Source organism: Miscanthus floridulus, chromosome 9, assembly GCF_019320115.1.
Source record: "Miscanthus floridulus cultivar M001 chromosome 9, ASM1932011v1, whole genome shotgun sequence".
In the NCBI taxonomy this organism is placed as follows: domain Eukaryota; kingdom Viridiplantae; phylum Streptophyta; class Magnoliopsida; order Poales; family Poaceae; genus Miscanthus; species Miscanthus floridulus.
Genome location: NC_089588.1, coordinates 20,632,453 through 20,703,801, shown reverse-complemented (window position 1 = coordinate 20,703,801; position 71,349 = coordinate 20,632,453). Strand labels below are relative to the sequence as shown.

The window sequence follows — 71,349 nt, the reverse complement described above, 5'->3', positions numbered from 1 at the left end:
GTAGGGGGGCTGGAGCTACTACTGTATATATCAATGACCCCTACACTGCACATACACACCTATGTTCCTCTGTTCGCACGCCTGTGTTTCGTGGTCGCTAGAGCTGCGGCACACCATGCACAACACAGGTTCATTCTATGGCCTTTGGGCTTTGGCACACCATTTCAGTAATGATGCGCGCTTGCTTTCCTCAGTTACACGATTGTGCCCACTGGCGGTCTGCGGTGTGTGCAGCTCCCCCCCCAAAATGGAGAGAGTGGGTGGCTGCCCTCTCGCCAACATCATCTTCTCGCATCCTGCTAAACGATGTCCCCACTGCACCTACCAAACACGGCAGGGGAGTGCGCCAAGGCGATCCTCTTTTTTCACCATTGCTATTTGTCATCGCTATCGACCCACTGCAAAAAAAAACCTTGACCTTACGACGGAAGAAGGGCATTTGGCAAAATTCAGGGGAAAACAAGCTGTCAGGCAGACATCCATATACGCGAACGACTCGACAATCTTTGTTAAGCCATATAAGAAGGATGTCACTGCACTCGCTGATATTCTCGCCAAGTTCGGTGAAGTGTCAGGACTCAAAACAAATGTTCAAAAGTCATCTGTCATCCCCGTAAGATGTCAAGGCGTTGACCTAGATGAGGTCCTGCGTGATTTCCCGGCAAGATGAGCGGACTTCCCAACTAAATACTTGGGGCTACCTCTAACAAGCACCAAATTGCGGAGGATTGATTTTCAGCCACTTGTTACAAAGCTATGAGCAAGCTCACTGTTTGGAATGGCAAGAATATTAACTATGCTGGAAGGTCCACTTTAGTCAAGGCGGTCCTCACCTCGCAAATTGTGTATTGCCTCACATCACTAAGATCTCCTAAAACTACGCTGAAGGAAATTGATAACCTCAGAAAGAGCTTCCTATGGGCTGGATCCGACAAGCTAACCGGGGGAAAGTGCAAAGTGAATTGGCCACGTTCCACAAGACCAACTGAATCTGGGTGCCTAGGCATTCTTCACCTTGGAAAATTTGCAAGAGCACTACGTCTCAGATGGCTGTGGAAAGAATGGGAGGAAGAAGGGAGGATGCTGAACAACCTTGACACGCCGTGTGACACGACTAATTGGCTCCCATTCGCTGCAGCAACTTCAATCACAGTTGGCGACGGCATCAGAACATCTTTCTAGAGCAATGCCTGGCTACAAGGTCAAAGGCTCTAAGATCTAGCGCCAAATATCTTCCATATTTCAAAAAATAAAAACAAGTCACTCAATGAAGGTATGCGCAACAGAGCATGGATTAGAGACATAGACCTGCGACATGCACGCTTCACGTCCCTACACTTCATGGAATATGTCTAGCTCTGGAGCGCTCTTAGGCACATCCAACTACATCCTGACAGGGAGGACAACATCAACTGGAATTTTAAGATGGATGGAAAATTCACGATAGGATCAGCCTACCACGCGCAATTTGTTGGAGCAACACTGATAAATTTCAAATAACTCATCTAGAAAGTCCAGGCGCCGCCAAAATGTAAATTCTTTGCATGGCTCGCCATCCAAAACAAAATATGGACTGTTGATAGGCTACAAGTACGAAGATGGCCGAATAATGGAGTGTGCCCCTGTGCAGCTACAGTCAAGAATCTGACGTCCATCTATTCCAAGACTGTCGCTACACTAAGCGTATCTGGGAGGGCATTGCAATATGGTTGGGTAATGAGCAGCTGTGACCTTCCGCCTGGGTGCTAGGAGACTTGGTACAAACTTGGTGGGACAACATTGATCGCACACCTTCGGCGGTGAGACGAGGTCTCCGATCCATCATCATTCTTGTCTGTTGGGAGGTGTGGAATGAAAGAAATGCGAGAATCTTCGAGCGCAAGGAGTCTGGGCCAATGCAACTCCTCCAGAAAATCAAGGATGAAGCGGGTGTTTACACCAAAATTTGGGAAGAAGAACGCGGGAACTCAAAGCTTCTAGGATTGTGTCATCAAGGAATCCATTAGATGAGAATCGGTATCAGCTGATTTAGATGTAATGTCAGAATCGGCTATTTTATGGATGACGTCAGTAGACGGCGTCAATGGGCTATACTTGAGTGGCGCCAGGGAGATGTGTCGGACTCTATGAATAAGGAAAATTAGGGTCCAAGTTATTATTAAGTTAGGAAGTTTTCTTTTATTTCAAGAATTGTAATGAGTCGTATTTGAGTAGGATTCATGTTTATGTTCTGGGTATAAATATTATACCCTGGTTATTGTAAAAAAGGACGAACATTCAATCAACACAACCTTTCTGGCTTTCGCCATCGCATTAGGAGTAGGAGTATTGTAGACCTCGACGAGTTCTTTAGCAAACAGGGCTGCATCAATTGATCGACCTCCAACTTGCTTATGAGTGCCATCACGACTTGTATTATGCTTGTAAAGCTGCACCAGCTGATTTATCTTTTATGAGCCATAATATAAGTTAGTTATCGATCTGTATCGTAGTTTATAAGGCTGCATCAGCTGATTGATCTCTTACGAATCATAATATATGTCAAAGTTATTGATCTTGTGTTAAATAATTTGTTTAATACAATATCACTAGTTATCGAATCTGCTAAGATTAGTAAGATTTTCCTTGCTGTTTTTTGTTGATTCACCAGTTATCGATCTTGCTATAATTAATGGTTTATTAATTATAACAAAATCACCCGATTGAGACAGAGATAGATCGACATCATATTATCTTTATTGGTCACCCTCTGATCTAGTCACGTTTCAAATCTTATAATTGATGGCTTAATTCAGCTAGATTGGCTATTTTATCTCTATTCCAATCAAACATAGTATGCATCCAAAGGCATGTTTCAATCTTGAATAAATTCACTAGTTAATGAGATCTAATCTAATGACACCACCATAGCTGCATCGATCCGGTCGAACCTCACTAGTAAGACTTTAGATTAGAAATTGTCGATTAGTGGTCTTGTTCATGATCAAGATATGTACTTTGTTTGTTTGCTATGACTGCATCGGCTATTTTAGCCGATTTGCCTATACTCTCACGCATAAAGCATGTTTTCATGAATCTGCCAACATATAGATGGTTTTATAGATTCTTTGGCTTTAGTTTGTTATCATTATCATAGCTGCATCGATCCAATCGAACCTCACTGTTGATGATAACAGATTAGACTCAAAACTGTTTGTAGATTCATTTATATTAGACAGACGATTTGTTCGCATGTTATACTCTTTTCATCATACTTATCGACTCGACACTTTATATCGATCATGCACCATTTAGTCGATTATGCTTTCTTATATCGCTTCTTATGGATACGTCGGATATCGACTATTTATTCGATAGCCTCATTAAATCGGCTATCTAGCCATACATTTGGAACTGTTCGGTGCAGCACCGACATGTTCCACCTTAAATTACTGATAAGATTTTCTCTCCTTGTCAATTGCAGGTCAAATTGACTGGCACGTCGTTGGGTTTTCAGAATCGACTGGTTCTGTGTTGAAGCCAAGCAGATCTCTGGTCTCGTTTTACTCAGATCTTTTGGCTTGCTGTGTGTTGATCACATCGTCATATTTTTGCCAACACATTTTTTGGCACGCCCGGTGGGACCACAATCGTCATGGCGGTTCACAACAACAAGGACATTCTTATGGTACATTATGAAGACTTGCCTGCTGAGGATAAAGATGCCATTGGTAAAGCTATAGAGGAGTTTCAAAACAAGTGCTTGTTGTCATACACCAAAACACGTGACAATAAGGTTATTCAGAAATATCCACTGCCGAGAGTTTTGATGCATGGACAGTTAGATACAGACGAAGTTGATGACATCTATGTCGCTGCCGATGTCCACCAGTAGAGCATCAATGTGAATGATTCTGTGTTGATTTGTAGAGGGACATTGTAGGCGGCACTATTGCAGTTGATTTTGGTTCTGTTGCCTACCAAGATTGTTGTGGAGATGCCTCTTTCCATCATTTCAACGGGCCTGACGAAGTTGATGTCGATGACATTATGTGTAGCGCTGCTGTCGACGAGAATGCGTACACCCTGATCGAGGAGGATGTCAGCGAAAACATGTTGTGCCACCCACGCACCCTAGAGTTCTGGGCCCCAATCATCATTATAAGGCTAGCGTCGTTATCATCAAAACTTGAATAAATATCCTACCAAAATAAACCTCCATGTTGAATTCTAAGTACCAAACTTCTCTTTTTTATAGTGTAAGCTTGGAGATTATTACAAGTAGGAAAAAGGGAAAGCGTCTAACTCTGGAGCATAAAAATGGTAGCCTATACTAAATATAATTTGTTTTGCATGGTATTTCATATCAAATAATTTTTTGATATACATGAACATGTACAGGTCAAGAAGTGGTTCAGATCAGCCTAAACCACTTTCAATTGAGTTTCCTAGCTACGTCCATAGATGAACCAGAAGTTGTTGTCAAGGTCAAGGGCAAAAGGAAGAAGAAAGAAATAGATAAAAAGGCTACAAAAAAATCTTTAAAAATCTTTTGTTGCAACTTGATAGCCCTGTAATGGGCACAAAGAGCAAAAGACTAGTAGTCCTGCACTGAGCACAAGGAGCAAAAGAAGACTCAGTTTGTGATTCATGTATGGGAGAATTGTCTAAATATGTGTTATGTGGTAGAGATGTCTATCTGTCATGTAATTGCCGCAAATCCGCCCCTACCGGGACCTTGAACTCGAAGGAGTAACACATTCTCTGTCTACAGGAATCCTGCGAAGGTGTGCTGCACGCGCCAGGGCATGCGAAGGCGCGCGCCCGTCGAGCCCGTTTAAGGCTGTTTTTGGCCAGAGGGAGACCCGACATGCTGGAGTGAATGAAGAGACCTATATGTACCAGAAGAAACAACGTAAAAAGGCCCTGTTTGGACGACGATGGGATATGTCGAACTGGACTTGTTATATTGGGCTGTCGGCTGCGCCAAGAGCCCGGAACTAGCCGCCTTTCTTCCATGGGTCGACTGCCGAAACAAAACGTGCTTTCAAGTCAAAATAATCCAAGGTCGGCTCGGCCCAACTCATTAAGCTCTTGAGAGGATCCAGGAGCAACCGATGAGAGCCTCCTGCGTTCAGTCCTGCCCATCCCAAACTGCACAGGCATTCCTGACATAATTGACAATCCGGCGCGTGACTACCATCCCGCGGTCATCAAGTTATTGGTAATTTGCTATGCCTGACATATTGACGACATCAACACACGGTAGATTTGCTAGCTCTTGATGGGGAGGTTCCAGGACCAGGACCAGCTGATGAACCTTACCGGCCTTTCCTTTCGATGAACATCAAGGTGAGCGAGCGAAACGTACAAGCTCACGTATCCTTTAATGACCAACCTCATCGAGAGAGGTAAAACTCAAACCAATATGAAATCCTCAATATACCAGTGGATGCAGCGCCATTCAATCATCAGCATATTTTTAATTTGCTGGTATCACATCTCTCAGTTCTCCTCCTTATTATTTTATTAGAGAAAAAAAATCTGTGCCCCATGCATTGTGGCTGCTGTCACCGACTCACCGTGTGCTCCACTGTTACATACTAAACCCAATTCCCTCAAAAAAACATACTGCACTGAAAACACAAATTGCAGGTCTGTTAGCTTCTGTGTGCAAAGATGCCTCTCAGTTAGCTAGTGCTGTGTGTGCAAAGATGCACTACCGAAAACAGTGACTTTGCCGTGTGCCACAGATACTCGGCAAAGACAAAAAAACACTCAGCAAGACAGATCATGCGTTTGTTCAACATCTATGGGCTTCTTCCGCTCGGGCCGAAGCCCAGCACCGCCTCACTTCCTTCCACGCCGCACCGCAGCGGCCCAGCAAGGCGCCTGGCCTAGCTAGATTGACGTGCCGCATCTCCGCCCGCTGACGCACTGGGGCCACCAGTCAGGCGCTTCTTCTTCCTCTTCGCGCCGTGTTCGTCTCGAACACGACCGCGCCGTCGCCATGAGCCTGCCTCTGCTACGCCCTGTGCCATGCCTCCCAAGGCATCCCGCGCCTCTTAAATACCGGAGTCGTGCCCGCCGCTCTCCCTGTCCCATTTTGGAAGGAAGCCGCAGCCGCCCGTGCCCTACATCAGCGCCGCCGCGAGCTTGAGAGCCGTTCGCCGAAGCGCCGCGCCGCCTCTATTGCTCCCCGCTCGGTTCTCTTGGGTCCGGTGAGTTCCCCACTCCCTCCTCTATCTCCTGGGCTTTTTCGTTCGAAAAACCGAACGCCGTAGCCTCGTAACCATCTACTCTGGCGAGCTCCCTTTGTCCAGCTGTTGAGACTTGAGGTCTCAGACAGTGTGGAGGGGGTAGAGGCCTTCGCCCGCTAAGCGCTGCCCTCAGGCAGAGGCTCGGGAAACAGGCACGACAAGTGGGCGTGTAGGCAAATGGCACGTAAAACTAGGGTTTCATTCATTCATTCTCCAACCACCTGTACTGTTACAAGTGTTCCCTATTTATAGGGCCCAACTACCACTTTTACAGAGTTTACAATAGTACCCTTCAACTGCTACAGTACATTCTCAGAATATTCCACTACTCGCCTTTCGTCTCGGGGGTAATCTTGTCATGCCGCCCTCAGGTACTGGGCTTGCGTGATGAGCCGTCCAATCAGGCCTCAGGATTCGGCGACGGGCCTCTGGACCTCCGCCGTCGGTCTTCGCCCCTGGGACGCCGAGGCCGCAGACCCCTGACGCCCAGTATTGCCGTCCTCCTGCTTGGGTCTCTGCCCCTACGAGCGGAGGCCGAGCCGACGCGCCCGCGCCGTCCACGAGCGCCTTTGTCTGGTTACCTGCACACACACACGTAGGTAATGTTGGCACTTGATTAGCCTTGCAGCGGGGCGGCCTCCGCCCCCTCCGCCCGGAGATGCCTACGAGCTAACCGGGCGGAGGCTGCACCAGGGTCACCGGCAGCGTCCTGCAAGCGGTCTGAGAAACCGTCATCTTTCTGGGTCTGGAGGCATGGTAGCTAGGCCTTTGCTTAAGTAGTTGGTCAGAGACGTCTTTGCGAACTGCTAGCCGCGTAGGTCTCCGCCACTCTCGGAGGCCGTGTTACAACAGTTCCCCCCTTTTGAGACCATGGTCTGCCTGAGCGTGTCGTGAGCTCAAAACGCCCTAAGCAAGGACGTCTGCGGGGGCGGAGACTGCGCGTAGTCACGTCTCCGACCGATCCCCGTAGGTTCCCCCTGGCCCGCTCTGGCGTGGCCGCTGGTCTTGTCATAGTAGCCGTTAGGCTTCTAAACTAGCCGTTGTCCTGCGCTGTGGCCGTTTACGCCATATTGCTTTCCATTGTATACCTTGCAACTTCTCTAGAGATGACCGTTTGGCGGCAGGCGAATTCTCCGGAGATGACCGTTGTACGGCGGGAGCCGAACCGCCCGCCCGCGGCCTATATAAGGGCGGGGTTGTTGGCGGGGTCCCCCCGCCCCCGCACAGCTCATTCGCTTTCCTTGCCTTTGAGAAATCGCTCTCTACTCTCTTTGCTTTCGCCTGAGCTGCCTTTGCGCGTTCCATCTTTCCGCTTGCGTCTTCCGCCTAGGCTGCCGCCACGGTGGCTTTCTTTTCCGCCTCCGCCCATACTCGCCGGCCTGCCTTCTTCAGACCCTATCGCCACCTTCTTGGCGTTAGGGCCGCCGGCTAGAGTGCACGCTTTGAGGAGTGCATGCTTGCCTCCGCCTCCGTGTTGGAATTTGAAAAGCTAGTGGAGGAGGATTTGGGGAGTGTCTCCACGTCCATCAGAGACCTGATCGCGGCGGATTCCAGAGACATGGCGATAAAGTCATGGGATCTCGGCCCCTCCTCCATTACTGAAGAGGCGGTCGCGGAGATGTTGAAGGAATCGTGTTTTCCTTCTTCGAGGGTAAAAATCCCTCCGCCTGGCCACACTATTCCGGAACCGGAGGAGGGATATGTGGTGGTGTTTCGGGACTTCTTCACCTGCGGCCTCCGCCTTCCTTACATCCCCTTCCTTCGCCAGGTGTTGGAGACCTTCAATGTCCATCTCCATCATCTGACTCCAACTGCCTTCCTCACGCTCAGCAAATTCTGCTGGGCGTGTGTTTCTTATGGCGCCGAGCCAGATGTGGACACCTTCTGCGCTTACTACGAGCTGCAGAAGCAGCCGAAGAAGAAGAAGGAGATGCGGGAGGGCAAGGAGGTGGAGGTGATCTACCAGTATGGTAGTTGCACCTTTATGTCGAAGAGGAACCAAGGCGTAGACCGCCTAGAGATTTCTTTTTGCCAGAAGGGCAAGTGGGACCGCAGCTGGCTTGAGCAGTGGTTCTACGTGAAGACCTACGGGGTCCGTGGCTCTACCAAGGATGGTGCGGAGGTCGTGGAGTATCCATTGACTTCAAGAATGGAGGAGATGGTGCCGCATACGCGCATGGATCCGCCGGAGGAGATGTCTCCGGCGAGGGAGGCTTGCGACCGGGCTTTTGCGGTAGCGTGCCGCTACTCCAGGGGCCGCGACCTAGTGGAGGAGATTATGGCCTCCAACTACTGGCCCCTGGGCAGAGACAACCCAGCCTTTCAGCTGGAAAAGGTGAAGGTTCCTGTTTTTGGGCCGGAGGCCGGGATTCTGTTCCCCTGCTTCGGGCAGTCTTTGGGGGAGGGGGTGACGGAGGACAGTTTTGTCTTCGAGGTTGAGGAAGCCGCCATCGGGTTGGTTGGCAAAATTTCTGAGCGTGAGTACATGTCTCGAAGAGCCGTGGCTGGCACCATGCCGTGGCTCAATCGAGTTTTTGAGGAGGTCGGGATCATCTACCGGGAGCGTGAGGTTCCCACCGAGGTCCTGGCTTCGATTGAGAAGAAGAAGAAGAAGGCCTTCGCAAAGAATGTTATGGCAGAGGCCGAGTCCAAGAAGAGGAAGGGCGCCGCTGTTGCTCAGGCACCTACAAAAAAGAAGAAGAAGACCGGTGCTCTAGTGATCGCGGCGGCCGTGTCTTTGGCTGGTAGTGCTAGCGTTGCCTCCGTCGGCAGTGAAGACGTTCTGAGCTCCTCCGTCCTGTCAGTGGACATGTGCGTCGCGAGCAGTGGGGATCGTGGCTCTCCTGGAGCTCTGGTGCACCTTGTGCGCGGCGCTGTGAGCGGTGTGGAGCGTCCGGAGGCCAACGCTGCTCTGGCGCGCTCCTTGCACGGTGCTGCGAGTGTCGCCGAATAGCCGGAGGCTAGCGCCGCCGCTCCTATGCCCGACATTTTTGGCGGGCTATATTCAAGTTCTGAAGAGGGCGTAGAGGAGCACGCTCCTTCGTCTCCCGCCGTTGTTGCGTCTTCCCCCACGCCAGCAGCCGACGTCGGGCAGCCGGAGGCCGTGCTTACTGAGCAGGCCCTGGCGGCTCAGTCATCTTCGAGCCCTCCGCCCGCCAGGCCGCTGGCTGAGGAGAGCTGGCCCTTTGGGCCTTCGCCGCATGATATGGCGGAGACTTCTGGCCAGGGGGCTCGGCAGGCGGCCCAGCCTAGGCTTTTTATGAGTAAGTTTGTTTGTCGCACATTTTTGTGTTTACTGTCTTCGCTCGGTTTATTTGTTTATGTATTCTACCAAGTGCTAATACCGTGTACTTGTTGCTTTGTAGGTGATGTCATGGTTGGACTCCTCACCCCGGAGGAGCGAGTGGCCGCTGCCAACGTCAGGTTTGGTCCGGGGCAGCCGGGGCCGATGGCGCCGGGTCCGAGTGAGTATAGAGTGTTTTTATCTTACTCGTCTTTTGGCCTGTTGTTATTGCCTATTTCTGATCGGCCCTCTGACCTGAGTTGTTGTTGTTGTTGTTGTTTTTTTGCTACACAGGCTCCTCCAACACTTCTATCTCAGGTTGGGAAGAGTGCTATCTTGGGGTTCTTGGAGACGTCGGAGGTTGTCTCTGGCAGTTGGTGTATGTATTGTGAGATTTGCTTTTCTCACCTTATGGTTTTGTGTTTGTTTGTTCTTCTTTGAACAGATTGCTTCAAACAGCGTCTGAGGGACATGGATTTCTTTCAACTTCTCCGTGTTCATCTAGAACACCAGAGCTTGGTGCGTCTTCGACGGTTTTCCTTTTTTGGTGTATGTTCGCCTTTGGACTTGTTTTTGTTTCTAATGCTGATCGCCTTGGTCTTCTTCTTTCTGATCACAGGGGTATCACACGACCGTTGTTATGGAAGAGCGCTGCACTCGCGAGGTCTCCGACCGAGATACTGCGATTGAAGCGCTCAAGGCGGAGAACGAGCGCCTGGAAGGTGAAAAAGGGGGTTTGGCCAACTCCCTTGCAACTCTCTGCCTTTCTCTGATGGAGAAGGAACAAGAAAAGGAGGCTTTTAGTGCCGATCTCACCAAGGCCCGGGATGCAGAAGCTTTGTCCGCCAAGCAGGCCCGTAGGGTGAACGAGTTGGCCGAGGGTCTCCGGCAACAGCTGGCCTCTGAGAAGGAATCCGTAGCTACGGTGGGGGAGCAGCTGTCTTTGACGATGAGGCATTTGGACTCAGTCAAGGGGGTCCTTGCTGCAACCGTTGGCCATTACCGGGCCATCGTCGCCGAGTTCAGAGGCGAAACCTCTGCTCCTCCAGAGGAAGACAGCGTCTACGCCCTCGCCTCCTAGCTAAAGCGTCACCTTATGAAGCTCCCCGGTCTGATCAATGGCTGCACGGACTATGGGGCGCTGGTGAGAGTAGCGAATTACGCCAAGCTTTTGGTGCGCGGCGGGTGTATGCATACCGAAAGTATTCTAGAGGGAGCGCTGTCGGGTCCGGAGGAGCTTGGTGAGACTTCTATTGGTTTGTGAAAACCTTGAGAAATTTCATTGGGTACTTTTGGGCTCCATTTGGGAGACCTGCTGCCCGAAAACTGGCAGAGGAAAAGAGGGCGAAGGTATTTCTAGTCTTTGTAGCCGCTATTTTTCTCTCCTTGCTTTTTGCGAAGCTGTGAAGGCTTTCATTGCCTGTGCCCCTGATATTTTAGGTTGTGCTATAGGATGCGCAGAAGAATCTTGCGGGCAGGCCTCCGCCAGTTCCGCACTCGGCGACCGCGGGTGGCGCCTCCGCCACCGCTGGCACTCCGATGGGCGCTACGATCGGCGGTGGTGATGGTCGGAGGCCGCAGGCGCCGTCCCCGCCCACAGTTGATGTGGGCTCTGTTCCAGGGACTTCTGCAGCGGCCGGGGCGCCGGAGGTCAAGGCTCTTTGTAGGACTTACCTGTTTTGACTTGTATATTGTAGTCCAGTTGGACTCTTGTAAATAAAGTTTCTTTTGTTCTGAATGATCTTGTGGAAAATTTTAATCTTGCATAGGTTCCGAATCGGGAGCCTGCACAAGATGTTGCGCCTTTGACTCTCTACAACGATGGTATTTATGTGAGCGGAGAGCTTTGGGAGTATTGGCGTGCGACGTGTTTAAGTCAGTTAAGTTTGACATAGACGACGAGCGTGCTGGGTTTACTCGCGCGCTTGCTTGGCGCGGACCTCCACCACAATAGTTTGGATTTTATTGTAAGTTTGTGTCCTGTAAGAATGGTACTTGACATTTTATGGAATACAAAACAGGTTTACTTTCTTGATTGTTTGTGCGGGGGCTTATGTCTGTTGTGCTGGTTTACATATCTCATCTAGTCCCGAGCTTGCACACCGTGGGCCTTTGCTTGGGCGAACGTGCGTGATACAGAGGTGGTGGCCAGGACCTCTGCCCCATGTTCTCTCCTTCTCTATGCTTGCTTGATGGTCGGGGTAGAAGTGTTGGCAGTTTTTTGTCCGGCGGAGGCGTACTTGAGGTGGTGGCCAGGACCTCTGCCCCATGTTTTTACGACATTTCATGCAATATCCCCCTTCTTTCGTAGGCCTGCGCTGTTCATCACCGTGCCGTAGTTCCTGTCTCTTTTTCCACTGTCTCCGACCGTCTACTGGTGCCTCCAATTTTATGAGTTTTCGTACAATTTCTATGGCCGACATAGATATCTAAGGAGACCCCTGCCTCCATGGCTGTTGTTGTGGCTTGTGCTTGTGCACTACCTTCTTCCCCCCTTGTGCCCTATGCTGACTGAGGTTTTAAGGGCATGGGGGGAGCCCATTTTATAGTGGGGTGGTGGCTTTTGGGTGTTAACTTTTTGGTACGTTGTTAGTTGGAACGTATCTTGGCTTTGATGGCCTATATCTTGCTTGAATTATTCGTTCCTTTTGAGATCTTTTGAAGTAAATAGGCCTAGCGCCATAATGGTGACAGTGTTTTGTCAGACATTTTCCTCTTTTGCTGTTTTCGATGGCGGAGACCTTTTTCCTGGTTCTAGCGCCACAATGGTGTTGCCCCTGATGCTTGGGGTGGTTTTTGTTAAGGTCGGAGGCCTGGTTGGCCGAGGTTGTTTTTGCCTTGATGCCTGAATTTGTTCAGGTCTTCGTCAAGGGTCGGAGGCCTGTTTGGCCAAGGTGGTTTCTGCCTTGATGCCTGAATTTGTTCAGGTCTTCGTCAAGGGTCGGAGGCCTATTTGGCCAAGGTGGTTTCTGCCTTGATGCCTGAATTTGGACAGGTCTTTGTCAAGGGTTGGAGGCCTATTTGGCCAAGGTGGTTTCTGCCTTAATGCCTGAATTTGTTCAGGTCTTCGTCAAGGGTCGGAGGCCTGTTTGGCCAAGGTGGTTTCTGCCTTGATGCCTGAATTTGGACAGGTGTTTGTCAAGGTCGAAGGCCTGTTTGGCCATAGAGGTTGTTTCAAATTGACAATGCCTGTGGCCGGTGCTTTGAAAGGACCTGTGCTTATTTTTGTTCACCGAATATTCCGGTGCCAGAGCTGGCCGCTTTCGGTTTTGGACTTTTCAAGAGTTCTTTTGGGGAATTACCTCTTTATACTTCTAGAGGATTTTTACATTGAGCCTGCCTCGTTAAAAACCTCACCTCCGCTTCGAGTTCCCCTATGAGGAAAAGAGTACAGGCTCTTTTACATTTTTTGGGTTGAAGAAAAAAAGAGCTGAAAGGTAAATGAACGGAGGGTCCTCCGCTTATTATTTGCGAAGGTTGCCCTTTGGTACATTGCCTAGATGTAGTATCTGTGGAGGCTATCAATATTCCAGGTGTGGGTTGTCGTGACACCTTCGCTGTCGGTCAAGTGGAAAGAGCCAGGGCGGCCTGTTGTCGTTGCTGTGTATGGGCCTTCCCATTTCGGTTGCAGTTTGCCAACAAGTTGTGCGTTGGGTTTTCTTCTGAGTACGAGGTCTCTGTGTTTTATGTCTTTTCTTACCACCTGAGAGTCTCTCCACTTCTTGGTTTGGGACTGATATTTTGCAATGTTTTCGACTGCTTCTAGTCTTATGGCTTCTATTGTTTCTTTTGCATATTCTTCATCTTGCAACATTAGCTGTCTCATTGTGCGGAGGCTTTCGTGCTTGATTTCTTTTGGCATCATGGCCTCTTCTCCATAAAGCAGTTTGAATGGTGTTCTTGAGATAGATGTATTGTGTGACCAAATCACTCTGGGTAATTCATCTACCCATTTTTCTTTGCGTAGGCCCAACAATGTTTTTGATATTGCTGAAAACACTATTCTATTTGCTCTTTCCACAGCACCATTGGACTCTAGGTGGTATACTGAGGCGAAGGCTAGTTTTGTCCCAATACTTTTGCAGAATTCTTTGAAGTTCTCTAAATCGAATTGTTTTCCATTGTCTACTGTCAGAATCCTCGGTACACCGAATCTGCAAATGATGTTTTGCCAGAAGAATTTTCTGATAGTTTCTGAGGTTATCTTCGCCAGTGGCTTTGCTTCTATCCATCTTGTAAAATATTCTACTACCACTACTGTGAATATGTTTCCTCCTTGGGATGGTGGTAATGGGCCGACCAGGTCCATACCCCATCTTTGTAGCGGCCATGTTGGAGGTATAAGCTGTGTCTCCGATAATGGTTTTGACTGCCTGGGAGAGAATGTTTGGCATGCTTTGCATGTTCTGACTGTCTGCTCTACGTCTTGTATGTGTGTTGGCCAATAAAAGCCTTGCCTTATTGCCTTTGCTGATAATGCTCTAGAGCCAATGTGCGACCCGCAAATTCCTGAGTGTATTTCTTGAAGCAACTCTATGCCTTCGCTCTACGATATGCATTTGAGGAGAGGCTGGACTACTCCTTTCTTATATAGTACACCATCTATGATTGTGTAATATCTTGCCCTGGCCTGTATTCTTGCTGCTTTTGCTTCATCTTCTTCAGTGGTTTTGCCTTCTAAGAATTCTATTATGGCCTTTCTCCAATCTTCATTTTGCAGGTGTAGTATGGGCTTAGGTGCCTTAGATGTCTCCGCAGTTGTCGGAAACTTCAGGATCTGGTAAAAAGTGTTTGGTGGTAGTGGCAGGTTGTTTGCCGCAGCTTTTGCTAGTTCATCTGCCTCTGCATTTTCTGATCTTGGGATGTGCTTCAGGGTGAAGCCCTCGAATCTCCGCTCCAAATTTCTGACAACAGATAGGTATTTGATGAGTTCTGGCTCTCTTGCTGTGTATTTTTTCTCTACTTGGCCAGTAACCACTTGAGAATCTATTTTGACTGTCAATGTTTTTGCCCCTAGGGCCTTTGCTTTACTGAGCTCTAGGATCAGGCCTTCATATTCTGCTATGTTGTTTGTTGATTTGAACTCTAGCCTTACTGCGTATTTCAGTCTAACACCGGAGGGTGCCATTAGGATGGCGGAGGCTCCTGCTCCGGCTTGGCCCTAGGCTCCATCCGTGAATGCTATCCAGCCTTGAGTGGTTGGTTGTACCTTGGGCTCTGTCGGAGGTGTCCAATCTGCTACAAAATCGGCTAGTGCTTGTGATTTTATTGATGTTCTGGGGACATACGAGATACCAAACTGTGATAGCTTTGTAGCCCATTTGCCTATTCTGCCAGAGGCTTCTTTGTTTCTGAGCAAGTCTTGCAGTGGCAGCGATGTTGGGACTGAGATTTCATGGGCTTGGAAATAATGCTTTAGTTTTCTTGATGCCATCAGCACTGCGTAGGCAACTTTTTCTACCTCAATGTAGTTTAACTTGGCTCCGGACAGTGCTTCTGAGATAAAATAAACTGGCTTTTGAGTTTTGCCTGATTCTTTTTCCAGCTCGTGAACTAACACTGCGCTGACTGCATTGTCGGAGGCCGCCACATATAGCAATAGGTGGCTGTCCGATTCTGGGACGGAGACCATCAGTGAGTTTGCTAGATACTCTTTCAAGTTATGAAATGCCTCCGACTGCTTGGACCCCCACTCGAAGTTGTCTCCGCCCCTCAGGGCTTGGAAGAAGGGTAGGCTGCGTTCTGCTGATTTTGAGATGAATCTGTTGAGCGCTGCTATTCTTCCCGTCAGCTTTTGCACTTCTTTCTTGTTTTTGGGTTCTGCCATTGTCATTATTGCTCTGGTTTTGTCTAGGTTCACTTTGATGCCTTCGCTGCTTATGATGTATCCGAGCATCTTCCTTTTTGTGACTCCAAATATACATTTTTCTAGGTTGAGGCAGAGGCCAGCTGTCCTGAGGTTGGCGAAGGTCTCCTATAAGTCGGAGACATGATCATCCTTGTTCTTGCTCATGACCACTATGTCGTCGACGTAGGCTATGATGTTTCTATCTAGTTGTGAGCCCAAAACTTCCTTTGTCATTCTGGCAAAGGTTGCTCCGGCATTTTTGAGGCCCTCCGGCATTCTGGTGTAGCAATATGTCCCGAATGGAGTGGTGAAACTTGTCTTGTCTTTGTCTTCTTTTTTCATCCAGATTTGGTGATACCCAGAGAAACAGTCGAGGAGAGAAAACCTCTGGCATCTGGCTGCCTTGTCGACGGAGGCATCTATTCTTGGCAATGGGAAAGGGTCTTTTTTGCAAGCTTTGTTCAGATCTATGAAATCTATGCACATTCTCATTTTGCCATTCTTCTTTGATACCAGTACTACGTTTGCAAGCCATTCTGAATACTTGACTTCCCTGATGACTTTTGCATCTAGCAATCTTTGCACCTCCGCCTTTGCTGCTAGGATTCTGTCCTCTGACATTTTTCTCTGTTTCTGCTTTCTTGGCCTCATGTTTTCATTGATATCCAATTCATGCTGTATGATGTCCCTGCTGACTCCCTGGAGGTCAGAGACTGACCAGGCGAAGATGTCTTTGTTTTTTACTAGAGTTTCCATGAGCTCTTCCTCCTCTGCTTTGCTCAATTCTGAGCTGATTGTTACTTTTCTGTCTGGTAACTCCTTTTCTAGAGGGATCACCTTTGTCTCTTCTTGACCTACCATATCTATTTTTCCTCTAGGCATATCCGGAGGCTCTAGTTCTTTGTCTGCCGACTCGACTGCATTGATGTTTCTTTGGGCTCTGTGGATTGCTTTTTCTATGTTTCTTGCTTCTTTCTGGCTGCCTCGGACTATGATAATACCATGGAGTGCTGGTATTTTGATGCACAAGTAGGCCATATGCAGGGCTGCGTTGAATTTGGTTGTGAATCCTCTGCCCAAGATGGCATTGTATGGGTAATACTGATCGACGATGTCGAAGGTTATGTATTCGGTTCTAGCATTTGCTTGGGTTCCAAACGACACTGGGAGTGATATCTTTCCTAGTGCTTGTATCTGCTTGCCTCCGAATCCTATCAAAGGGGATTCGGAGGGCTGTAGTTGATTCTTGCTGAGCTTCATTTGGTCAAAGGTATTTGCAAAGATGATGTCTGCTGAACTGCCAGTGTCAATCAACACTCTACTTATCTCCCATGCTGCTATGTTTGTCTTGATTACCATTGCGTCTGTGTGAGGGTAGCTTTCTAGCTGGAGATCTTCTTCTATGAAGGTGATTGGGACTCTGGACCAATCTTTGTATTTTGCTGGGCCTTGGACTTCTACGTTGTTTACCAGGCGGAGGTGATCCTTTTTCTGCTTTTTCGTTTGAAACTCCATTGATGATCCTCCGGCGATTGGTAGTATCATGCCTATTGTTGGTAGTGCTCCATGAGGGTTGACTTGGTTTTCTGGGTTTGGCTCATTTTTGGTGTTGGGGGTTGGTTGTGAGGTGGCGGTAGAGGCAGTTGCTGCATGTGCTGCTGTTGCGGTGGATGCTCGAACCTGCTTTGGTTTTGTGGCGGTTGGTTTGTTTCGAGGTAGGTTATGTGGGGAGGTTTTGGGTTTATGTAGGTCAGGCTTGCCTCCGACCTATAGTTACCCGCCGGAGGATGCTGCGAAGGCGCTGACCGCCATGCTGGTAGGAAGTTTGGGTCATAGGCAGAGGCCAGTGTGGAGGGATGTATTTGGTTTGCGTTTAGCGCTGGGTACATTGGGCAGTACTGCTGGTGGCCAGTTGTGTAGGTGGTGTTGACCTCTCTTGCGCTCTACTGTGTCGGAGGTTGGGCAGTCTGCTTGTTCTTCATCCTTTCCTGTGTCTCTTTTGTCTCCAAATAATCTTTGGTGCTGTGCCCTGCGCTTTCGCCGTGAAAAACGCAATATGGCCTACGTTGTTTCTGCTTTTGGTTTTTGTTCCAGTTTTTGCCTTGGTAACCTTGCCGACCTTGGTTCTTGGTCTAGGTCTCCAGCCCTGCTGGCGCTACCAGTTGCCCTTGTTTGGGGTAAGGTTGACCCTCGATGCTGAGCACTTGCCCCTGGCCTGGTTTCTGATTTGATGCATTCTGGTTCGTATAGCTCTTCTGGGAGTTTTTGCTGTCTGTTTTGACCCTGCTCCTCCAGCCTTTTCCATAGGTCATTGTCTGATCTGCAGTATTTCTCGAACTCATCATACAACTGTTGTATGGAAGTTGGTTTCTTTCTTGCTAGGTGTGCTGTGAACGGCCCGATTCGGAGGCCTTTGATCGCTGCTTCAATGGCGATCTCGTCTGGGATGTCTGGTGCCTTCGCCTTTAGTTGCACGAATTTCCAGAAGTAGTCGTGTAGTGTCTCTCTGCATTTGCTTGCACTGGAACAGATCTGTGGATGTGAGCGACTGTGCTGTTAGCCCCTTGAAATTTGCCAATATCTTGTCCCAGAGGTTTTCCCAAGAATAGACCGTGCTTGGTTTGAGCATGGAATACCAAGCCAACGCGTCACCTTCGGCAGCAATAACAAATGACTTTGCTAGGACGGCGTCGTCTCTGCCGGCGGAGGCTACTGCTGCCTCGTAACTCATAATGAACTGATGGGGGTCTGTCTTTCCGTTGAACTTTGGTAGTGTGATTGGCTTGTACGCCGTTGGCCATGGCGATTGTTGTATGCCTTCAGAGAGTGGGGACTTGGGATCGATAGGCCTCCGCATCACCTGAGATGGCATCGTGGTTGGGTTGATCACTGGCAGACGTATGGTTGCAGTTGGTGTTGCTGCGAAGGTTGGGATTGCGGAGGTTGACGCTGGTACTGCATGCTGCATACTTAGCATCTTAGCATGTAGGACTGCCAACTACTGCCTTAGTTCTGCTGCTTGTGCTGATGCTTGAGTAGCTTGTGGATTAGCTGTGAATGCTGCTGCCATTCTGTCTATTTCTTGTTGCACTCTTTGCAACTGTGCTTGTAGCTATTGCAGTTCTTGCTCGAGTGTTGTGCCTGAATTTGGTTGGGCCTCCGGATCTTGAATCTCTAGATCTTGGGGTTCCGGTGGTTGACCCTAGACATCTACTCTAGTGTCATCCTCCGCTGGAGAGGTTGCGTAGGTGCTACGAGTGGTGCGCCTAGGCCTTCCTCTCTAACCTGTGGTCATTGCTGCTCTGGTTGTGGTTTTTCTTTTCCCTGCCATCGTTGGTTTGCCTTGGCTAAACCACGATGGGCGCCAATGTTGAGACTTGCGGTCTCAGACAGTGTGGAGGGGGTAGAGGCCTCCACCCGCTAAGCGCTGCCCTCAGGCGGAGGCTCGGGAAACAGGCACGACAAAGTGGGCGTGTAGGGAAATGGCACGTAAAACTAGGGTTTCATTCATTCATTCTCCAACCACCTGTACTGTTACAAGTGTTCCCTATTTATAGGGCTCAACTACTACTTTTACAGAGTTTACAATAGTACCCTTCAACTGCTACAGTACATTCTCAGAATATTCCACTACTCGCCTTTCATCTTGGGGGTAATCTTGTCATGCCACCCTCAGGTACTGGGCCTGCGCGATCAACCAGCCAATCAGGCCTCAGGATTCGGCGATGGGCCTCTGGACCTCCGCCGTCGGTTTCCGCCCCTGGGACGCCGAGGCCGCAGACCCCCGACGCCCAGTATTGCCGTCCTCCTGCTTGGGTCTCTGCCCCTACGAGCGGAGGCCGAGCCGGTGCGCCCGCGCCGTCCACAAGCGCCTTCCTCTGGTTACCTGCACACACACATAGGTAATGTTGGCACTTGATTAGCCTTGCAGCAGGGCGGCCTCCGCCCCCTCCGCCCGGAGACGCCTACGAGCTAACCGAGTGGAGGCTGCGCCAGGGTCACCGGCAGCGTCCTGCAAGCGGTCTAAGAAACCGTCATCTTTCTGGGTCTGGAGGCGTGGTAGCTGGGCCTTTGCTTAGGTAGTTGGTCGGAGACGTCTTTGCGAACTGCTGGCCGCATAGGTCTCTGCCACTCTCGGAGGCTGTGTTACAACACCAGCAATGGCGCCACCGCGGTCAACCCGCCGTCGGTCCTCTTTCGGCCAGTCAAGCTTGCATCTCGGCCGTCCATCTCTAATCCAACGGCCGTGGATGGCCGGTACCCCTTCGCTGCGAGTTTTTCAAAAACACCCTGATAATTATCTGAGACTTAACCCGCAGTCCAAAGCGTGTTTCCTGATTCCGTTTTCTTTTTCTGAAAGCGTACTTTGGCTCGGTTAGATTGAAAATACGTTTTTAGCTATTTATAGTTTTGCCACTAGATTTGTTTTAGCCATAAAATCTCTATTTTAACTCCGATTTGATCCGTTCAAGTTGCGTTAGGTTTGTAATTAATTAATCTACATGTTCATACTACTGATGGACATGTTTTCAACTTTTAAAATTCAAGGTTAGATTTAATCTATTATTTTACTATAAGAAATCTTGTTTAATTCATAACTTCTTCATTTTAGCTCCGATTTTTGTGATCTTCACATCTGTGTGTTCATAGCAAGACGTAGATTCGTTTTCCAAACTTTTCATCTTGATCTTAAGCTGTTGGTGTACTATTCTAATCTATAGCTTTTGTTTGATATGCATGATTGCTCCTGGATGCTTGTGTGTTGCTGTGGTTATCGAGTATAGACGGTGAGCAATTCGTGGGAGATCAAGAGTACTACTTTGACGAGCAGGATCAACAGGAGTGCTTTGCTCAAGGCAAGTATAGCATGGGATCATCCTTGTTTCCTATTCACTTTAATACATTAAATGCATGTTGCATGTGTCACCTTGATAGGGATTCCCTAGAATTGAACTTATACCTTGCCACCTATGGCATATGCATTGGGTAGCTTTGCTAGTGCTCAATTAAACCATGATCTTGTAACTTGACTAATGGTATACGCAATAAACAGGGGGCTAGAGTGTTTAGCTACTTTCTAAATGCTTCTGATTCCTCTCCCTAAGGACTTATCTGTAAGTGATCATCCGGGACTTATAGTACAGCTATGAGGGCTACACGGCTCTGGCTTTAGCTCAGTATGAGGACCTTTTCTAGCTTGTTAGTGGTTATCTTTATTGGCGTAAGAATGGCTTGATGAATCGGGTATAGTGCGGCCTCTATCCCCTTGAGTATAGGCTGTGCATCATTGTGCCATCGGGAAGGAGGGCTCTATATCCGTTTGCCGAGTGAATATAATGGCCCTAACTTGTTAGACGAACCTTTGAAAGGCTTCATAGTGACCCTTGCCTGCTCACCTTGGAAGTGTTTTGGGAGTTATAAATCCGGGCATATGGGTATCACGACTCACAGTGAAAGTGTACAACCTCTGCAGAGTGTAAAATTGGTATATCAGCCATGCTCACGGTCATGAGTGGCCTTGGAACCCTTATGGAATAGATGAACACTAAGTATTATTGTTTATGCTATTCATTATTCATGTTTACATTGATCATGTGTTCTACATTGGGAATTGAAACAACTTGTTGCTACTCTTAAGCTAAAATTGTGACAACTAAAAGCTGAATGCTGTTAAACCTATGTCAAGCCTTTTGAGCCTCATGAACCCCATGTTACACTTGTTGAGTACGACAAGTACTTACGCTTGTTTATTTTCATTACTTGGATAAAAATTCCGGATGGGTAACAGATGGCTATGGGTATGATGATTTTCCTGAGGACTTCTAGACTTGTGGTCAACCAGTCGACGTCCCTGTGAAATGGAGCTTCCGCGAGAGATCTTTTATTACTTCCGCTACATTTATGTGAAAACTCTGTCTTATTCGTGATGTAATAAACATTTGTGATGATACTATTCAAAATTTGTCAGCTTATGTGTGTGACTGATCTCTGGGCGCACATAAGATTTTGCATCCCATTTTATCCTTAAAATTGGGTGTGACAAAAGCATATGCGAGTTTCAAAATACATGGAAACCATAGCAACGATGTCGAGTTCATTGGCTATTTTGGTCTAAGGGCAATGTATATGTCGACCTTGTTATTCTAAGGGCGATATGTGTATATCGAACATTCTTAAGCAGTTCTAGGCTTCTTGCTTGATTTTCAAAGGTACCTGAGTTTTGCAATGTATATATTCTTAAGCAGTTCTAAGCAGTTTTGCAATGTATATGTTTCAAAATACATCATTTAGTAGTCAAAATATTCATATACGATTACGAAGTAATGTAGTTACAAGAGATTGTTTGGTGTAATGATAGTAGGTGTTATTGTTAAGTTGTAGGTCACGGCATTTAATCCTAGGAAGAACACAATTTTTTGGTCTTTTGGATTTTCTGTAAAAAACACAAGTTGTAGGTGTTATTGTTAAATTGAAATACATACTGTTAAGGCCCATATGGTTGGCAGTGTATTTTCAAATTGAAATATTTTATGAAAAGACATCCAGAAAGTTCTCCAAATTAATAAAGAAATCGTGGCAGTGTATTTTCAATTTTTCATCAATCATGATATCATAGACATGCTTGGAATAAAAAAGAAATGGTACCCACTTAATGTTTTGCCACAACTGCTGCTAGGGAAGTACTCCATTAACTGGTGTGCAACATAGTGCATCAATACGAACCTGTTGATGTTTGAGAACCCATTGTCTTGTATCCTACAGGTGGTGACCGTACCCTGCGCGAAAGTAAACACTCCTGTCCCACCCATAATAGCCCAGTCGCCTTCTTGATTTCCTATTGTTTTAAGACTGGAGCCCTGGAATCTAGATCAGGAATACAGTATAAAACAATCCAGTCAGCTTTCAGCAGCCCAATCCATGGCGAGCTATGTGCATACAAAGTTAAAAAAAAGCTATACTAGATTTCAATGTTCAAAGTATTTAAGACCAACATTAAGTAATGCCAAACCTTTCATCAGTAAACACTATGCTGCTCCAGTGGAACCAGCCATTATAGCTCATACTAGTCTTGGTATGCAGGCCTTGGGCATGTGCAACTAGCTTTTTACCAGGGCCAAGACTATCATATAAGGGGTAGTCATGCACATTGGTGTAAGCAAACATCTCAGGCTGCTCTGGATTTGCTATATTTACTTGGTTATAGTCTGGCCCACTGATGATCTGGTGCATATACAGTATGCGATTATACTTTCTCAAGGACTGTGCGGTTACAGGAGCGCTCTGTGGACTAGTATTGGCCATAGGGCTGGACACATTTGAGATTGCATTGGAACCAATGATTGTCATCCCGTCCTCGAAAGTCTGCAAGTAAATGAAGGAGTTCCTCTTCTTAGTGTTAAACAAATATTTGAGCATAGAACAAAGGATTTGGAAAGCTAGCTAGGGTACTCTAGAGCTATATACTCCTTGCCTTAATTTTAGTGCAAATGAACTAAACTAGGCAGATGCCAATTCTAAGAAAACATATGCAGCTAAATCGACATATTCATTTGAACCCATTAACTTTTAAAGTTATTCAAATGTAATGAATCATATATCTTCATGGACCCTGCAATTTCTTTTACACACTCCATTCGAAATTGTAAAACATAGTTCGTGTTGTTAGGACAAGTGACCAAAATTAAAAACATTGCTAGATTTGTATCAAAAGTATTTATTACTTAAAATTACAAATTTGTATCATACAAATGACATATTAATAGTAGAGTACTTGGGTACACGACTTGTCCAGGAGATACAACCTTGAAAAGATGAACGGAGGGAGTAATCTAATATGCAGGCAAATTAATTAAGGAGCATCAAGTAGAGAAAGTGAACATGGATTAACTAGGTTTATCTATTCTCCAAAAAAAAACAAGGTTTATCTACTACAACTAAATTACATTCATTATGCTGTACTCTTGTCATTTTTACTCACAGTAGACGGGAATCTTCTGAGAAGAATGTATATATGCACATCGTTATTTAACTACTATTGGTAAACTTTTTTTTTCAAATTGAATCCAAGGGAAAATATATATGTTCATCTTTGTCGTTTAAACATAACCTACTCATATGTGGCTGGGCCTAGTACATGCATGGTAGTGCTTTCGGCATTAATGTGCATTTGAAATACACATGAGTGCATAGACAATTGATTCTGGTGAGTACCCTATTGTCACCACACATGAAAATGGCAACTACTACTAATATAGATGAGCACCTAAGTAATTTTACCTCTGAACTAAAATGTCTGATAATGGCTCGATTGTCACTCTGTTTGGCACAAGGGAGCAGAAAGTAAGCGGACAAAAAAAATGCTAACATCACCTCATTATTAGTCTCAACTGGTGTGGTCGGTGGGTAGCAGAATGCATGGATACGAATCTCCTTGATGTTTGAGGGCCCACTTTCTCGTACTCTATGTGTGGTAACGGTACCCTGCACAAAAGCAAACTCTCTGGTCCCTCCAACGATAGCCCATTCGCCTTCTTGATTTCCTATTGCATTAAAGCTTGACCCCTGGAATCTATAAAAACAATCCAGTAAGCTTGCATTGATGCTTAAACAATCAAGTCAATCAACTTATGCATGTCACAAGTTAATGTATGCGGTTACAAGTATAGTAGTAATGAAAAATCAGGATGACAGTGCATAGACCAAATATTTACAGCAGGGAAATGTTTGGAGTAAGATCAACATGGAGTTACCTTTCATAGTCAAAGACTACTTTGCTCCAGTGGAGCCAGCTGCCACCATTGTTCATACTAGTCTTGGAATGCAGACCTTCTGCACATGCAACTATCTTCTTGCCGGGGCCAAGACTATCATATATGGGGTAGTCATGCACATTGGTATAACCAAACATCTCAGGCTTCTCTGGATTTGCTATAGGTACTTGGTTATAGTCTGTCCCAGTGATGATCTGGTGCATGTACCATGTGCGAATGTACTCAGTTGCCTAGGACTGTGGGGTTAGAGGACCACTCTTTGGACTAGCCATCGAAGGGCTGCATGCATTTGAGGTTGCTTTGGAATCAACATTTATCATATTGTCCTTGAAAGACTGCAAACAATGGAGTTGCTCTTCTTAGTTTAAAAACAAATAATTGAATGCAGACTAACAGAATTGGAAAGCTTGTTTTTCTGGGTAGCAGTATATTCATTCAAATCGCGAACGTAAGTTATTTTTGCCTTCTAAGTTTTTCTCCATGAAAATCGTACTTCTATTGTATATGTTAAATCTTCTCTTCCTTACTTGTCCTTGGTTAATGAATGCTATGACTCTCAAAATGAATCAATAATCAATAAATTAAAATAATGTCCATCAAGGTTGTATGATTGATCTACTTTCGCAGAACAACTGACATTTGCAATTAGAGGGATTGGAATGCTTCTTCCCTACCTTAATGTTGTTCAAGTTAACAGGAAAACATACATATATAAGTGAAATTTATTCTAATAAAAATATAAGGAACACACTCAAAAAGTGCACATATGTGTTATTCTAGCTTGGGGACCATGCATCCAAAAGGGGTTCATCTCATTAAATCACAGGAGCTCATACCAATTGCATGTACACAATTACCTACATGCAACAATTAATTGCAGTTGACCTTAACAAATCAGGACAACCACTATTGCACAAACCTCATCACCACCGGTTTGGAAACCCCCTTCACATCCCTGGTTTTTGCCAGCATTTGTGAAATGTGGACAGGGGGAGGCAAGAGTGGGAGGAGAGGCTAGAGTTTCCCATTATATACTTTGAGGCCATTCATAGGCTATGATGGGTCGGATGGGCCTTTTACACTTACGATAGCAGTGTAGATATTTTGACCAGCGGTTGGTATACTGAACCGTTGGTGAAAATACTTTTAACTACCGATTCATAATACGAACCGTTGGCGAACATATTCACCAACAGTTCGTATTGCAAACCAGCGGTGAAACATAATGGATGATGAAAATGATTTCTGTAGTACCGTTACAGCAAGTACAGATGTACAAATAGAAGGTACACTTGGAAAATAAGTAAGTCCAATGACAAGTTGTGTGCATGTATCCGTGACATGAATCAATATGGATATAGTATCAGAATTTTAATTAGTAAGGGAAAGTAGGTGGGATAGGCGGATAGCAATGCAGAAAAAGCATAAATGTTATAGAAGAGAAAGTCCAAATAGATTAAGATCAAAGTACTGAAGTACGAACCTTTCATCGCGGAACACTAGCCTGCTCCAGTGGAACCAGTTATCATAGTCCAGACAAGTTTCAGTATGCAGACCTTGTGCACGTGCAACAATCTTTGCGTTGGGGTCAAGACTATCATATATGGGATAGTCATGGACATTTGTGCAACCAAACATCTGAGGTTGCCCTGGATTTGCAATATTTACATGGTTATAGTCTGGTCCGTCAAAGATCTGGTGCATGTACAATTTGCGATTGAACACAGTTCCTTCAGATTGCTGGGTGACAGGACGACTTTGAGGATAACAGTCCATGGAAAGGCCGCTAATATTTGAGCTTGAATTGGAGCCTTCCTTTATCGACTTGTCTTTGAGAAGCTGCAAACCAATGGAGGAGTGCCACTCTTTCAGTGTTAACACAAATTAATATTTTAATGTGGAAGAGAACCATTTTGCATTCTGTAACCTCAATGCAATAAGTACAACAGGTCTCAACATGTTTTTTGAGTCCAACTTCATCCTGATTGATATGGAACATGAAGAGAACCAACAGATAGCTCACCTAACATCCTAATTAAGATGCCAAATAGTCTCTTTCCTCAAATGTACCGTGGACTATCTCACATCAGAATACTTGGGTGGATGCCTTCTAATAGGCTTGAGGCTTAGTTGGCCTTTTCACTACCCCAGATCTTCAAATCAGTGTCGGTTCAACCCTCCCCCTCCCCCGCCTTCACTGCCATATTTTGAACCGACACAGGCAAACCGGTAGTGATGGGGGGTTCACATCAGTGTCGGTTCGTGATGTGGTTTCCAAAAAAACCCCAAAAATAGACTGAAAAATAGGAAAAAACTTAATACTGGGAAAGACCCCACTGGACAGCCACACGGTAGCGCGTCACAAGTCAAGCGCGGGTTTTTCACGCGAAAAACCCGCGCTTCGTGGCCACCGGGGCTTGAACCCCCGACCTCCGACTTATGCTGATGCTTATGCTACTTTGTTGTGAAAGGAAAATACTATTTATTCACTGAAAGGTACTCCTGAAGTAGTGCTAAAGAACAGGGCGGAAGAGAGCCAACACATAGCTCACCTAACATCCTAATTAAGATGCAAATAGCCTCTTTCCTCAAATGTACCTTGGACTACCTCACATCCAAATTTTATGAGAGTTGATGCTTGGAGACAAATATATTTACATGTTTTGTAATTTCTTTGTGATTTGCACTACCAGATCGACTTTACCGTATGATTATTAAACTTAATGTCAAGTTAACTCATACAAAATATATAAAGTATATTGTTGTTGAAGAAGATATTGCAATAATTCTTCAGTCAGATAAATGAGAGAAAATTAGGGGAAATCCTCCAAATTTTCTCATTAATTAATCAATAAGTGGAGAAAGATGTGCAGTATTTACTTTGGACATGAAATATTTAACAGTGCCAACTGATTATAGCTACTAAAGATCTATAAAAAAATACAACTATAATTTTACTAGCAAACTTTAGGACTGTCCAGCAAACTTGTGCAATATATTTGGCTTATAGCTGTAGGGTTTAGAAATTTAGACCTGAGTGTATATCGGGTTAGAGTTGCATACTACACAAACATATATATTGCCCTACACGCCAACTAGCCAGATCTATTAATGTCAAACCATTATCTGAGATACATTGCTCTTACACTATCAATGGAAGGATCCGTCTTCTGTCCTGTCAAGATCTCTATAATTATAACACCAAGACTATATATATGTCTGTCTTAAATGTGATTACTCCCCGCAAATATTCTGGCGCCATATAGCCTCATAATCTCAGGTGTTTGGATCATTATATATATAGTAATTCAACAGGCCAGCGTTCACGCTAGAGTTAGTATCCTGTATACAAATATCACATAATGATCTAAAAAACCTGTTTACCTACTAGCCCACACATGGTTGCTATAGTCCTAAGAAATATATGGTATGACTATTAAAAAAACTTTCTAAACTATCCTGTGCGAATGCACAGGTTGATGGGTAGTTAGTATATATAGTAGGTCTGATACATGTAAACAACACACTCTCAATCTTAATATAGCTGAGGTATACATTCAATTAACTACCAAGTAATAAGTCCCATTTTGCACATGGTATAAAACAATAGAGCACATATACATCTTCAAAGTAATGATCTGTAAATTGCATTTTCACAATATATTCTACCAAAATAAGTAAAAAGACGCCTAGATTTTTATACTGCAATTTTAATAAGAAAACTTTGCATTGTGTGACTACTTTCGGTTAGATTCCTTTTATTATTATTACTGGTAGGTCTGTCAAAAAGCTTTTGGGTTGAACCGGTCGGTGCATGCAGCTTAATACTCACCCGCAATTGGCTGAGATGGGAGTTGAAGGCAAGTGTAGTTTATAAAATCTGAGAATTAAAAACTAAATTTTGACAGTCTAAATAATTTCATGTAAAAACCTTGTCAACTATAAAGATTTAGACCTTGTTGAGCTCTACAATGTTGACGTAAAATTCGTCTTCCCAAAAGTTATAATTTTTTTGTGACAAACTGACAACTACTTCTTCCTGTGTTAATCAATTTATACAGGCAGTACACTTAAAGAGGTATGCCTCTATACTTGCAAAGAAAAAAGAGGTATGCCTATATTGAAGGTCATTTTTTAAGATGACCTTTGTAAGTGTCCTGCCTCTAAAAATTCATCTACAGGCTTGGTTGTTTTGGACTGTCTGCATAAATGGACTGGCCGGTTCTGAACATCACTAGGTATGTTAGGAGACCTTGATACTTTCTAGACATCTCTCATAATAAAAGAGCATGTCTCCTAGAATAGTGTTTCTGTAGTTCAAGAACATCACTGGTATTTTGGAAGACCACGATACTTTGCAACCATCTCTGTTAATAGAAGATTCTGTCTCCTAGAATCATGTTTCTAGTTCAAATAAATCACTACTTTGCGTAGCAAATAAATCCCCTTTCTGTAACGGTGATGTTGGTACGCGCTGTACATTTAATGTTTGGCTTATCTCCACCTCTTAGTATTGATGATTTATTTGCAAATTGGTCTAAGGGAGGGAGTAAGAGACATAATTCGTTGTTATTAACTGCAGCAACAACATTATGTTGGACAATATGGATAACAAGAAATGAGGTAGTTTTTGACAAATGTAAACCAAAAACCTTTTTGCAGGTGTTATTCAGGGGAACTTATTGGCTAAGGCAATGGGCCGGACTGCAGCGGCATGACGACACACGACAACAGCTCCTTCTTGCTGGTCAACGTTTGGAGACAACCGCTCTGCATTTTTTTAGTTCCAATGGATGGTTGTCAAATAGGTTTATTGGACTGTCTTAGTCTGGACTTTCTTTTATGGGTTGTTTTCTTAGTTTGTGGCTGTGAGGTGCCAAGAATTGTCCTTTGAATATTGGTTATAAACCAAGATCTTGTAATAATTGGCCTGATTCTACCGCGAGGTAGATGAAGCCGGGTATGAAATACCCTTTATCTAAAAATACGGTGATGTTGGTAGTGCGCCGCCGCAATGGGCTGCGTCCGTCTTCGCCGACGGCCCACTTGTCCGTCGCGCTCACGCAACGAAGTCGATCGACCACGCGCAGTGACTCCGGTGCCGTTTCTCGGTGCTCGCCGGTGGCCGTGTCTTCTCTGGGCAACTCGTTCGTTTGTTAAAACTACACACATACAGATACAGATCTCTTGTTCGTTTTGAAAAGAAATTCAGAAACAGATGTCAATTTGCTTCCTGTTTATTTGTGCGCGAATGAAAGAGGGAAAAGAAGGGAAAGCACTGCATGCTGCAGTATAGTGGTGTGCCGAACTGCCTGTCATACGTTCTGCCTCTAGCGCGTCTTTAAGTCGCAACAACGAGTGGGATATTGAGCATGTACAAGCGTTTCCTAATAAGCAGAGCGTTAGAACAGCACGGATTATTAAGAGTAAAACGATCTGTCACTAACCTGGAAGATGGAGGGCGGCCTGCACGCAGGCTGCAAATTAGAGCTGCTTCTCGATCGCCTTGGTCCTTTGACCCAGTTAGTTGGTCAGAACAGGAGAGAAGCTCGGCGGCACGCACCTCGCAGTGGGAGAGCAAGGCCTGAGCATCGGTTTCAACTGGAACCGACGACAGATTTCAGGTAAATCCGTGAGAATCGATTTTCTGCACTGTTCCAAAGTGACGATTACCCCAGCGTTTCTTAGCAAGCTCCGCCCCTTGCCGGCCGGCACATTGATCAAACAACGACAAAGTGGGTATATGTTAATTATACTAGGGCATCAAGAGTTGACATAGTGCTTAGAAGATTAAATATTATATAAAGACTCCATCAAGAGTTGACATAGTGCTTAGAAGTGATCAAACAACGACAAATTGGGTATATGTTAATTATACTAGGGCATCAAGAATTGATCAAACAACCGATTCTCCTGACTTGTTAATAAGCGCCTTCAAATATTTTTTTATTGTAGATTGAGCTTCTAAAGACATGCTTGCCGATACAGAACGTATTCCCTAAAACCTTGTTTGGACGTGGTCGGATTGGCATCAATCCACATGTGCTCAAGTGGATTGGAGTAGAACTTGAACTAAATTCCATCCCAATCCACCCCAACACATGTGGATTGAGATTAATCCGATAACATGCAAGCAAGGCCTAATATGGAAAAAAATATATAGCATTGTGCTAATATAGTATTACACAATGTCTTTATAAGAGTATATGGAAAAATATATAGCGCAAATTACACAATGTCTTTATAAGATTCGTGCGTGCCCTAATATGGAAAAATATATATATATAGCAACTAGTAAATTAAGTTGAAAAATATATATATCCAGAGACCAAGACTAGTGCCAAAGGCATCTGCGGTGCCGCTCCCACTAGCTGTTCGTTTAGTGCGAACTGAACCACCTCTAAGTCAATCAAATGTAGAATATGTCCAAAGGGCAATGCATTTTATATAAAAATTTTAGACAAGAAAAATATGAGATATAATCAGCATAAATGCAACTTTTCCCTATCTTATATCCGTTGTTGTCAATCGGCAAGCCTCTTTGAAGTTTGAACTGTCTGTGGATCACTTGTGACTTGTCGTCCCGATCCGTCCGTTTACCTGGGCCAGCCTGCAACCATACTCTCGGCCCGCCCAACATGCTGCCGAGACTATTGTTGTTGGGCTTGGCAACTTGCGTGTGTGCCTCTCAACAAATTATCTTGGCGTTTCCTTTTTCTCAAAAAAAAAAAAATTGTCTTGGCGTTTCCTAAAAAATACTGTAAATTGTTTGGAACTTGGAATCATGGACCTCATCCCCGTCCACGTCTCGGCAGACAACACGTACGTCCAGATGCTACCAAGCTCCACGCTCCTGAGTCAAGCACAGGTCTGCACTGGGTGGGGATGATCCTTGCCTAATTTTTTTCATTAGTTTATCAACCCATGCTCTCGTACAAAATATTTTTTAAGAGATATATAGTTTAATACATTTGACTTATAAAGAATTGTTTATATTAAATTATATGTTTTTCTTTTTTGTTTTTTTTCTATAAAATAGACATAATAGATACTTCATAGTCTATATCATAAACTTATTAAGTACTTTTTATGCAATGGACTGATTTATATGTTTTATCCACATTTGTATTTTTACTTTGTATGACACTTCTGTATATTTTAAGCATGCATTAGTTTGAAATCTTGCTATTCACTATGGTTGCTTTTACTGCATCACATATCTTATGAAGTCATCTCATCTGCCACGTTGATGTTAGATCCGACGGCCGATATTCATCCGTACCCCTTCGATGGTCAACATTGCAAAAGAGCCCCTCCGGTTTTCTATTTTCAAACCCGCGGTACAAAGCACACTCACATGTTACGTTTTCTTCTTTGGAAAGCGTAGTTTCTTCGGTTTAGATCCAAAATACGTTTTCACTTATTTACAGATTTGCCACTGATTTTGTTTTAGCCATAACTTCTCCGTTTTAACTCTGATTTGACCCGTTCAAATTGCGTTAGGTTCATAATTTCATAATCTCCATGTTCATACTACTGTTAGATATGTTTCCAACTTTTAAAATTCAGCTCTTACTCCCCCGCACGTCGCTTCCTCTTGGGCCGACGGCCATGCACCGGCCCTGGCCGAAGCCGCGCGAGCGCCCTCTCTCTCTCCCTCGGTTCACTGACAGCTCAGTCCCCCGCCTTGTCTCACCGACCGCCCGTGCCCGCCCTTCAGCTCCGCCTCTTACCTCAGCATGTCTACGCCTAGGACTCTACCGCTGCCGAGGAGTTTGACACCACCACGGCACCGTGTTGCTTGCGCCCTAAGCCGACCGCCCCCATATAAGTCGAAGCCCTGCGCTGCATCGTCCCCCCCCCCCCCCCCCCCCACCCCCCCCGCATAGCTCCAGATCCATCCATTCTCACCGAGACGCTAAAAAGCCGTGGACCTAGCATGCGCCGCTGTCCGCCGTCGACTTGCCAAGCCGCGCGTCGTCTCAGGTGTTTGGAGGTCCCCACCAGTGCCCTAGGTGAGCTCGCCTCAACCTCCTCTCTCCTCCCGTGTCTTCCCCGTCGAAAATTGTGCACCGTAGGCCGTTTTTGAGTTCCGCCGCCGAGCTCCCTTTGATCGGCAATGGCGCCACCGCGCCGGCTTTACTATTTCGGCAGCCGGTTTTCTTTTTCCCCGCTCCCATCTCATCTGCCACGTTGATGTTAGATCCGACGGCCGATATTCATCCGTACCCCTTCGATGGTCAACATTGCAAAAGAGCCCCTCCGGTTTTCTATTTTCAAACCCGCGGTACAAAGCGCACTCACATGTTACGTTTTCTTCTTTGGAAAGCGTAGTTTCTTCGGTTTAGATCCAAAATACATTTTCACTTATTTACAGATTTGCCACTGATTTTGTTTTAGCCATAACTTCTCTGTTTTAACTCTGATTTGACCCGTTCAAATCGCGTTAGGTTCGTAATTTCATAATCTCCATGTTCATACTACTGTTAGATATGTTTTCAACTTTTAAAATTCGAGGTTAGATTTAATCTATTATTTTAATAAAGGAAATCTTGTTTATTTCATATCTTTTGCGTTTTAGATCCGTTTTGACCCATTCAAGTTGTGCTCGATTCATTACAACGAGATCTACGTGTTAGTGACAATGTTTATCATGTCACTAATACTAGAATTTCATGGTTTAACCTCTAATTTGAATAATAATTGTGCAACTGGGTTTTATAAATAAAGTATGATTTGTTTTACTTCAGTATTATATTTCAAACTTAAATTTGACTTAATTTCTATTATCTATAAAATATCTTATATATGTTTTTATATAATTAAAACACATGAAGCTAATAGTTTTATGAGTAGATCTCTCGGTAGTTGTATCTTTTCAACCGTATGATGCTAGTGCTCAACTAAAGCCATGATCTTGTAACTTGACTAATTGAAAACTCTGTCTTATTCGTGATGTAATAAACATTTGTGATGATACTATTCAAAATTTGTCGGCTTATGTGTGTGACTGATCTCTGGGCGCACATAAGATTTTGCATCCCATTTTATCCTTAAAATTGGGTGTGACAAAAGCATATGCGAGTTTCAAAATACATGGAAACCATAGCAACGATGTCGAGTTCATTGGCTATTTTGGTCTAAGGGCAATGTATATGTCGACCTTGTTATTCTAAGGGCGATATGTGTATATCGAACATTCTTAAGCAGTTCTAGGCTTCTTGCTTGATTTTCAAAGGTACCTGAGTTTTGCAATGTATATATTCTTAAGCAGTTCTAAGCAGTTTTGCAATGTATATGTTTCAAAATACATCATTTAGTAGTCAAAATATTCATATACGATTACGAAGTAATGTAGTTACAAGAGATTGTTTGGTGTAATGATAGTAGGTGTTATTGTTAAGTTGTAGGTCACGGCATTTAATCCTAGGAAGAACACAATTTTTTGGTCTTTTGGATTTTCTGTAAAAAACACAAGTTGTAGGTGTTATTGTTAAATTGAAATACATACTGTTAAGGCCCATATGGTTGGCAGTGTATTTTCAAATTGAAATATTTTATGAAAAGACATCCAGAAAGTTCTCCAAATTAATAAAGAAATCGTGGCAGTGTATTTTCAATTTTTCATCAATCATGATATCATAGACATGCTTGGAATAAAAAAGAAATGGTACCCACTTAATGTTTTGCCACAACTGCTGCTAGGGAAGTACTCCATTAACTGGTGTGCAACATAGTGCATCAATACGAACCTGTTGATGTTTGAGAACCCATTGTCTTGTATCCTACAGGTGGTGACCGTACCCTGCGCGAAAGTAAACACTCCTGTCCCACCCATAATAGCCCAGTCGCCTTCTTGATTTCCTATTGTTTTAAGACTGGAGCCCTGGAATCTAGATCAGGAATACAGTATAAAACAATCCAGTCAGCTTTCAGCAGCCCAATCCATGGCGAGCTATGTGCATACAAAGTTAAAAAAAAGCTATACTAGATTTCAATGTTCAAAGTATTTAAGACCAACATTAAGTAATGCCAAACCTTTCATCAGTAAACACTATGCTGCTCCAGTGGAACCAGCCATTATAGCTCATACTAGTCTTGGTATGCAGGCCTTGGGCATGTGCAACTAGCTTTTTACCAGGGCCAAGACTATCATATAAGGGGTAGTCATGCACATTGGTGTAAGCAAACATCTCAGGCTGCTCTGGATTTGCTATATTTACTTGGTTATAGTCTGGCCCACTGATGATCTGGTGCATATACAGTATGCGATTATACTTTCTCAAGGACTGTGCGGTTACAGGAGCGCTCTGTGGACTAGTATTGGCCATAGGGCTGGACACATTTGAGATTGCATTGGAACCAATGATTGTCATCCCGTCCTCGAAAGTCTGCAAGTAAATGAAGGAGTTCCTCTTCTTAGTGTTAAACAAATATTTGAGCATAGAACAAAGGATTTGGAAAGCTAGCTAGGGTACTCTAGAGCTATATACTCCTTGCCTTAATTTTAGTGCAAATGAACTAAACTAGGCAGATGCCAATTCTAAGAAAACATATGCAGCTAAATCGACATATTCATTTGAACCCATTAACTTTTAAAGTTATTCAAATGTAATGAATCATATATCTTCATGGACCCTGCAATTTCTTTTACACACTCCATTCGAAATTGTAAAACATAGTTCGTGTTGTTAGGACAAGTGACCAAAATTAAAAACATTGCTAGATTTGTATCAAAAGTATTTATTACTTAAAATTACAAATTTGTATCATACAAATGACATATTAATAGTAGAGTACTTGGGTACACGACTTGTCCAGGAGATACAACCTCGAAAAGATGAACGGAGGGAGTAATCTAATATGCAGGCAAATTAATTAAGGAGCATCAAGTAGAGAAAGTGAACATGGATTAACTAGGTTTATCTATTCTCCAAAAAAAAACTAGGTTTATCTACTACAACTAAATTACATTCATTATGCTGTACTCTTGTCATTTTTACTCACAGTAGACGGGAATCTTCTGAGAAGAATGTATATATGCACATCGTTATTTAACTACTATTGGTAAACTTTTTTTTTCAAATTGAATCCAAGGGAAAATATATATGTTCATCTTTGTCGTTTAAACATAACCTACTCATATGTGGCTGGGCCTAGTACATGCATGGTAGTGCTTTCGGCATTAATGTGCATTTGAAATACACATGAGTGCATAGACAATTGATTCTGGTGAGTACCCTATTGTCACCACACATGAAAATGGCAACTACTACTAATATAGATGAGCACCTAAGTAATTTTACCTCTGAACTAAAATGTCTGATAATGGCTCGATTGTCACTCTGTTTGGCACAAGGGAGCAGAAAGTAAGCGGACAAAAAAAATGCTAACATCACCTCATTATTAGTCTCAACTGGTGTGGTCGGTGGGTAGCAGAATGCATGGATACGAATCTCCTTGATGTTTGAGGGCCCACTTTCTCGTACTCTATGTGTGGTAACGGTACCCTGCACAAAAGCAAACTCTCTGGTCCCTCCAACGATAGCCCATTCGCCTTCTTGATTTCCTATTGCATTAAAGCTTGACCCCTGGAATCTATAAAAACAATCCAGTAAGCTTGCATTGATGCTTAAACAATCAAGTCAATCAACTTATGCATGTCACAAGTTAATGTATGCGGTTACAAGTATAGTAGTAATGAAAAATCAGGATGACAGTGCATAGACCAAATATTTACAGCAGGGAAATGTTTGGAGTAAGATCAACATGGAGTTACCTTTCATAGTCAAAGACTACTTTGCTCCAGTGGAGCCAGCTGCCACCATTGTTCATACTAGTCTTGGAATGCAGACCTTGTGCACGTGCAACTATCTTCTTGCCGGGGCCAAGACTATCATATATGGGGTAGTCATGCACATTGGTATAACCAAACATCTCAGGCTTCTCTGGATTTGCTATAGGTACTTGGTTATAGTCTGTCCCAGTGATGATCTGGTGCATGTACCATGTGCGAATGTACTCAGTTGCCTAGGACTGTGGGGTTAGAGGACCACTCTTTGGACTAGCCATCGAAGGGCTGCATGCATTTGAGGTTGCTTTGGAATCAACATTTATCATATTGTCCTTGAAAGACTGCAAACAATGGAGTTGCTCTTCTTAGTTTAAAAACAAATAATTGAATGCAGACTAACAGAATTGGAAAGCTTGTTTTTCTGGGTAGCAGTATATTCATTCAAATCGCGAACGTAAGTTATTTTTGCCTTCTAAGTTTTTCTCCATGAAAATCGTACTTCTATTGTATATGTTAAATCTTCTCTTCCTTACTTGTCCTTGGTTAATGAATGCTATGACTCTCAAAATGAATCAATAATCAATAAATTAAAATAATGTCCATCAAGGTTGTATGATTGATCTACTTTCGCAGAACAACTGACATTTGCAATTAGAGGGATTGGAATGCTTCTTCCCTACCTTAATGTTGTTCAAGTTAACAGGAAAACATACATATATAAGTGAAATTTATTCTAATAAAAATATAAGGAACACACTCAAAAAGTGCACATATGTGTTATTCTAGCTTGGGGACCATGCATCCAAAAGGGGTTCATCTCATTAAATCACAGGAGCTCATACCAATTGCATGTACACAATTACCTACATGCAACAATTAATTGCAGTTGACCTTAACAAATCAGGACAACCACTATTGCACAAACCTCATCACCACCGGTTTGGAAACCCCCTTCACATCCCTGGTTTTTGCCAGCATTTGTGAAATGTGGACAGGGGGAGGCAAGAGTGGGAGGAGAGGCTAGAGTTTCCCATTATATACTTTGAGGCCATTCATAGGCTATGATGGGTCGGATGGGCCTTTTACACTTACGATAGCAGTGTAGATATTTTGACCAGCGGTTGGTATACTGAACCGTTGGTGAAAATACTTTTAACTACCGATTCATAATACGAACCGTTGGCGAACATATTCACCAACAGTTCGTATTGCAAACCAGCGGTGAAACATAATGGATGATGAAAATGATTTCTGTAGTACCGTTACAGCAAGTACAGATGTACAAATAGAAGGTACACTTGGAAAATAAGTAAGTCCAATGACAAGTTGTGTGCATGTATCCGTGACATGAATCAATATGGATATAGTATCAGAATTTTAATTAGTAAGGGAAAGTAGGTGGGATAGGCGGATAGCAATGCAGAAAAAGCATAAATGTTATAGAAGAGAAAGTCCAAATAGATTAAGATCAAAGTACTGAAGTACGAACCTTTCATCGCGGAACACTAGCCTGCTCCAGTGGAACCAGTTATCATAGTCCAGACAAGTTTCAGTATGCAGACCTTGTGCACGTGCAACAATCTTTGCGTTGGGGTCAAGACTATCATATATGGGATAGTCATGGACATTTGTGCAACCAAACATCTGAGGTTGCCCTGGATTTGCAATATTTACATGGTTATAGTCTGGTCCGTCAAAGATCTGGTGCATGTACAATTTGCGATTGAACACAGTTCCTTCAGATTGCTGGGTGACAGGACGACTTTGAGGATAACAGTCCATGGAAAGGCCGCTAATATTTGAGCTTGAATTGGAGCCTTCCTTTATCGACTTGTCTTTGAGAAGCTGCAAACCAATGGAGGAGTGCCACTCTTTCAGTGTTAACACAAATTAATATTTTAATGTGGAAGAGAACCATTTTGCATTCTGTAACCTCAATGCAATAAGTACAACAGGTCTCAACATGTTTTTTGAGTCCAACTTCATCCTGATTGATATGGAACATGAAGAGAACCAACAGATAGCTCACCTAACATCCTAATTAAGATGCCAAATAGTCTCTTTCCTCAAATGTACCGTGGACTATCTCACATCAGAATACTTGGGTGGATGCCTTCTAATAGGCTTGAGGCTTAGTTGGCCTTTTCACTACCCCAGATCTTCAAATCAGTGTCGGTTCAACCCTCCCCCTCCCCCGCCTTCACTGCCATATTTTGAACCGACACAGGCAAACCGGTAGTGATGGGGGGTTCACATCAGTGTCGGTTCTTACGAACCGACAGTGATGTGGTTTCCAAAAAAACCCCAAAAATAGACTGAAAAATAGGAAAAAACTTAATACTGGGAAAGACCCCACTGGACAGCCACACGGTAGCGCGTCACAAGTCAAGCGCGGGTTTTTCACGCGAAAAACCCGCGCTTCGTGGCCACCGGGGCTTGAACCCCCGACCTCCGACTTATGCTGATGCTTATGCTACTTTGTTGTGAAAGGAAAATACTATTTATTCACTGAAAGGTACTCCCGAAGTAGTGCTAAAGAACAGGGCGGAAGAGAGCCAACACATAGCTCACCTAACATCCTAATTAAGATGCAAATAGCCTCTTTCCTCAAATGTACCTTGGACTACCTCACATCCGAATTTTATGAGAGTTGATGCTTGGAGACAAATATATTTACATGTTTTGTAATTTCTTTGTGATTTGCACTACCAGATCGACTTTACCGTATGATTATTAAACTTAATGTCAAGTTAACTCATACAAAATATATAAAGTATATTGTTGTTGAAGAAGATATTGCAATAATTCTTCAGTCAGATAAATGAGAGAAAATTAGGGGAAATCCTCCAAATTTTCTCATTAATTAATCAATAAGTGGAGAAAGATGTGCAGTATTTACTTTGGACATGAAATATTTAACAGTGCCAACTGATTATAGCTACTAAAGATCTATAAAAAAATACAACTATAATTTTACTAGCAAACTTTAGGACTGTCCAGCAAACTTGTGCAATATATTTGGCTTATAGCTGTAGGGTTTAGAAATTTAGACCTGAGTGTATATCGGGTTAGAGTTGCATACTACACAAACATATATATTGCCCTACACGCCAACTAGCCAGATCTATTAATGTCAAACCATTATCTGAGATACATTGCTCTTACACTATCAATGGAAGGATCCGTCTTCTGTCCTGTCAAGATCTCTATAATTATAACACCAAGACTATATATATGTCTGTCTTAAATGTGATTACTCCCCGCAAATATTCTGGCGCCATATAGCCTCATAATCTCAGGTGTTTGGATCATTATATATATAGTAATTCAACAGGCCAGCGTTCACGCTAGAGTTAGTATCCTGTATACAAATATCACATAATGATCTAAAAAACCTGTTTACCTACTAGCCCACACATGGTTGCTATAGTCCTAAGAAATATATGGTATGACTATTAAAAAAACTTTCTAAACTATCCTGTGCGAATGCACAGGTTGATGGGTAGTTAGTATATATAGTAGGTCTGATACATGTAAACAACACACTCTCAATCTTAATATAGCTGAGGTATACATTCAATTAACTACCAAGTAATAAGTCCCATTTTGCACATGGTATAAAACAATAGAGCACATATACATCTTCAAAGTAATGATCTGTAAATTGCATTTTCACAATATATTCTACCAAAATAAGTAAAAAGACGCCTAGATTTTTATACTGCAATTTTAATAAGAAAACTTTGCATTGTGTGACTACTTTCGGTTAGATTCCTTTTATTATTATTACTGGTAGGTCTGTCAAAAAGCTTTTGGGTTGAACCGGTCGGTGCATGCAGCTTAATACTCACCCGCAATTGGCTGAGATGGGAGTTGAAGGCAAGTGTAGTTTATAAAATCTGAGAATTAAAAACTAAATTTTGACAGTCTAAATAATTTCATGTAAAAACCTTGTCAACTATAAAGATTTAGACCTTGTTGAGCTCTACAATGTTGACGTAAAATTCGTCTTCCCAAAAGTTATAATTTTTTTGTGACAAACTGACAACTACTTCTTCCTGTGTTAATCAATTTATACAGGCAGTACACTTAAAGAGGTATGCCTCTATACTTGCAAAGAAAAAAGAGGTATGCCTATATTGAAGGTCATTTTTTAAGATGACCTTTGTAAGTGTCCTGCCTCTGAAAATTCATCTACAGGCTTGGTTGTTTTGGACTGTCTGCATAAATGGACTGGCCGGTTCTGAACATCACTAGGTATGTTAGGAGACCTTGATACTTTCTAGACATCTCTCATAATAAAAGAGCATGTCTCCTAGAATAGTGTTTCTGTAGTTCAAGAACATCACTGGTATTTTGGAAGACCACGATACTTTGCAACCATCTCTGTTAATAGAAGATTCTGTCTCCTAGAATCATGTTTCTAGTTCAAATAAATCACTACTTTGCGTAGCAAATAAATCCCCTTTCTGTAACGGTGATGTTGGTACGCGCTGTACATTTAATGTTTGGCTTATCTCCACCTCTTAGTATTGATGATTTATTTGCAAATTGGTCTAAGGGAGGGAGTAAGAGACATAATTCGTTGTTATTAACTGCAGCAACAACATTATGTTGGACAATATGGATAACAAGAAATGAGGTAGTTTTTGACAAATGTAAACCAAAAACCTTTTTGCAGGTGTTATTCAGGGGAACTTATTGGCTAAGGCAATGGGCCGGACTGCAGCGGCATGACGACACACGACAACAGCTCCTTCTTGCTGGTCAACGTTTGGAGACAACCGCTCTGCATTTTTTTAGTTCCAATGGATGGTTGTCAAATAGGTTTATTGGACTGTCTTAGTCTGGACTTTCTTTTATGGGTTGTTTTCTTAGTTTGTGGCTGTGAGGTGCCAAGAATTGTCCTTTGAATATTGGTTATAAACCAAGATCTTGTAATAATTGGCCTGATTCTACCGCGAGGTAGATGAAGCCGGGTATGAAATACCCTTTATCTAAAAATACGGTGATGTTGGTAGTGCGCCGCCGCAATGGGCTGCGTCCGTCTTCGCCGACGGCCCACTTGTCCGTCGCGCTCACGCAACGAAGTCGATCGACCACGCGCAGTGACTCCGGTGCCGTTTCTCGGTGCTCGCCGGTGGCCGTGTCTTCTCTGGGCAACTCGTTCGTTTGTTAAAACTACACACATACAGATACAGATCTCTTGTTCGTTTTGAAAAGAAATTCAGAAACAGATGTCAATTTGCTTCCTGTTTATTTGTGCGCGAATGAAAGAGGGAAAAGAAGGGAAAGCACTGCATGCTGCAGTATAGTGGTGTGCCGAACTGCCTGTCATACGTTCTGCCTCTAGCGCGTCTTTAAGTCGCAACAACGAGTGGGATATTGAGCATGTACAAGCGTTTCCTAATAAGCAGAGCGTTAGAACAGCACGGATTATTAAGAGTAAAACGATCTGTCACTAACCTGGAAGATGGAGGGCGGCCTGCACGCAGGCTGCAAATTAGAGCTGCTTCTCGATCGCCTTGGTCCTTTGACCCAGTTAGTTGGTCAGAACAGGAGAGAAGCTCGGCGGCACGCACCTCGCAGTGGGAGAGCAAGGCCTGAGCATCGGTTTCAACTGGAACCGACGACAGATTTCAGGTAAATCCGTGAGAATCGATTTTCTGCACTGTTCCAAAGTGACGATTACCCCAGCGTTTCTTAGCAAGCTCCGCCCCTTGCCGGCCGGCACATTGATCAAACAACGACAAAGTGGGTATATGTTAATTATACTAGGGCATCAAGAGTTGACATAGTGCTTAGAAGATTAAATATTATATAAAGACTCCATCAAGAGTTGACATAGTGCTTAGAAGTGATCAAACAACGACAAATTGGGTATATGTTAATTATACTAGGGCATCAAGAATTGATCAAACAACCGATTCTCCTGACTTGTTAATAAGCGCCTTCAAATATTTTTTTATTGTAGATTGAGCTTCTAAAGACATGCTTGCCGATACAGAACGTATTCCCTAAAACCTTGTTTGGACGTGGTCGGATTGGCATCAATCCACATGTGCTCAAGTGGATTGGAGTAGAACTTGAACTAAATTCCATCCCAATCCACCCCAACACATGTGGATTGAGATTAATCCGATAACATGCAAGCAAGGCCTAATATGGAAAAAAATATATAGCATTGTGCTAATATAGTATTACACAATGTCTTTATAAGAGTATATGGAAAAATATATAGAGCAAATTACACAATGTCTTTATAAGATTCGTGCGTGCCCTAATATGGAAAAATATATATATATAGCAACTAGTAAATTAAGTTGAAAAATATATATATCCAGAGACCAAGACTAGTGCCAAAGGCATCTGCGGTGCCGCTCCCACTAGCTGTTCGTTTAGTGCGAACTGAACCACCTCTAAGTCAATCAAATGTAGAATATGTCCAAAGGGCAATGCATTTTATATAAAAATTTTAGACAAGAAAAATATGAGATATAATCAGCATAAATGCAACTTTTCCCTATCTTATATCCGTTGTTGTCAATCGGCAAGCCTCTTTGAAGTTTGAACTGTCTGTGGATCACTTGTGACTTGTCGTCCCGATCCGTCCGTTTACCTGGGCCAGCCTGCAACCATACTCTCGGCCCGCCCAACATGCTGCCGAGACTATTGTTGTTGGGCTTGGCAACTTGCGTGTGTGCCTCTCAACAAATTATCTTGGCGTTTCCTTTTTCTCAAAAAAAAAAAATTGTCTTGGCGTTTCCTAAAAAATACTGTAAATTGTTTGGAACTTGGAATCATGGACCTCATCCCCGTCCACGTCTCGGCAGACAACACGTACGTCCAGATGCTACCAAGCTCCACGCTCCTGAGTCAAGCACAGGTCTGCACTGGGTGGGGATGATCCTTGCCTAATTTTTTTCATTAGTTTATCAACCCATGCTCTCGTACAAAATAATTTTTAAGAGATATATAGTTTAATACATTTGACTTATAAAGAATTGTTTATATTAAATTATATGTTTTCCTTTTTTGTTTTTTTTCTATAAAATAGACATAATAGATACTTCATAGTCTATATCATAAACTTATTAAGTACTTTTTATGCAATGGACTGATTTATATGTTTTATCCACATTTGTATTTTTACTTTGTATGACACTTCTGTATATTTTAAGCATGCATTAGTTTGAAATCTTGCTATTCGCTATGGTTGCTGGCGTCGGTCTCTGACCGGAGGCTGGGTCACTTAGTGACCGGAAGCTGGAGGGTTGCGTTCGGTCCTGCTGACGTGGCAGCGCACAGGGGAGACGCCGAGTGACCGGACGTTGGGTGAGTCCGGTCGAGCATGACCAGACGCGTCCGGTCGTGATTTCTCGCTTCTAGATGCTTACTGGAAACGACCGGACGCTGAGGTCCAGCGTCCGATCACTTCGCAGCAGCGCGTCCGGTCATCACTTGACCATTGGGATCAGGCGCTCAGTATTTGAAGAGAGGGGACACATGGCATGCATCGCACGACCGAACGCTGGAGTCATGCATCCGGTTGATATGACCGGAGCGTCCGGTCACCTCGTGTTGTGTCCTGTGAAGGGGTACAACGGCTCTATTTCGTGGGGGCTTCTATTCAAGCCCCATGGCCGGCTCAAGCTCACTTCTCTTGGCCATTTGCATTGACATAGTAACCTTATGAGCTTAGCCAAATCCCTCTCACTCATCTCCATCATAGATTCATCATCTTTGTGAGATTGGGAGTGAATCCAAGTGCATTGCTTGAGTGTTTGCATATAGAGGCACTTGGTGTTTGTGTTTCGCTGCGGGATTCGCTTGTTACTCTTGGTGGTTGCCGCCACCTAGATGGCTTAGAGAAGCAAGGATCATCGAGCGGAGGGTGGTGATTGTCTCCGGCTCCGATCGTGATGATTGTGAGGGGTTCTTGACCTTTCCCCAGCGGAGAGCCAAAAGGTACTCTAGTGAATTGCTCATGGCTTGTGTGATCCTCATCTTGTGTTGGTTGTGCGGCACCCTATTGAGGGTTTGGCGTGTGATGCCAATTAGCGCGTGAACCTCCAAGTGAGTGAATCGCCACAACGAGGACTAGCTTGCCGGCAAGCAAGTGAACCTCGGTAAAAAATTATTGTGTTCATCATTTGATTCCGAGGTGATTGGTCTTCATTGGTATTCATTCTTGTGATTGATTGGTTCACTCCTCGACATGGCGGTATAACCATCTTGCTCACTCTCTCTACATTACCGCAAACTAGTTGTCAAGCTCTTTAGTGTAGCTAGTTGTGAGAGCTTGTTAGTTTGGTTAGTGTGGCTCTTTAGTTAGCATTTGAGAGCGCACTAACTTAGTGTAGTGACATAGCTATTATGTGGATATAAACTATATAAACTATAATTGTGGTAGGTGGCTTGCAATTTTAGTAGGCTAGTGCAATACTTGTTTCGCCTCATAATTGTCTAACCGATTTGTTAAGTGTTGTTGTAGAAATTTTTAATAGGCTATTCACCCCCCTTCTAGCCATTAGGACCTTTCACTTTGGCCGCAGCCCGCTCCCGCCTCCAGCTTCCTTTGGCCCAGCGCGCAGGCCCAGCTCTTACTCCCCCGCGCATCGCTTCCTCTTGGGCCGACGGCCATGCACCCGCCCTGGCCGAAGCCGCGCGAGCGCCCTCTCTCTCTCCCTTGGTTCACTGACAGCTCGGTCCCCCGCCTTGTCTCACCGACCGCCCGTGCCCGCCCATTAGCTCCGCCTCTTACCTCAGCATGTCTACGCCTAGGACTCTACCGCTGCCGAGGAGTTTGACACCACCACGGCACCGTGTTGCTTGCGCCCTAAGCCGACCGCCCCCATATAAGTCGAAGCCCTGCGCTGCATCGTCCCCCCCCCCGCATAGCTCCAGATCCATCCATTCTCACCGAGACGCTGAACAGCCGTGGACCTAGCACGCGCCGCCGTCCGCCGTCGACTTGCCAAGCCGCGCGTCATCTCAGGTGTTTGGAGGTCCCCACCAGTGCCCTAGGTGAGCTCGCCTCAACCTCCTCTCTCCTCCCGTGTCTTCCCCGTCGAAAATTGTGCACCATAGGTCGTTTTTGAGTTCCGCCGCCGAGCTCCCTTTGATCGGCAATGGCGCCACCGCGTCGGCTTTACTATTTCGGCGGCCGGTTTTCTTTTTCCCCGCTCCCATCTCATCTGCCGCGTTGATGTTAGATCCGACGGCCAATATTCATCCGTACCCCTTCGATGGTCAACATTGCAAAAGAGCCCCTCCGGTTTTCTATTTTCAAACCCGCGGTACAAAGCGCACTCACATGTTACGTTTTCTTCTTTGGAAAGCGTAGTTTCTTCGGTTTAGATCCAAAATACGTTTTCACTTATTTACAGATTTGCCACTGATTTTGTTTTAGCCATAACTTCTCCGTTTTAACTCTGATTTGACCCGTTCAAATTGCGTTAGGTTCGTAATTTCATAATCTCCATGTTCATACTACTGTTAGATATGTTTTCAACTTTTAAAATTCAGCACTTACTCCCCCGCACGTCGCTTCCTCTAGGGCCGATGGCCATGCACCGGCCCTGGCCGAAGCCGTGCGAGCGCCCTCTCTCTCTCCCTCGGTTCACTGACAGCTCAGTCCCCCGCCTTGTCTCACCGACCGCCCGTGCCCGCCCTTCAGCTCCGCCTCTTACCTTAGCATGTCTACGCCTAGGACTCTACCGCTGCCGAGGAGTTTGACACCACCACGGCACCACGTTGCTTGCGACCTAAGCCGACCGCCCCCATATAAGTCGAAGCCCTGCGCTGCATCGTCCCCCCCCCCCCCCCCCCGCATAGCTCCAGATCCATCCATTCTCACCGAGACACTGAAAAGCCGTGGACCTAGCATGCGCCGCTGTCCGCCGTCGACTTGCCAACCCGCGCGTCGTCTCAGGTGTTTGGAGGTCCCCACCAGTGCCCTAGGTGAGCTCGCCTCAACCTCCTCTCTCCTCCCGTGTCTTCCCCGTCGAAAATTGTGCACCGTAGGCCGTTTTTGAGTTCCGCCGCCGAGCTCCCTTTGATCGGCAATGGCGCCACCGCGCCGGCTTTACTATTTCGGCAGCCGGTTTTCTTTTTCCCCGCTCCCATCTCATCTGCCACGTTGATGTTAGATCCGACGGCCGATATTCATCCGTACCCCTTCGATGGTCAACATTGCAAAAGAGCCCCTCCGGTTTTCTATTTTCAAACCCGCGGTACAAAGCGCACTCACATGTTACGTTTTCTTCTTTGGAAAGCGTAGTTTCTTCGGTTTAGATCCAAAATACATTTTCACTTATTGACAGATTTGCCACTGATTTTGTTTTAGCCATAACTTCTCCGTTTTAACTCTGATTTGACCCGTTCAAATTGCGTTAGGTTCGTAATTTCATAATCTCCATGTTCATACTACTGTTAGATATGTTTTCAACTTTTAAAATTCGAGGTTAGATTTAATCTATTATTTTAATAAAGGAAATCTTGTTTATTTCATATCTTTTGCGTTTTAGATCCGTTTTGACCCATTCAAGTTGTGCTCGATTCATTACAACGAGATCTACGTGTTAGTGACAATGTTTATCATGTCACTAATACTAGAATTTCATGGTTTAACCTCTAATTTGAATAATAATTGTGCAACTGGGTTTTATAAATAAAATATGATTTGTTTTACTTCAGTATTATATTTCAAACTTAAATTTGACTTAATTTCTATTATCTATAAAATATCTTATATATGTTTTTATATAATTAAAACACATGAAGCTAATAGTTTTATGAGTAGATCTCTCGGTAGTTGTATCTTTTCAACCGTATGATGCTAGTGCTCAACTAAAGCCTTGATCTTGTAACTTGACTAATTGTATATGCAATAAAGATTAAAAGATGCTTTTAGCAACATGGAACAAGGGGGCTAGAGCATTGGGCTATTTTTATGGTGCTCTAGATTTCTCTTCCTAAGGACTTAACTGTAAGTGATCATCTGTGACTTACAGTACAACTGTGAGGGCCATATGGCTCTGGCTTTAGCTCAGTATGAGGACCTTTTTCTAGCTTGTTAGAGGTTACCTTTATTGGCATAAGAATGGCTTGCCGAATCAGGTATAGGACATCCTCTACTCTTATGTGTATAGCCGTGATGGAATTGTGCCATTCGATAAGGAGGTTCCTAAATCTGTTTGCCGAGTGAATCTAATGGCCCTAACTTGTTAGACGAACCTTTGAAAGGCTTCATAGTGAACCCTACCGACCTTCCTTGGAAGTGGGTCAAGAGATTAGCTACCTCGGGCGAAAGGGTAAATCACGACTCATAGTGAAAGTGTACAACCTCTGCAGAGTGTAAAACTGGTATATCAGCCGTGCTCACGGTCACGAGCGGCCTTGGAACATTTACACAATAGATGATGAACACTAATGATACGGATGATAAAGATGCTCATTAATGGTTAATTATTTATGCTATTCATTATTCATGTTTATCTGATCATGTGATAAACTTGTTGCTACTCAATTGCTAAAATCATGACTAATTAAAAGCTTACCGCAGTTAAACCAGTGTCAGCCTTTTGAGCCTCATGAACCCCATGTTATATTTGTTGAGTACGACATGTACTTACGCTTGCTTTACTTTTTAAATCTTTGGAAAAATCCCGGATGGGTACCAGATTGCTAGAGTTTGGAGGAGTTATGCTTGTGATCAACCAGTCAGTTGTCCCTGTGTATTTAGAGTCTTTGCCTGAAGATCGGAATTGTCTTTTCGCTGTCTATACTCTGAGGTTATAATCTTTATACTAATACGCTATGTATTTAAGCATTGTCTTTTGATATTACCCTTATTTGTAGCTATATGTGAGATTTGACTTCCTGGGCTCACATATGGTGTGTATCTGGTTTTGTTCTTAAAACCTGGTGCTACAAAGTGGTATCAGTGCAATGCTGACTGTAGGACGCAAGCCTAGATAGAACTGGACGTTTTAGCATGCTTTCATCTTTACTTAGTTCTTGCTTTCTCTCTAACCTTGATATTTGCTAAAAGTTATGCTCACTTTGGCCTCTGTTATGTTATGAAAACCTTGTCTCTAGTCTGAACCTTCTCTCTTCGTCTATATGGATGGGTCGTAATGAGGAGACCACCAGCATCAAAGGTCAGGAGGACCAAGCTACGTTGTCCATAAGCGCATTCGACAAGGAGAATTTTGTAGCTATGCAACAACAAGTACTTGAAGGAATGATTCAACATGGGAGTTCTCAACATTGCTTTCCACAAGGTCAAACCAACATACCAAAGGGACCAGTGAAGAGACAAGTAGCAGAAGCTTGGAAGAATATAAAGTCCAATGAAGATGTTGGAAGAACAGCGCATGGATGCCAGGATAACCCACAACAGAAGCAAGAACAGAAGGTCTAGAAGAAACAGGAGCAAGGAAGTAAAGTAAAGAGAAACTACATCCAAGGAAGATTGAATAATGTGGATATGACTACTACTCATGGAGCTAAGGAGGTTGTGTATGGTTTCATTCTAGTAAACTCAGTTCCTGCCACGGTGTTGTTTGACCCCAGAGCTTCACATTCGTTCATCTCTGGCCAATATGTAGAAGATCATGAGATAACTATGCTTCCGATAAGGAAACCGGTGGTAATTAGCTCTTTAGGCGGTGAAGTGAAGGAAGACCACATATGCCCAAAAGTTAGTCTTGACATAAAGGGGGTGAACTTCGTGGCAAACCTTATCGTTTTGGAATCAATGGAAATTGATGTTATCCTAGGACAAGGATGGTTAGCTGCTTGTAAAGGAGTGATTAAGTATGCCCAACGTTTGGTTCTTCTAACAACACCGTCAGGAGAAAGAATTGAGTATGAAGCCATTCGGCCTGTACTTGAGGACAATGTGGATAAGAAGAGGCAGGCAATATCATCAAAGACACCAATGAAGAAGTCATGCTAGACTACCCAAGATCCTTAGTTAAGGAATAGGAGTTTGTGCCCTTTATGTAATAAAAACGATAGTATCGCAAGTTGAGTCAATGATTGAATTGTGCATCTTTATTGTTTGTTGATTTGTCATTATCCTTATAATTGTTTTAGATATTTGTAATGATTGCAATGATCTTGTTGGGTGTTCCCACAATTTCATTTAGCTTATAGGCCTAAGGTATAAGGATTAGTGAGATAAATAGTTAGGTTTTGGTTTTCTTCTGTTTTCCCTATACTGTCTTTTCAGAGCAGTCTGCACTCTTTAGCTTATATATCTAATCTTGGATGACCAAAAATCATGAGAAAATTCTGGACAACAGTAGACTTCAATATCTTTCCCTGAGCGCAAGAATCACCTTGATAGCTATTCTAGTTATGGAGATAAGAAAATCACAAGGCGATGCATCTATGCTGTTTGGAACTTAGAACAGTTTCTCTTGTGTACTGTTTTTGGCCAAGTTAACTGCAGAATTTGGACAAGTGTTCTATAAGGAAGTTGTGGATAATTTGATAAGCTTTCCAACAGTATAAGCTACAATATCATTGGATTAACAGAATGAGAGTTACGGCTATTTTACAGTGCTACTGTTTTTTGCTCGCGAGGAATTTCAGAATTTCTTGTTCTTGCCCCTACACGAGAGTATCAATGGGATGTCAGAATGACTTCATACTAGTTTGCTCATCTAAAAGAATGTGCAAGCTATGCTTGGTGTCCCCTAGTTGATCTTTTCTTAAGGGGGGTAGACAAGTGGAAGAATTTGTAAGATGAAGTATCATACGTTCTAGATTGCGCAGCACAAGCGTGGTGGTACCCAAAGATGTGAAAGAAGTTCAGAGTCTCAATGAGGTTTGATTAAAGATTCAAGGGAGGTTTAACCAAGATCATCAAGATATTGATAATGCTACTGGAAGAAGTTTTCAAGTTAGTTTGGGTCAAGAGACCTCAACTAAGTATTTAAAGGAGTAAAAAAGGTTGAAGTAAAACCTATGTATTAGCTTTGCCAAATCAGGACAAGAGCTTCATATCTACAATGATGCACCTTGTTAGGATGTGGAATGTGCCCTTATATGAGAGGAAAAGAAGTGTCTGGTTCATTAAGTCAACTAAGAAAGCGTGAGTTGAACTACCCAACATGCATCTGGAGTTATCCATTGTGGAGCATGGAAGTAATATCTTTTTTGAAGTAAAAGTGTCATCTAGGAGGATCACATGAATCTACAGGACATCTTCACCAAGTTGGTCTTGAGCTTGTGATATCTTCGTTGGAATGAAAATTGATTATGACTTGGAAAAGTGTTATCACTTGGAGAAGCAAAAGTAGCAGCCGATGGTCGTAGTAATGGACAATTGTGCTAAGAAGGTTTGGGTGACACCAAGGACTAAGAATTGTGTCCCAAGTTCGAGCAACTTAACCGGAATCATTAATTTTTTGAAGATTGGTGGTAGATTCTCCTTCTAACTAAGAGATTCGTCAGGCTTTGTTGGAAGATAAATATTTTAGGAAAGAGAATTGGTATTAAAGGAAAGGTGGCCTAGTGATTGGAATTACCTGAGCGTTGTTTGGAGTATCTGTTATAATTTGGGAACCAGGTTGGTAAATTATTTGGAGTAAGGTTAACAGGTATCCAAAGTAAAGCAGTATCCTTATCAAGACGATGGAACTACGCAAGGAAGTAAAGAAGAATCCAAAGACAAAGTATCCCTATCTCCTAGTCGACGTCTTCCGAATCTCGGGGACGAGATTCATCTTAAGGGGTAGAATTGTAAAACCCTAAAATTTGCCTCTTTTAAAAATAGGTTTAAAAGGATTTATTTCTGAATTTTGTGCTCATGAAATATAGGAGAAAGAATATTTTTCATTAAATTAAAATTCATCATAAGGTTTAGCAACATGTTTGTGCATGCATGCCCTTGCATTTGATGTATTTGATTGAGTGGTTTTGATTGAAAATTCAAAATGGTTTTGAAATGAAAGAAAAGAAAATTTGAAAATAAAAGTATTTTTTTAAGTTGTAAGTATATTTGAAACTATACTTGAACTTGATTTGAATTGCATTTGAAATATGAAAAGAAAAGAAATAGAAAAGGGAAAAAGAAAACTCTCTCCTCTCCCTCTCTATCCCGCGTGGGCCGCCTGTTTTCTTTTCTCTTGCGTGGCCCAGTGTCGAGCAGCAGCCCACCTCGCCTTTGGCCGCAGCCCGCTCCTGCCTCCAGCTCCCTTTGGCCTAGCGCGCAGGCCCAGCTCTTCCTCCTCCATGTCCGCGTACCGCTTCCTCTTTGGGCCGGCGGTCGCGCACCGGCCCAGGCCGAAGCCGCGCGAGCGCCCTCTCTCTCTCCCTCGGTTCACTGATAGCTCGGTCCCTCGACTTGTCTCACCGACCGCCCAGGCCCGCCCGTCAGCTCCGCCTCTTACCTCAGCTCGTCTACGCCTAGGACTCCACCGTCGCCGAGGAGTTTGACGCCGCCATGGCACCGTCTTGCTTGCGCCCTAAGCCGACCGCCCCCATATAAGTTGAAGCCCTGTGCTGCATCGTCCCCCCCCCCCCCCGCATAACTCCAGATCCATCCGTTCTCGCTGAGACGCTGAACAGCCGCGGACCTAGCATGCGCCACCGTCTGCCGTCGACTTGCCAAGCCATGCGCCGTCTCAGGTGTTTGGAGGTCCCCACTAGTACCCTAGGTGAGCTCGCCACAACCTCCTCTCTCCTCTCGTGTCTTCCTCGTCGAAAATCGTGCCCCGTAGGCCATTTTTGAGTTCCGCCGCCGAGCTCCCTTTGACCGGCAGTGGCGCCACCGCGCCGGCTTTACTATTCTGATGGCCAGTTTTCTTTTTCTCCGCTCCCATCTGATCTGTCGCGTTGATGTTAGATCCGACGGCCGATATTCATCCGTACCCCTTCGCCGGTCAACATTGCAAAAAAGCCCCTTCGGTTTTCTATTTTCAAACCCGCGGTACAAAGCACACTCACAGGTTAAGTTTTCTTCTTTGGAAAGCGTAGTTTCTTCGGTTAAGATCCAAAATACGTTTTCACTTATTTACAGATTTGCCACTGATTTTGTTTTAGCTGTAACTTCTCCGTTTTAACTCCGATTTGACCCGTTCAAATTGTGTTAGGTTCGTAATTTCATAATCTACATATTCATACTATTGTTAGATATGTTTTCAACTTTTAAAATTCGAGGTTAGATTTAATCTATTATTTTAATAAAGAAAATCTTGTTTATTTCATATCTTTTGCGTTTTAGATCCGTTTGGACCCATTCAAGTTGTGCTTGATTCATTACAACAAGATCTACATGTTAGTGACAATGTTTATCATGTCACTAATACTAGAATTTCATGGTTTAACTTCTAATTTGAATAATAATTATGCAACTAGGTTTTATAAATAAAATATGATTTGTTTTACTTTAGTATTATATTTCAAACTTAAATTTGACTTAATTTCTATTATCTATAAAATATCTTATATATGTTTTTATATAATTAAAACACATGAAGTTAATAGTTTTATGAGTAGATCTCTCGGTAGTGGTATCTTTTCAACCGTAGCTCCGATTAGTGTGCTTTTCGCGTCTGTGTGTTCGTTGCGATGCGTAGAATCGTGTTTCAAACTCTTTTACTTATTTTTCTATGATTGGTGTACTGTTCTGATTTAGTTCTCTTGTTTGCTTCGTGTATGATTGTATCGATGCTTGTGTGGTGCTTTGTGATTACGTCCAGTCAGTGAGATATACGTGGTGATCAAGAAGAAGAAGAAGAACGTTGAAGAGTAAAGCTTATCGAAGGATCGGTGTTTTAAGGCAAGTATAGCATGGGATCTTCCTTATTGTCCTATTCACTTTAATAATTTAATCATATGCATGTGTCTACCTTGGTAACCATAGTAAGTTTCCTAGCTATTTAATATCCTGGATTCCTTTATTCCTATGGGTTATTGCATTGGGTAGTATGATGCTAGTGCTCAACTAAAGCCATGATCTTGTAACTTGGCTAATGGTATATGCAATAAACATTAAAAGATGCTTTTTAGCAACATGGAACAAGGGGGCTAAAGCATTGGGCTATTTTTATGGTGCTCTAGATTCCTCTCCCTAAGGACTTATTTGTAAGTGATCATCTGGAACTTACAGTACAACTGTGAGTGCTACATGGCTCTAGCTTTAGCTCAGTATGAGGACCTTTTCTAGCTTGTTAGAGGTTACCTTTATTGGCATAAGAATGACTTGCTGAATTGGGTATAGGACAGCCTCTACTCTTATGTGTATAGCCGTGATGGAATTGTGGCATTCGATAGGGGGGTTCCTATATCTGTTTGCCGAGTGAATCTAATGGCCCTAACTTGTTAGACGAACCTTTGAAAGGCTTCATAGTGAACCCTGCCGACCTTCTTTGGAAGTGGGTCAAGAGATTAGCTACCTCGGGCGAAAGGGTAAATCACGACTCACAGTGAAAGTGTACAACCTCTACAGAGTGTAAAACTGGTATATCAGCCATGGAACATTTACGGAATAGATGATGAACACTAATGATACGGATGATAAAGATGCTCATTAATGTTTAATTGTTTATGATATTCATTATTCATGTTTACCTGATCATGTGTTTACCTGCCGACATTCTTAAGCAGTTCTAGGCTTCTTACTTGATTTTCAAAGGTACCTGAGTTTCGCAATGTATATATTCTTAAGCAGTTCTAAGCAGTTTTCCAATGTATATGTTTCAAAATACATCATTTAGTAGTCAAAATATTCATATACGATTACGAAATAATGTAGTTACAAGAGATTCTGTGGTGTAATGATAGTAGGTGTTATTGTTATGTTGTAGGTCATGGGATTTAATCCAAGGAACAACACAATTTTTTGGTCTTTTGGATTTTCTGGAAAAAACACAAGTTGTAGGTGTTATTGTTAAATTGAAATACAGACTGTTAAGGCCCATATGGTTGGCAGTGTATTTTCAAATTGAAATATTTTATGAAAAGACATCTAGAAAGTTCTCCAAATTAATAAAGAAATCGTGGCAGTGTATTTTCAATTTTTCATCAATCATGATATCATAGACATGCTTGGAATAAAAAAGAAATGGTACCCACTTAATGTTTTGCCACAACTGTTGTTAGGGAAGTACTCCATTAACTGGTGTGCAACATAGTGCATCAATACGAATCTCCTTGATGTTTGAGAACCCAGTGTCTTGTATCCTACAGGTGGTGACGGTACCCTGCGCGAAAGTAAACACTCCTGTCCCACCCATAATAGCCCAGTCGCCTTCTTGATTTCCTATTGTTTTAAGACTGGAGCCCTGGAATCTAGATCAGGAATACAGTATAAAACAATCCAGTCAGCTTTCAGCAGCCCAATCCACGGCGAGCTATGTGCATACAAAGTTAAAAAAAGTTATACTAGATTTCAATGTTCAAAGTATTTAAGACCAACATTAAGTAATGCCAAACCTTTCATCAGTAAACACTATGCTGCTCCAGTGGAACCAGCCATTATAGCACATACTAGTCTTGGTATGCAGGCCTTGTGCATGTGCAACTAGCTTTTCACCAGGGCCAAGACTATCATATAAGGGGTAGTCATGCACATTGGTGTAAGCAAACCCCTCAGGCTGCCCTGGATTTGCTATATTTACTTGGTTATAGTCTGGCCCACAGATGATCTGGTGCATATACAGTATGCGATTATACTTTCTCAAGGACTGTGCGGTTACAGGAGCACTCTGTGGATTAGTATTGGCCATAGGGCTGGACACATTTGAGATTGCATTGGAACCAATGATTGTCATCCCGTCCTCGAAAGTCTGCAAGTAAATGAAGGAGTTCCTCTTCTTAGTGTTAAACAAATATTTGAGTTAAAGGATTTGGAAAGCTAGCTAGGGTACTCTAGAGCTATATACTCCTTGCCTTAATTTTAGTGCAAATGAACTAAACTAGGCAGATGCCAACTCTAAGAAAACATTTGCAGCTAAATCGACATATTCATTTGAACCCATTAACTTTTAAAGTTATTCAAATGTAATGAATCAGATATCTTCATGGACCCTGCAATTTCTTTTACACACTCCGTTCGAAATTGTACAACATAGTTCGTGTTGTTAGGACAAGCGACCAAAATTAATAACATTGCTAGATTTGTATCAAAAGTATTTATTACTTAAAATTACAAATTTGTATCATACAAATGACATATTAATAGTAGAGTACTTAGGTACACGACTTGTCCAGGAGATGAACGGAGGGAGTAATCTAATGTGCAGGCAAATTAATTAAGGAGCATCAAGTAGAGAAAGTGAACATGGATTAACTAGGTTTATCTATTCTCCAAAAAAAAAACTAGGTTTATCTACTACAACTAAACTACATTCATTATGCTGTACTCTTGTCATTTTGACTCACAGTAGATGGGAATCTTCTGAGAAGAATGTATATATGCACATCGTTATTTAACTACTATTGGTAAACTCTTTTTTTCAAATTGAATCCAAGGGAAAATATATATGTTCATCTTTGCCGTTTAAACATAACCTACTCATATGTGGCTGGGCCTAGTACATGCATGGTGGTGCTTTCAGCGTTAATGTGCATTTGAAATACACATGAGTGCATAGACAATTGATTCTGGTGAGTACCCTATTGTCACCACACATGAAAATGGCAACTACTACTAATATAGATGAGCACCTAAGTAATTTTACCTCTGAACTAAAATGTCTGATAATGGCTCGATTGTCACTCTGTTTGGCACAAGGGAGCAGAAAGTAAGCGGACAAAAAAAAACTGCTAACATCACCTTATTATTAGTACTCTCAACTGGTGTGGTCGGTGGGTAGCAGAATGCATGGATACGAATCTCCTTGATGTTTGAGGGACAATTTTCTCGTACTCTATGTGTGGTAACGGTACCCTGCACAAAAGCAAACTCTCCGGTCCCTCCAACAATAGCCCATTCGCCTTCTTGATTTCCTATTGCATTAAAGCTTGACCCCTGGAATCTATAGAAACAATCCAGTAAGCTTGCATTGATGCTTAAAAAATCATGTCGATCAACTTATGCATGTCACAAGTTAATGTATGTGGTTACAAGTATAGTAGTAATGAAAAATCAGGATGACAGTGCATAGACGAAATATTTACAGCAGGGAAATGTTTGGAGTAAGATCAACATGGAGTTACCTTTCATAGTCAAAGACTACTTTGCTCCAGTGGAGCCAGCTGCCACCATTGTTCATACTAGTCTTGGAATGCAGACCTTGTGCACGTGCAACTATCTTCTTGCCGGGGCCAAGTCTATCATATATGGGGTAGTCATGCACATTGGTATAACCAAACATCTCAGGCTTCTCTGGATTTGCTATAGGTACTTGGTTATAGTCTGTACCAGTGATGATCTGGTGCATGTACCATGTGCGAATGTACTCAGTTGCCTGGGACTGTGGGGTTAGAGGACCACTCTTTGGACTAGCCATTGAAGGACTGCATGCATTTGAGGTTGCTTTGGAATCAATATTTATCATATTGTCCTTGAAAGACTGAAAACAATGGAGTTGCTCTTCTTAGTTTTAAAACAAATAATTGAATACAGACTCACAGAATTGGAAAGCTTGTTTTTCTGAGTAGCAGTATATTCATTCAAATCGCGAACGTAAGTTATTTTTGCCTTCTAAATTTTTCTCCATGAAAATCGTACTTCTATTGTATATGTTAAATCTTCTCTTCCTTACTTGTCCTTGGTTAATGAATGCTATCACACTCAAAATGAATCAATAATCAATAAATTAAAATAATGTCCATCAAGGTTGTATGATTGATCTACTTTCGCAGAACAACTGACATTTGCAATTAGAGGGATTGGAATGCTTCTTCCCTACCTTATTGTTGTTCAAGTTAACAGGAAAACATACATATATAAGTGAAATTTATTCTAATAAAAATATAAGGAACACACTCAAAAAGTGCACATATGTGTTATTCTAGCTTGGGGACCATGCATCCAAAAGGGGTTCATCTCATTAAATCACAGGAGCTCCTACCAATTGCATGTACACAATTACCTACATGCAACAATTAATTGCAGTTGACCTTAACAAATCAGGACAACCACTATTGCACAAACCTCATCACCACCGGTTTGGAAACCCCCTTCACACCCCTGGTTTTTGGCAGCATTTGTGAAATGTGGACAGGGGGAGGCAAGAGTGGGAGGAGAGGCTAGGGTTTCCCATTATATACTCTGAGGCCATTCATAGGCTAAGATGGGTCGGATGGGCCTTTTACACTTACGATAGCAGTGTTGATATTTTCACCAGCGGTTGGTATACTGAACCTTTGGTGAAAATACTTTTAACTACCGATTCATAATACGAACCGTTGGCGAACATATTCACCAACAGTTCGTATTGCAAACCAGCAGTGAAACATAATGAACGATGAAAATGATTTCTGTAGTTCCGTTACAGCAAGTACAGATGTACAAATAGAAGGTACACTTGGAAAATAAAAATGTTACTATCACCTTAATCTCAATTGGAGTGGCCTGTCCTGTGAAGGCCAATGCACAGATACAGATCTCCTTTATGTTCGAGGATCCACTATCTTGTACTCTACTGATTGTGATTGTTCCTTTTGCAAAAGCAAATACTCCAGTTCCACCAACAATAGCCCATTCTCCTGTGATCTTATTTTGATCTCCTATTGCGATAAAACTTGACCCCTCAAAACTATTTCAGGAAATGAAATAATCCAATAAGCTTGAAATGGGTGCACAAAAAAGTAAGTCCAATGACAAGTTGCGTGCATGTATCCGTGACATGAATCAATATGGATATAGTATCAGAATTTTAATTAGTAAGGGAAAGTAGGTGGGATAGGCGGATAGCAATGCAGAAAAAGCATAAATGTTATAGAAGAGAAAGTCCAAATAGATTAAGATCAAAGTTAAGTACTGAAGTACGAACCTTTCATCGTGGAACACTAGCCTGCTCCAGTGGAACCAGTTATCATAGTCCAGACAAGTTTCAGTATGCAGACCTTGTGCACGTGCAACAATCTTTGCGTTGGGGTCAAGACTATCATATATGGGATAGTCATGGACATTTGTGCAACCAAACATCTGAGGTTGCCCTAGATTTGCAATATTTACCTGGTTATAGTCTGGTCCGTCAAAGATCTGGTGCATGTACAATTTGCGATTGAACACAGTTCCTTCAGATTGCTGGGTGACAGGACGATTTTGAGGATAACAGTCCATGGAAAGGCCGCTAATATTTGAGCTTGAATTGGAGCCTTCCTTTATCGACATGTCTTTGAGAAGCTGCAAACCAATGGAGGAGTGCCACTCTTTCAGTGTTAACACAAATTAATATTTTAATGTGGAAGAGAACCATTTTGCATTCTGTAACTTCAACGCAATAAGTACAACAGGTCTCAAACACGTTTTTTTTAGTCCAACTTCATCCTAATTAAGATGCCAAATAGTCTCTTTCCTCAAATGTACCGTGGACTATCTCACATCAGAATACTTGGGTGGATGCCTTCTAATACGCTTGGCTTGAGGCTTAGTTGGCCTTTTCACTACCCCAGATCTTCAAATCAGTGTCGGTTCAACCCTCCATCTCCCCCGCCTTCACTGCCAAATTTTGAACCGACACAGGCAAACCGGCAGTGATGTGGTTTCCAGAAAACCCAAAAATGGACTTAAAAATAGGAAAAAAAATTAATACTGGGAAAGACCCCACAGGACAGCCACACGGTCGTGCGTCACAAGTCAAGCGTGGGTTTTCGCGCGAAAAACCCGCGCTTCGTGGCCACCGGGGCTTGAACCCCCGACCTCTTACTTATGTTGATGCTTATGCTGCTTTGTTATGAGAGGAAAATACTATTTATTCACTGAAAGGTACTCCCGAAGTAGTGCTAAAGAACAGGGCGGAAGAGAGCCAACACATAGCTCACCTAACATCCTAATTAAGATGCAAATAGCCTCTTTCTTCAAATGTACCTTGGACTACCTCACATCAGAATTTTATGAGAGTTGATGCTTGGAGACAAATATATTTACATGTTTTGTAATTTCTTTGTGATTTGCACTACCAGATCGACTTTACCGTATGATTATTAAACTTAATGTCAAGTTAACTCATACAAAATATATAAAGTATATTGTTGTTTAATAAGATATTGCAATAATTCTTCAGTCAGATAAATGAGAGAAAATTAGGGAAAATCCAAATTTTCTCATTAATTAATCAATAAGTGGAGAAAGATGTGCAGTATTTACTTTGGACAGGAAATATTTAACAGTGCCAACTGATTGTAGCAACTAAAGATCTATAAAAAAATACAACTATAGTTTTACTAGCAAACCCGAGGACTGTCCAGCAAACTTGTGCAATATACTTGGCTTATTGCTGTAGGGTTTAGAAATTTAGACCTGAGTGTATATCGGGTTAGAGTTGCATACTACACAAACATATATATTGCCCTACACGCCAACTAGCCAGATCTATTAATGTCAAACCATTATCTGAGATACATTGCTCTTACACTCTCAATTGAAGGATCCGTCTTCTGTCCTGTCAAGATCTCTATAATTATAACACCAAGACTATATATGTCTGTCTTAAATGTGATTACTCCACGCAAATATTCTGGCGCCATATAGCCTCATAATCTCAGGTGTTTGGATCATTATATATATAGTAATTCAACAGGCCAGCGTTCACGCTAGAGTTAGTATCCTGTATACAAATATCACATAATGATCTAAAAAACCTGTTTAACTACTAGCCCACACATGGTTGCTGTAGTCCTAAGAAATATATGGTACGACTATTAAAAAAACTTTCTAAACTAGCCTGTACGAATGCACAGGTTGATGGGTAGTTAGTATATATATAGTAGGTCTGATACATGTAAACAACACACTCTCAATCTTAATATAGCTGAGGTATACATTCAATTAACTACCAAGTAATAAGTCCCATTTTGCACATGGTATAAAACAATAGAGCACATATACATCTTCAAAGTAATGATCTGTAAATTGCATTTTCACAATATATTCTACCAAAATAAGTAAAAAGACGCCTAGATTTTTATACTGCAATTTTAATAAGAAAACTTGCATTGTGTGACTACTTTCGGTTAGATTCCTTTTATTATTATTACTGGTAGGTCTGTCAAAAAATGTTTATTTTTTATATAATTAATTTAATTGTGTTGTTATGCTTGGCAGAAAATATGGTTTAATTTAGTACTGTTCAATCAATTCCACTACTAGATCTACATATCCAGAGCTTGATTATGTATACTTAAGTTAAAGTTGCTCGTTAACCTCACAGGCGTGTAGTTTTTTTTCATTTTCCAATCTTTTCTTTTGTCATTTTGTGTGTGTGCATGCCGGATCGATACCACTTCATGATCAAGATTAAGCATTTCTCATTCATAACTATAATTTCAACTGCAAAATTTGGATTTGTCTCTTGCAAACTAAATTGTAGTATGTATTAGAGATCAGTTATTGGACTTCCATCATCTCGAAGTGGATACCTAATATAAGCATGTTTTGCTTCCTCGGAACTAGCAAATGTTTTATAGGGTAATATATATACAGCAGCAACTTACCTCACTGCTACTCTCTCCAGGTCCCACGGTTGCACTGATTTGCTGCAGCTGGCATGGTGCTGCAGACATATCTATCACATGCTCTAATTCGTTCAGCCTACATACGACCTCCCCAATTGTAGGTCTCTTTTGTCGGTCAGCATCGATGCAGTTTATTGCAATTTCAATGCATCCCTTCACTTGATGGCATTCAGCTTCCAGTGATGTGCAACTTAACATTCCCTTTAGCCTATCTCTCCAATTTGTATAGACCTATAATACGAGATTGATACACATAATAAGTGCACCAAAATGCAACAGAAATTTGAAAAGTGTGCGTAAGTTTGCATAAACTGGGATGTCTTGGTATCTGGAAATTAATTCCTTACACTTTCAACGAATGCCTGGGAAGACATTTGAAATTTCTTGAAGTAGCCTTCAAATCCAGCAATTATCCTTATCATAACAACACCCAAGCTGAAAATGTCTAGCTTATTGGAAACTAAATTGTCCTCGATGTATTCTGGAGGCAAGTATCCCCTGCGCATGATATCATGAATGATGGATACAATAGTGTTATTAAACCAATGTTTAGTCAAAACATATAAAATAAATGATTTTACGAAATGGACTCAAGTTACACAAAGTCCACAAAATGATTTTACACAAAATGGATACACAAAGTTACCTCGTTCCTATACAACTTTGTGTAACTTGAGTCTGGTTGTTGTGGACGAGCTTTGATAAGCCAAAGTCAGCAAGTTTTGGCACCATATTTTTATCTAGTAGTATATTTTCAGGTTTTAAATCCAAATGGTACATAGGACGTTCAAGTCCCTCATGAAGATACTTTAAACCTTCGCAGGTACCCTTGATAATTTTGAACCGTGTCTGCCAGTCGTGTCCATGGTATTCATCTGAATAAATAAATGAATAGAAATATATAAATGTAATTATAATCAGTTTATATGTGAAACATTATAGGACTATCTCACCGTAAAGATGTTTCCTTAGGCTTCCATTGTGCATATACTCAAAGCACAGAGCTCTATAGATGTTATCAGCCAAAACAAATCTTCCATCACCTAGAGCAACAACTTCACGTTTTATTTCGTAGCAGTAGCCAAGTAGTTGTACAACATTTGGATGCCTGAGTCTCCAAAGGTTCTCAAATTCCTTCATGAACTCCTCCTCATCATCATGTCCTTGAGTCTGAAGTTGTTTCACAGCTATTTCTTCCCCATCTTGCACTCCCTAATCAAAATATCTTACACGTGACACTGATGGATCTTTTGCAATACTATTGATACTTACAATATAACAAAAGTAGGGCCTATTTGTTGGTTTCTGCACCGAAAATCTCTCCCGTACTGGATGTGTTATCGTCTCAAAATTTTAACCCTGAAGATGCCCTTTGTACTTGCTGGCAAAGCTTACGTGTGTGTGTGTGTGAGTTTGTTCTGTGGAGCCATTCCCATTGCAATCTTAATGAAAAACCAAAATTTTGAAGTTATCATGTGTATTAGCCCACCAAGGCCTTGATCATGACATATATAAGGTGTTTGGTTTGAGGAATAAGTTAGTCCATCATTTTCTCAGTCTTCAACTTTTTGTTTGGTTTGTGGAACAGAATGGGTTGATCCATCATCACCTTATTCCTTACAAGGTAATAACTTTTACTATTATAAGAAATGGAGTCAAATCACTAAATTTGATAAATGAACTTATGATACACCACCTCGTCTAGAACAGAGTCATTCCTCAAACCAAACACCCTAATAGTCGCTCAACCAACATTGGTGGCCACCAGCCATATAAGTGTGCCATGTCAAAGAAATTGTATACTTGCGATGTTTATAGATGGAATTTCTTGTAGAAAATATGACTCCAACTATTATTGGGGATTATTCCAATTGTTTAGAAAAAGAACTAGCTATATGCCTATTGAATTGAAGCTGAGCTAAAAGGAATTTGCAGTGAACATTTTGTTAGCAGAACACAATACTTTATAGCAACTAGCAAGTTGTAGCTGAGAACAAATGAATGCATGCTTACCTTGTAAACTATTCCAAACGTCCCACTACCAAGTTTTCGATCTATGGAGAAATTGTTTGTAATTTCTTTCAATGTTTCTAGTGACATGACTTTTGGTGCCGCTCTAGAATGGCAAAACATCTCTATTAAATAGATATGCCAAGATGTAATCCCTTTTGCACAGTCTGCATATATATAGGGTGAAAAAGACATAATGAGAGATAAAAAAATATATAAAACGAAACTAAAAAATTCATAATGAGAGATAAAAAGATAAAACCAAACTGACAACTACTTCTTCCTGTGTTAATCAATTTATACAGGCAGTACACTTAAAGAGGTATGCCTCTATACTTGCAAAGAAAAAAGAGGTATGCCTATATTGAAGGTCATTTTTTAAGATGACCTTTGTAAGAGTCCTGCCTCTGAAAATTCATCTACAGGCTTGGTTGTTTTTGAACTGTCTGCATAAATGGACTGGCCGGTTCTGATAGGTATTTAGGAGACCACGATACTTTCTAGACATCTCTCTTAATAAAAGAGCATGTCTCCTAGAATAGTGTTTCTGTAGTTCAAGAACATCACTGGTATTTTGGAAGACCACGATACTTTGGAACCATCTCTGTTAATAGAAGATTCTGTCTCCTAGAATCGTGTTTCTAGTCCAAATAAATCACTACTTTGCGTAGCAAATAAATCCCCTTCTGTAGGTGATGTTGGTAGTGCGCCGCCGCAATGGGCTGCGTCCGTCTTCGCCGACGGCCCACTTGTCCGTCGCGCTCAAGCAACGAAGTCGATCGACCACGCGCAGTGACTCCGGTGCCGTTTCTCGGTGCCCGCCGGTGGCCGTGTCTTCTCTGGGCAACTCGTTCGTTTGTTAAATCTACACACATACAGATACAGATCTCTTGTTCGTTTTGAATAGAAATTAAGAAACAGATGTCAATTTGCTTCTTGTTTATTTGTGCGCGAATGAAAGAGGGAAAAGAAGGGCGAATGAAAGAGGGAATAGAAATTAAGAAACAGATGTCAATTTGCTTCCTAACTGTCTGCCATACGTTGGGATATCGAGCATGTACAAGCGTTTCCTAATAAACAGAGCGTTAGAACAGCACGAATTATTAAGAGTAAAACGATCTGTCACTAACCAGGAAGATGGAGGGCGGCCTGCACGCAGGCTGCAAATTAGAGCTGCTTCTCGATCGCCTTGGTCCTTTGACCCAGTTAGTTGGTCAGAACAGGAGAGGAGCTCGGCGGCACGCACCTCGCAGTGGGAGTGCAAGGCCTGAGCATCGGTTTCAACTGGAACCGACGACAGATTTCAGGTAAATCCTTGAGAATCGATGTTCTGCACTGTTCCAAAGTGACGATTACCCCAGCGTTTCTGAGCAAGCTCCGCCCCTTGCCGGCCGGCACATTGATCAAACAACGACAAAGTGGGTATATGTTAATTATACTAGGGCATCAAGAGTTGACATAGTGCTTAGAAGATTAAATATTATATAAAGATTCCATCAAGAGTTGACATAGTGCTTAGAAGTGATCAAACAACGACAAAGTGGGTATATGTTAATTATACTAGGGCATCAAGAATTGATCAAACAACCGATTCTCCTGACTTGTTAATAAGCACCTTCAAATATTTTTTATTGTAGATTGAGCTTCTAAAGAGATGCTTGCCGATACAGTACGTATTCCCTAAGACCTAAATTTGGGCAAAAAGTACTACTTTAAATTATTCTTTTCTTGTTTGCATGTATTTTTCCAATACATCTTCGACTCTCCAACCCATTTTTGGCTATGAACATATGCCCCTTGTTTTTAAGTAAAGTGTTGGTGATATGGACCTAGGGTACCTTACTGCCCAAATATTAGCATAAAGCGGACCGAAGCAGGCGAAGATGAGGCCCAGTCGACCCAACATACATCATCATACGTGGCGGACAAGAAACCTATCGTATGGGGCTTGGACGCCGACCTCTACTGTAGATTTCCTTGTAATCGATTGGGAAACATATCTATAAGCCGATCAGGACTCTCAGTAACCCTACCCTCTAGGCTATATAATGCAGGATAGGGAGTCCCCGATCGGTACCTGAACATATTCTAGGCTACATTGCATAGGCAACTAGTCATCAGCAACCCCTCGTAAACTCGAGCATACGAGATAAGGGTACCACGTACCTGAACCAGTATAAATCTATATCCCATGTGCTACCCTTTTGATTCCCTGTGCGTGATACGCTGGTCTCGACTACCCAAGCCAAAACCTCCGACATAAAGCATATGCGAGTTTCAAAATACATGGAAACCATAGCAACGATGTCGAGTTCATTTGGCTATTTTTGGTCTAAGGGCAATGTATATGTCGACCTTGTTATTCTAAGGGCGATATGTGTATATCGAACATTCTTAAGCAGTTCTAGGCTTCTTGCTTGATTTTCAAAGGTACCTGAGTTTTGCAATGTATATATTCTTAAGCAGTTTTGCAATGTATATGTGTGGGGGTATGGCCCCCGGTACCCACAAGACAAGACATGGGCCGCACCATCAAAGGTGGCTCAGCCTACAAGATTAAGGCATGCACGGCACTGGTCGACGTGCACCGCAAGATATTGTATAGTACCAAATATGATACTTTCCTTGTAACCCTACCCCTCCAAAGTATATAAGGAGAGGCAGGGGTCCCCTAGTCGACATCTACATACATCTCATATACAATATAATACACCAAAGACACAGGACGTAGGGTATTACGTCGATCAGACGGTCCGAACCTGTCTAAATCGCTGTCTCTGCGCCTTGTGTCACCATCTGGTTCCTGATCACGCGGACCTCCACCGATCAATCTACCTTCGTGGGATACCCCTCAGAGGACTGCCGAGCATCTTTTGTCAACAGTTGGCACGCCAGGTAGGGGTGTGTGTGCTGATCAATGGCGAACCAGATGTGATCTCAAGATCGACGCCACTCGTGGCAACTTGACTTCCTGTGGCGGCATACTTCAGTAGCCTAACAGGCTCGATATCACTCAGCGACGGAATCAATCTGCTACGCCGACAACTCGGTGTGCTACGATGGCGACCGGGCTCAAGCAACGAAGTCGATCGACCATGCGCAGTGACTCCAGTGCCGTTTCTCGGTGCCCGCCGGTGGCCGTGTCTTCTCTGGGCAACTCGTTCGTTTGTTAAATCTACACACATACAGATACAGATCTCTTGTTCGTTTTGAATAGAAATTAAGAAACAGATGTCAATTTGCTTCCTGTTTATTTGTGCGCGAATGAAAGACGGAAAAGAAGGGAAAGCACTGCATGCTGCAGTATAGTGGTGTGCCCAACTGCCTGTCATATGTTCTGCCTCTAGCGCGTCTTTAAGTCGCAACAACGAGTGGGATATTGAGCATGTACAAGCGTTTCCTAATAAGCAGAGCGTTAGAACAGCACAGATTATTAAGAGTAAAACGATCTGTCACTAACCTGGAACATGGAGGGAGGCCTGCACGCAGGCTGCAAATTAAAGCTGCTTCTCGATCGCCTTGGTCCTTTGACCCAGTTAGTTGGTCAGAACAGGAGAGGAGCTCGGCGGCACGCACCTCGCAGTGGGAGTGCAAGGCCTGAGCATCGGTTTCAACTGGAACCGACGACAGATTTCAGGTAAATCCGTGAGAATCGATGTTCTGCACTGTTCCAAAGTGACGATTACCCCAGCGTTTCTGAGCAAGCTCCGCCCCTTGCCGGCCGGCACATTGATCAAACAACGACAAAGTGGGTATATGTTAATTATACTAGGGCATCAAGAGTTGACATAGTGCTTAGAAGATTAAATATTATATAAAGATTCCATCAAGAGTTGACATAGTGCTTAGAAGTGATCAAACAACGACAAAGTGGGTATATGTTAATTATACTAGGGCATCAAGAATTGATCAAACAACCGATTCTCCTGACTTGTTAATAACCGCCTTCAAATATTTTTTATTGTAGATTGAGCTTCTAAAGAGATGCTTGCCGATACAGTACGTATTCCCTAAGACCCAAAATTTGAGCAAAAAGTACTACTTTAAATTATTCTTTTCTTGTTTGCATGTATTTTTCCAATACATCTTCGACTCTCCAACCCATTTTTGGCTATGAACATATGCCCCTTGTTTTTAAGTAAAGTGTTGGTGAAATGGACCTAGGGTACCTTACTGCCCGAATATTAGCATAAAGCGGACCGAAGCAGGCGAAGATGAGGCCCAGTCGACCCAACATACATCATCATACGTGGCGGACAAGAAACCTATCGTATGGGGCTTGGACGCCGACCTCTACTGTAGATTTCCTTGTAATCGATTGGGAAACATATCTATAAGCCGATCAGGACTCTCAGTAACCCTACCCTCTAGGCTATATAATGCAGGATAGGGAGTCCCCGATCGGTACCTGAACATATTCTAGGCTACATTGCATAGGCAACTAGTCATCAGCAACCCCTCGTAAACTCGAGCATACGAGATAAGGGTACCACGTACCTGAACCAGTATAAATCTATATCCCATGTGCTACCCTTTTGATTCCCTGTGCGTGATACGCTGGTCTCAACTACCCAAGCCAAAACCTCCGACATAAAGCATATGCGAGTTTCAAAATACATGGAAACCATAGCAACGATGTCGAGTTCATTTGGCTATTTTTGGTCTAAGGGCAATGTATATGTCGACCTTGTTATTCTAAGGGCGATATGTGTATATCGAACATTCTTAAGCAGTTCTAGGCTTCTTGCTTGATTTTCAAAGGTACCTGAGTTTTGCAATGTATATATTCTTAAGCAGTTTTGCAATGTATATGTGTGGGGGTATGGCCCCCGGTACCCACAAGACAAGACATGGGCCGCACCATCAAAGGTGGCTCAGCCTACAAGATTAAGGCATGCACGGCACTGGTCGACGTGCACCGCAAGATATTGTATAGTACCAAATATGATACTTTCCTTGTAACCCTACCCCTCCAAAGTATATAAGGAGAGGCAGGGGTCCCCTAGTCGACATCTACATACATCTCATATACAATATAATACACCAAAGACACAGGACGTAGGGTATTACGTCGATCAGACGGTCCGAACCTGTCTAAATTGCTGTCTCTGCGCCTTGTGTCACCATCTGGTTCCTGATCACGCGGACCTCCACCGATCAATCTACCTTCGTGGGATACCCCTCAGAGGACTGCCGAGCATCTTTTGTCAACAGTTGGCACGCCAGGTAGGGGTGTGTGTGCTGATCAATGGCGAACCAGATGGGATCTCAAGATCGACGCCACTCGTGGCAACTTGACTTCCTGTGGCGGCATACTTCAGTAGCCTGACAGGCTCGATATCACTCAGCGACGGAATCAATCTGCTACGCCGACAACTCGGTGTGCTACGATGGCGACCGCGCTCAAGCAACGAAGTCGATCGACCACGCGCAGTGACTCCAGTGCCGTTTCTCGGTGCCCGCCGGTGGCCGTGTCTTCTCTGGGCAACTCGTTCGTTTGTTAAATCTACACACATACAGATACAGATCTCTTGTTCGTTTTGAATAGAAATTAAGAAACAGATGTCAATTTGCTTCCTGTTTATTTGTGCGCGAATGAAAGAGGGAAAAGAAGTGAAAGCACTGCATGCTGCAGTATAGTGGTGTGCCTAACTGCCTGTCATATGTTCTGCCTCTAGCGCGTCTTTAAGTCGCAACAACGAGTGGGATATTGAGCATGTACAAGCGTTTCCTAATAAGCAGAGCGTTAGAACAGCACAGATTATTAAGAGTAAAACGATCTGTCACTAACCTGGAACATGGAGGGAGGCCTGCACGCAGGCTGCAAATTAAAGCTGCTTCTCGATCGCCTTGGTCCTTTGACCCAGTTAGTTGGTCAGAACAGGAGAGGAGCTCGGCGGCATGCACCTCGCAGTGGGAGAGCAAGGCCTGAGCATCGGTTTCAACTAGAACCAACGATAGATTTCAGGTAAATCCGTGAGAATCATCCCAACCATTTCATGTTCCTCCATGAGCTCTCCCATTTATTTTGACAGGGTGAACTGCGAAAAAACTCCATTTTTCAAGGGGGGAGGTTTTGATCTTGTTTTCTTTGAGGGAGGTGGCCATTGGAAGTTGGTATGCTCTCATATCCTTTTTTGTGTTCTTTTCGATGTTTTTGATGCTTTTGGGATGGTCTAGATCTAGATCTATGGTGGAATGAGAGAGAAATGAGAAGATATTTATGGTGCTAGTTCATGCATGGTGGTATAGGTCCAGCATGTTGGTTTTATTTGTGTCATGCATGCATATTTTTGTTTCTGTGAGAGAAAGAGAAGATATATATATAGGGAAATTATTTCCTACTCCCAGGGCATACTTACTCCCATGTGTATATCTCTAGATTGAGGGTGTATATGGCCCGGTGAAGTGTACGTAGATGGAGTATATGATCATACTAGACCATCTAGGGTAGTATGTATGTCAAGTATGCAAGTATACATAGAGTAATTAGCTCCATAATTAGTGGCATTTATATATATTTTTGTTTGTGTGAGAGAAAGAGAAGATATACAAGTTATGCATGCGCCATCTCAGTATATAAGATGATTCATATATTCATGCATCTATAGTATATATAATTTTCCTGCTGCAAGGTTATTACCATCATGAAAAGGTCATAATGGATGTATAACAAATCAAGGCTAACACCACCTTTCAAAGAACAAGTGACGAAGTTTGTTGTCAGCGCTCGGAAGCATGCTTTGAGTGAGAATCGGAAGTGCATCGTTTGTGTTCTCGCTACAAGAACAAGCATGTATGGATGCTAGATGGTTGTGAAGTCAAATATCAAGTGAGGTTTTGTCCATGGCCACACGGTTTGGATGTTTTATGGCAAAAGAGATGCGAGTGCTGCATCTGGAAGAACAACGGTGTAGGCACACCATCAATCTGCCATGATAGAGGATCATGGTGGAACCTCATCAGCCAATCACGGTGTTGATGAGGATGATTTTTTCACGTTGGATGAATTTGTCGAAGATGCGGACGTCCACGGTGATGGTGGTGGTGATAGGTTTGGATGACCCTGAAGATGCAAAGTTCTTTGTGGAGCTGCAACGCCGCCTTGACGACACAGGTATCGCTCCAGTCTGATGAATAAGTACGTACTTTAACAACAAGGATAAGCCTGAATCTATCCCACCAGCGCTAGAGAGCTACAGGAAATGAGTGTTTCTCGAAGGACATGGAGGTCATCTTGGAAAGAACAAAAAAGTGGGGAATAAGATGAGGAAGAGAAAGTAGGACAAGATGGAGGCAGATGCCTTTCCTCTCAAGAAGTCAATTTTCTTCAAGCATCTTCCATACCAGAACGAGCTGGAAGCGCCCATGCCATCGATGGCATGCACCTAGAGAAGAATGTCTTTGAAAACACAATTTGCCTCCTACTAGAAATCAAGGGAAAGATGAAGGATAGTCTCAAGTCATGGATGGATCTTATCAATCAAGTCATAAAGCTGGAGCTTCAGCTGGGACAACCAAAGAATTGGGAAGTCAACATCCTAGGTGCCAGCTACAACCTGATTACAAACAAGAAGAGGGTGGTGTGCTAGTGGCTTAGGGTGTCAAAGAGCTAACCGGTTTCTCTTCCAACATCAAGAGCCTAGTCTCGATAGACCTATCACTAACTAACTACATCTCACATGACTGCCACGTGATGCTGATAGTGTTCCTTCCTATTATAATCAGGGTTGTCCCGATGAAAGATCTATCACTGACCAACCCCAACCATTAGCTAAAGGACTATCGGCTCATTATGGGGGCTAGAGGGGCGAACAATGACTTTGTGGTCCAGTACCTTCCTCTGTTCTTGTCAAGCTCAGCAAGGGCGTGGCTCGAGTAGCTCGACGCTAGCTACATCAGCAACTAGGCTGACCTCCACACGATCTTCGTGGGACACATCCAAGGTACATTCGCCCACCCTAAAAACTCATGGGATCTTCGCAACTGCAAGCAGAAGCGCAATGAGATGCTCTGAGAGTACATCCAGTGTTTCTCCCACAAGCGCAACAAACTCCCCAATGTTAACGATGCTGACGTCATCGATTTTCAAAGGCAGATTTCTGAAGAAACTGCTACTACAAAGAGGCTATTTCTAGATGTCGGATTATTAAGGGATTGCATATGGAAATGGTTTTCAAAGAAGGGCATCAAATAGTACAAAGCTGTAATTCTTGGCCTCGTAAAGCTTTGGGCACCCTTTGTCCCTCGAGCTATAATCGAGACAGGCTCGCAAGTTATCTCTAGTCACATCAACAAGCCGTACAAGACATGAGAGGCAGAGTTGGTGATGTACTTGCAGAGAGTGAGAAAGATGGACTCCATTTTTCTAGGCATCACTAGAAAAGCATCTCAAGGTCTGAAAACAAGGAGGCCGATGAGCTAGCCAAAGCAATAATGCAGGTACAACCCCTGCCGCCTGATGCTTTCTATGAAGTCCTACACCACTCATTCATGGAGACAGAGGATAAACCAGAAAGATTGGCCAATGTAATCAACGGCGGTGACTCGAGGACACCAATCATAGCATACATCAATAGACGCTACAAACCAGATAGTGACACTGAGGTCAAGAGGATGTAGTAAAGATTCCAAGGCTACAAAATCATTGGAGAACACATGTACAAGTCCAGAGTATGTGCTCCGCTGCTTAGATGCATCTCACACAATGAGGTTGTCCCACTTCTCAAGAAAATACATAATGTAGTATGCGGATCTCA

General features: G+C 43.0%; 4 protein-coding genes across 4 annotated transcripts; all 4 read right to left on the bottom strand.

The window, feature by feature from the left end:
- Positions 1 to 19,011: 19,011 nt before the first annotated feature.
- Positions 19,012 to 25,945, bottom strand: LOC136479404 (uncharacterized). Its single transcript, XM_066477281.1, has 6 exons — positions 25,625 to 25,945; positions 23,736 to 23,939; positions 22,380 to 22,649; positions 22,094 to 22,234; positions 19,348 to 19,382; positions 19,012 to 19,256 (listed from the first exon to the last, which is right to left on the bottom strand). The coding sequence occupies exons 1-6, from the start codon at positions 25,915 to 25,917 to the stop codon at positions 19,012 to 19,014; spliced, it is 1,188 nt and encodes a 395-aa protein (XP_066333378.1). The 5' UTR covers positions 25,918 to 25,945.
- A 7,827-nt stretch (positions 25,946 to 33,772) lies between these two features.
- LOC136479403 (uncharacterized) lies at positions 33,773 to 36,197 on the bottom strand. The gene is made up of 4 exons (XM_066477280.1): positions 35,921 to 36,197; positions 35,536 to 35,739; positions 34,180 to 34,449; positions 33,773 to 34,034 (listed from the first exon to the last, which is right to left on the bottom strand). Exons 1-4 carry the CDS (start codon positions 36,142 to 36,144, stop codon positions 33,773 to 33,775), a joined length of 960 nt encoding a protein of 319 aa, XP_066333377.1. The 5' UTR covers positions 36,145 to 36,197.
- Positions 36,198 to 37,372: 1,175 nt separating this feature from the next.
- Positions 37,373 to 58,215, bottom strand: LOC136479402 (uncharacterized). The gene is made up of 8 exons (XM_066477279.1): positions 57,895 to 58,215; positions 57,453 to 57,657; positions 56,521 to 56,540; positions 56,114 to 56,389; positions 55,731 to 55,932; positions 54,389 to 54,741; positions 54,064 to 54,244; positions 37,373 to 37,780 (listed from the first exon to the last, which is right to left on the bottom strand). Exons 1-8 carry the CDS (start codon positions 58,185 to 58,187, stop codon positions 37,373 to 37,375), a joined length of 1,938 nt encoding a protein of 645 aa, XP_066333376.1. The 5' UTR covers positions 58,188 to 58,215.
- Positions 58,216 to 58,539: 324 nt separating this feature from the next.
- LOC136479401 (receptor-like serine/threonine-protein kinase SD1-7) lies at positions 58,540 to 62,680 on the bottom strand. Its single transcript, XM_066477278.1, has 6 exons — positions 62,594 to 62,680; positions 61,534 to 61,792; positions 61,227 to 61,455; positions 60,928 to 61,078; positions 60,560 to 60,811; positions 58,540 to 58,632 (listed from the first exon to the last, which is right to left on the bottom strand). The coding sequence occupies exons 1-6, from the start codon at positions 62,678 to 62,680 to the stop codon at positions 58,540 to 58,542; spliced, it is 1,071 nt and encodes a 356-aa protein (XP_066333375.1).
- Between the last annotated feature and the right edge of the window lie 8,669 nt (positions 62,681 to 71,349).

Excerpts from the sequence above, each read along its gene's own strand:
- LOC136479403 (XM_066477280.1), bottom strand. The coding sequence starts at position 36,144 with ATGCACCAGATCATCACTGGGACAGACTATAACCAAGTACCTATAGCA. Across the intron at positions 35,740-35,920 it reads GTAGTCTTTGACTATGAAAG|ATTCCAGGGGTCAAGCTTTA; the intron begins GTAACTCCATGT and ends TTGTTTTTATAG. Across the intron at positions 34,450-35,535 it reads GAGACTAATAATGAGGTGAT|CGCTCCTGTAACCGCACAGT; the intron begins GTTAGCATTTTT and ends TAGTCCACAGAG.
- LOC136479404 (XM_066477281.1), bottom strand. The coding sequence starts at position 25,917 with ATGGACTGTTATCCTCAAAGTCGTCCTGTCACCCAGCAATCTGAAGGA. Across the intron at positions 22,650-23,735 it reads GAGACTAATAATGAGGTGAT|CGCTCCTGTAACCGCACAGT; the intron begins GTTAGCATTTTT and ends TAGTCCACAGAG. Across the intron at positions 19,257-19,347 it reads CCTGGCGCAGCCTCCACTCG|GTAACCAGAGGAAGGCGCTT; the intron begins GTTAGCTCGTAG and ends GTGTGTGTGCAG.
- LOC136479401 (XM_066477278.1), bottom strand. The coding sequence starts at position 62,680 with ATGTCACTAGAAACATTGAAAGAAATTACAAACAATTTCTCCATAGAT. Across the intron at positions 61,456-61,533 it reads CCTAAGGAAACATCTTTACG|ATGAATACCATGGACACGAC; the intron begins GTGAGATAGTCC and ends TTATTTATTCAG. Across the intron at positions 61,079-61,226 it reads CAAAGTTGTATAGGAACGAG|GGGATACTTGCCTCCAGAAT; the intron begins GTAACTTTGTGT and ends TATCATGCGCAG.
- LOC136479402 (XM_066477279.1), bottom strand. The coding sequence starts at position 58,187 with ATGGACTGTTATCCTCAAAATCGTCCTGTCACCCAGCAATCTGAAGGA. Across the intron at positions 57,658-57,894 it reads CTAGTGTTCCACGATGAAAG|TTTTGAGGGGTCAAGTTTTA; the intron begins GTTCGTACTTCA and ends TTCCTGAAATAG. Across the intron at positions 56,541-57,452 it reads CCACTCCAATTGAGATTAAG|CTTTCCAATTCTGTGAGTCT; the intron begins GTGATAGTAACA and ends CAGAAAAACAAG.